The 70580-nt window shown below is 32.2% G+C and overlaps 2 protein-coding genes across 7 annotated transcripts; one reads left to right on the forward strand and one right to left on the reverse strand.

The window, feature by feature from the left end:
* The first annotated feature begins 34730 nt into the window (after positions 1-34730).
* Positions 34731-37262, forward strand: LOC112274534 (GATA transcription factor 21). The gene is made up of 3 exons (XM_024504166.3): positions 34731-35722; positions 35973-36284; positions 36411-37262. The coding sequence occupies exons 1-3, from the start codon at positions 35408-35410 to the stop codon at positions 36822-36824; spliced, it is 1041 nt and encodes a 346-aa protein (XP_024359934.1). The 5' UTR covers positions 34731-35407; the 3' UTR covers positions 36825-37262.
* An 8191-nt stretch (positions 37263-45453) lies between these two features.
* LOC112273963 (uncharacterized) lies at positions 45454-47385 on the reverse strand. Of its 6 annotated transcripts, none has more exons than XM_024503065.3 (6): positions 47340-47385; positions 46900-47060; positions 46513-46564; positions 46180-46253; positions 45876-45968; positions 45454-45758 (listed from the first exon to the last, which is right to left on the reverse strand). In XM_024503065.3, exons 2-6 carry the CDS (start codon positions 47019-47021, stop codon positions 45710-45712), a joined length of 390 nt encoding a protein of 129 aa, XP_024358833.1. In that variant the 5' UTR covers positions 47022-47060; positions 47340-47385; the 3' UTR covers positions 45454-45709. The 6 variants fall into 6 exon arrangements, with proteins under 6 accessions (XP_024358833.1, XP_024358836.1, XP_024358834.1 ...); XM_024503068.3 differs by having other exon boundaries at positions 45454-45763; XM_024503066.3 differs by having other exon boundaries at positions 46900-47081.
* Positions 47386-70580: the final 23195 nt, after the last annotated feature.

Here is a 70580-nt window from a genome sequence, read left to right on the forward strand (position 1 = left end):
GTCGTTTTACTTATTCTACAATTCCTTTTAGAATAAACTTATATAGGAAAATTCGAACACAGGGAAAGACTAAGTGCATGAGTTTTACTTGTTAGGATTATACAATTAATCATATTTTGAATCACTAAAACACCAAGAAATACTACAATGCTTTCTCTTAATAACAATTCTCCTTCATCAACTGATAACAATAGTGTGCAATCCTGACTCTCAAAAGATTGCTCAAAATACATAATTTCTATCCAACACCGGAAATAACACACTTCATTCCAACCAATATGAATTCACATAATTTATATAATCACAAACATCCTCTGTCAAAATACACACAGTTGTCAAAAAACAAAAATCATAATCTTCCAAAAACTCTTCATATAATTCAAACACTCAGTGCTCTAATTATATAAACAATAACTCATAAATCAATCTCTGATTTATTCCAAAGACTCACCTCTCAATATTCAAAAACTATACATTATTTTTCAACAACAAAGAAACAAAGAGACAAAGAGGTAGCACCAAGCTTATCCAAACTCATGACTATCACAGTCTGGCCCTCAGCTAACTTCTACAACTCCTATATACTTACTCCCTATTCTTAGATTCTAAGTGTAATCATGTAATAAACCACTTATAATAACTAAGTGTCACGGACATACTCATATAAGCTAGTAATTACATATACAAGTAGATAAAAGTAAATTAATTCTATAGTATTTAATATGGAAGCTTTCTAGAAGCTTCATAGATGCTGCTTTGACTCCATAGGTAACTTTAATTGATTTTTTGAGTTAGAAACGTGGTCAACAAGTTGGCCATGTGCCACACATGTTGTTAGCTTGAAGATCAAGCTAACAATGTGGCCCAAATATAGAAAAACTTACCTTGTAAATCAAGGCATGTGTCCTACAAAGTCAACACATATTGGAGGTCCTATAGAATGTCGCCATGTAGCCCCTAATTAGATAATATATAGAGAGACAGGAATGAAGCCTTCTTCACTCTTGTCAACTCCTTTCTTGCTTCTAGTCTAGTTTCAAAGGTCTCTAGTTTTCTTATCTTTTGGCAATAGCCATTCTAGTTTCTCTTTCAATATACATACTTATTTATATATATTTTGTTATCTCTCTTTGAGTGAAGGCTCACTTTTTTGAATTGTTTTTTCATCGAGTTCTTGTCTTTGATAGATTGATAAGAGTACACTTACAATATCAGAGCTTTGTCTAATTTTGATTAAGAATGGAATACTCCTTTTTCTTGATAAGATATAAGTATATTAGAAGTTGCGGATTACCCTCTTCTAAACTAATATCGTTCTTAGTATTTTCTTTGTTCTCAAGTCCTCTCTTCTATTTGTCTTGAGCGATATTAGACATTATCTCTCTTCTAAGTGTTATCATGGCAGAACTTGTTGAAATGAAGAGTGCAATGGTACAAATACAAGAGCAATTAAGAGAGTTAATGCTTGTAATGCATCAACTCAAGTTACCACCAGAAGGAGCAACAAGATTGGCAGGAAGTGAAGATATAGAAATGGTTGGAGCTGCTTCAACATCTGCACCAAACCATGTCCTTTCTCCTATGGTGGAACGCCCTTCAAATGTTAGAGAACCAAGAATTACCCTACCCGAGAAGTTTGATGGCACCAGATCCAAGTTTCGAGGATTTATCAATCAAGTGCAACTTGTGATTGAACTTCAACCCCAAAGCTATCCAACTCCAGGATCGCAAGTTAGATTCATTGGTATGCTTCTTTCAGGTTCAGCACTATTGTGATTTTCATCTTTTCTTGAACGATGAGATCCAATATTAGATAATCTAGAGGCTTTTTTGGCGGAGTTTCGATCCATGTATGGAGAACATGATGTAATTTGTGTTGCAACCAATAAGATCCATATTTTACGACAAGACAATCGATTAGTAACATTATATGCTTCACAATTTTGATAACTTGCAACTGATATCAAGTGAGATGATGCTGCACTTATTAGTCAATTTCTCTATGGATTATAATATGAGGTAAAAAAATTAATGCTCAACTTACCTGATCCTCAAACATTGAGTCAAGCAATTGATTTTGCTGTGAAGTGCGACAATCGTCTTTTTGAATTCTGATTTGAGAACCAACCTCAACGTTACTATAATTCAATGGCAACACCAACACCTCTTCAACACATACATTCGAAAGTAGAGGATATGTAAATTGATATAGTATGTTTCAAACCTCTTATTATGCAAGAAAAGACTGGTCCTTGTCAAGAAGGATTATGTTTATATTGTAGAGAACCAAAGCACACTCAACAACATTGTCCAAAGAAATGACGTAATCACAAAATGAGGAGTATGGCTATGAAAGAAGACAATAGGTCAGAAAACGAGTTTGTCCAACTACAATAGGGATCGTGCGGCTAGAACATTGTACAACATCTAGTAAAGGTCCTATTCTCTCCTCAGAGCCCTCTCCTTGTTTAATATTAAATATTATTTTAAGACCTAAACATTACAAAGTCTTTGCCTTGTTAGATTCAGGAGCCTCAGCGTATTTTTTAGATGAAGAATTTACTAAAAGATATAGCATATCTTTAGTAAAGAAAACTAAACCTGTTCATGTAGAAGTCATAGATGGTCGTCCATTGTCTTTTGGAGATATTACTCATGAAATCCTTCCTATAGAAGTAATAATCAATAGTCATAATAGTTTTGTAGTATTTAATATTATTAGATCTCTCTCTAATCCAGTCATTTTAGGTTTATCGTGGTTAGAAAAATACAACCCTCAAATAGATTGGATTTCCCGAACTCTTACTTTCTCTAAAAGTATAACTAACAGTATAGTTAATCAAGTAGAGAGTCATAAGTCCAATTCAATTAAACCCGTATTTATAGGTGCAAAAGCTTTCTTGCATGCTGCTATGAAAGAATCACCATATATTATTTATGTCACACCCCTTTCTACTGGTGAAAAAACTTCAAGTAGCATTCCAAGCTAATATCAAGAATTTCAAGATGTATTTGAAAAAAAGAATGTAGATACACTCATGGAACATCGTTTCTATGATTGCTCAATTGACCTTCAAGAAGGAGCACAATCGCCATTCGGATCAATCTACAATTTATCACAAAATGAGTTGACTAAACTCAAGGAGTATATTGAAGAAAATCTAGCCAAGAATTTCATACGCCATTCTAAATCTCCGACAGGAGCTCCAATTCTATTTGTAAAGAAAAAAGATAGGTCATTGCGGATGTGTGTTGATTATCGAGGACTCAACAAGATTACCATCAAAAATAGGTATCCACTATCTTTAATATCTTGACTTCTTAATCAACAGAATCAAGCTAAGATCTATACAAAAATAGATCTTTGAGGAGCATACAATCTAGTACGCATCAAAGAAGGAGATGAATGGAAGACTGCATTTCGAACTAGGTATGGACATTTTGAATACAACGTCATGCCTTTTGGACTTACAAATGTACCAGCAGCTTTTCAACATCTAATGAATGATATTTTTTGAGAGTTTTTGGACGATTTTATGGTCTGTTATCTAGACAACATCTTGATCTATTCTAAAAATGTAAAAGAACATAAACTTCATGTTTGTCATGTGTTATAAAAATTAAGAGATGTAGGACTCTATGCCAAGATAGAAAAGTGTGTATTCCGCACTACTCAAGTCGATTTCTTAGATTACATCATTTCAAATGATGGACTTATGATGGATCCTAAGAAAGTTCAAACTATTATAGATTGGAAGATCCCAAAAATGGTAAGAGATGTCCAATGTTTTTTGGAATTTGCCAACTACTATCGAATCTTCATCAAAAACTTTTCTCGAGTTGCAGCTCTACTTACACGTTTGACTTATAAAGACAAACTCCAATGGAATCAAGAAGCGAAAGTTGCTTTTGAATCTTTGAAGATAGCGTTTGTTTCTACACCAACCTTGTATCGTGTTGATTTTTCCAAAGCATTCTTTATGGAAATAGATGCATCACACTTTACTCTGGGTGCGGTTTTATCAGAAATGGGAATAGATGACAAACTTCATCCAATAGCCTTTCATTCAAGAAAATTCTCAGCAGTAGAAATCAATTATGAGATCCATGACAAAGAACTTCTTGCAATTGTGGATTCTTTTCAAGATTGGCATCATTATCTAGAAGGCGCTTCCAGTCCAGTCACCGTACATACGGATCACAAGAACCTCGAATATTTTATGTCAGCACGCATATTAAATCATCGCCAAGCTCGTTGGAGCATGTCTTTATCAAGATTCAAGTTCATCATCACTTATCGGCCAGGAAAACAACAAGGTTTGTCTGATGCCTTGTCTAGACGTTCTTATCTTGCACCAAAAGTAGGAGATGCAGCTTTTGAGCAACAAAGAATGGTTCTCTTAAAGCTGGAGCAATTTCATCTTCGAGCAATAAAATCAACATTGACTGTTGGTTTAACTTTTCTTAAGCAAGTCTAGTTAAGTATGTCTTCAGACCTTCTTGTTCATGATATCAAGAATAATTCTTTTAAATCTCATGATCCCTCTAAATTTGAATTCAAGAATAACCGACTCTATTTTGAAAGATGCCTATATGTTCCAGAAAGAGAAGCACGTTTACGTATTCTTCAAGCTCGTCACGACTTCCTAGCAACAAGATATTTTGGATATAATAAAACTTTGGAGCTGACATCTAGGGATTTTTGGTGGCCTTAAATGTGGAAGGCAGTCAAAGATTTTGTATAATGATGTGATGTTTGCTCAAAATCAAAAACTCCTCGTCATCGACCTTTTGGACTTCTTCAGCCATTACCCATTCTAGAACAACTATTGTCTTCTATTTCTATAAACTTCATTACGAATCTTCCAATCTGAGGTTCTTATGATTCTATATTCATGATAGTAGATCGTTTTACCAAGATGGCACATTTTGTATCATGTATAAAATCTATCACAGGTAAAAAAATAGCTAAGCTCTTTCTTGAAAATATCTATCACTATCATGGATTATCTAGGGATATTATATCAGATAGGGGAACTCAATTTGTATCAAGATTTTGGCGGACTCTTTTCATGATTCTAAAAGTGGATATAAAACTATCTTCGGCATTCCATTTTCAAACTGATGGACAAACGAAGCGTGTTAATCAAGTTTTGAAGTAATATTTAAGGTGTACCATTAACTACCAACAAGATGATTGGACAACTCTTTTGCCATTGGGAGAGTTTGCTTACAATAACACAGTACATTCTTCTACAAAACAAACACCTTTCTTTGCTAATTATGGTTATCATCCACGACTTGATACTTTTGACTTTTCAAAAGTTGATAATCCTACTGCAAAAGATTTGGCAATTCATTTATCAGAGCTACATGCAACGATGAAGGCGTAGTTAAGAGGGGCTCAAGATGTCAAAGACAAGAACTTGATGAAAAAAAAATTCAAACAAGTGAGCCTACACTAAAAGAGAGGTAACAAAATATATATAAACAAGTATATATATTGAAAGAGAAACTGGAATGGCTATTGCCAAAAGACAAGAAAACTAAAGATCCTTGAAACTAGAGTAGAAATAAGAAAGGAGTTGACAAGAGTGAAGAAGCCTTCACTCTTTTCTCTATATATACTATCTAACTAGGAGCTACGTGGCGATGTTCTATAGGACCTCCAATATATATTGACTTTGTAGGACACATGCCTTGACTTACAAGGTAAGTTCTTCTATGTGTAGGCCACATAGTTAGCTTGATCTTCAAGCTAACAACATATGTGGCACATGGCCAACTTTTTGACCACGTTTCTAATCCAAAAAATCAATTAAAGACACCTATGAAGTCAAAGCAGCGTCTATAAAGCTTCTAAGAAGCTTCCATATTAAATACTATAGAATTAACTTACTTTTCTCTACTTTTACTTACTATAATCTATTTTTATATGTAATTACTAGCTTACATGATTATGTCCGTGAGATTATCCCTCCTTCTAGGGATGAGTTCCACGAGGAGCGGTCATCATATGTTGAAGAAATCTATGATGCACTGAATTGTATTCGCCACATACTCTGATCTTTGTTCTCTTCGAAGATGATTGATAGGGCCTGTCAACCATGGGTAGTGTCTCATACCAGGATAAGAAGACCACTTAGTTATTTCATCATTGTTGAGGCCTTCGTAACTTCTTTCGAATAGAATATTTGAAATACCATCAGGAGTTGTTCCTACCTCTAGCACAATTACCAAACATTGAGAGTGCCTTCCCAAATCATGATACCAAACGTCTTGTATCTCGCCATCTATTCGAGGAAGAACATGTCGTTCTTGAAGATCTTCATCTCGATTGCATCGTCTTGAAGGTTGTGACAATCGTAATGTCTTGTCCGGCAGGTCAGCGAATGAAGGTTCTTGAGTTGGATCCACTAGTTATTGGTTCTCCATCTCCTGAGCATCACTACTACAAAGAAGCTACAAATAAGATTTGAAAGTAGAATGTTATCTTGTCTAGATGTTGTTTGTTTTATAAAGAAGGTTTTCATCTTGATTTTGATGGATGTTGTCGATGAAAAGCCTCCACCGCCTTTGCTACATTTGTAAGATTCTTTATTGGCTCCCATGTGTGTTTACTAATATCATATACGTGCCAATGGACAAGATATTCTAATTTATTTCAGCGCCGCCTTGAATCTAAGACTTCTTCTACTTCAAACTCTTCATTATTATCCACTTCTATAAGAGGAGGTGGAGCTTGTCGTCTTCTTGGTATGTCCACTGTCTTATATGGTTCAAGAAGAGATATATGGAATACTGGATGGATTTTCATTGACTCCGGTGTCGTTTTGTAACATTAGTATATCGTGAAAATATAAAGAAATATGACTTTTACTAATATTCAGTTACCTCGAATATTGGGAGCAACGACCAATTCCAGTGCAAATACTGAAAGGCCACGTTCAGTCATTCCATTACAGTCAACCGGAGCATACTCAAATGCTCCATTTGATTCCAATAACGGGAGTCAGTACAAAGGGAAAGGACCAATTCAACGACGGGTGAGCCTAGTTCGAAGAGCCAATTGGATCCAATTTCAAGACATCCAATCTGAGTCATCTTACCAAATATGAGACCTGACTTGGTCAGACAACCCAATGCGGTCCAATTTTGAGAATATCCAGGTCTTACTACGGGTCTTTTAGCTAATATGAGACCTGAATTGGTCGGGCGATTCAATGTGGTTCCGATTACAGGGCTCCAATTCCGTTTCAGGCTGTTCCGTCCTTTGTGCTGTTCCGGGAACGTCCTTTCGGTAAAAGGATCTCTTAAAGATAAAAACGGAGGAAAAAGCTTTGATGACGGAGCCAATTCCAAATCCAAGACGGAAAGAGCCAATTTTGGATCCAAGAAGGAAGATTAAAAAAATTCAGAGGCTAGGATTTGAAAGAGGGGAGAATTAGAGTTAAAGGGGAGGATAGGTTAAGAAATGGGAGGGGGGAGAGAATAAATTTTTTTGAAGGTTTGAGAAGGATCAGGGAGCTAGCTTCATGCTTTGGAAAGGAAAAAAAGACAGAAAATTGGGTTTTTTTCATAGGGTTTTGGAAAGACTGAGGCAATCGTTGCTGAAGTCAATGTTGTAATAGTGAATCGGGATTTTTAATGAAGTGGGTTTGATTACTCTTGATTGTTTTGTGAAATCGACATTACGTCTGTGATTGAAGAATTAAAAGGGTGTCTATAGGATTGAGTATGCGGAGTGAATGAAATTTATTGGATTAATCTAAAAAGACAGTTAGTGGATACAAGATCATGAGTATAAAGCGGTATCGAAGATTAGCAGTTTGGATTGTTCGGGGTTCTCTGTAACATCTAGAGACCTACTTGTTGGGACAAAAAGGACTTCGATGAGTAGTCGAAGGACATCCGTATAGATTTATGGTATATTCTTGCAGTTATTTATATTCAAACGGTCAATAACCGATAAACTGCTTGAATATTGGCGAATCTCCATACTACCTTCTACAGCCAAACGTCCGACGTGTTCTTGAGCAGGAAAGTACGTAATACGACATAAGTGGTGAACCCGACATGAAAGCTTGAGGTGGAAGGTACTGCATTTCGTTTGATTTTATTTTTATCTTAGGAAAACGAAAATAAAAATTTTGAAGGATCTTTGGGAGGAATTTTTGGTGGGGGTTCTTCAAAAGGACAAGGTATGCACATGGATCCATCTATTGCTAATATGTTTCAAGCCTTCTCATTAACAATACAGCAACAGCAAAGCAATGATCGAAAGGAAGCTTTGGCAACCAAAGCATTGCAAGCAATGGTCAATAAAATTGATCAATTTGATGGAAGGAATATTTCAAGGTATTTAACATTTTATGTTCGTGAAATGGAATTAAATCGGATTTCTAAGAAGAAAATGGTTGAATTATTTGGACTTGCCACGATGCTGGAGATAAGAGACCATATTTCATCAATTACGGATCGTTATGGGAATTCATGGGAGGTTTTTTCACATGCATTGAAAGACGAATATTTCTTGGAAGATGCTGATCGCGTTACTAAGAAGCTGTTTCTAAAATGGATTGAACGGCCCAATAAGAATTTGCAAGCAACAGAGCTACTAAGGGAATTTGAGAGGCAGTACTCTCAATTATCGAAGGTAGAAAAATTGACATTGGAGCTGAACAAAATTGATCTATTTCTTCAAGCTGCTGATGGAGAATTGCAAGGAAAATTAGAACTCCTTCTTAAAGACAAAGAAGAAGATGAAGGATTGACAACAAAGTGGAAGAACGTTAAAGATGCAATGGAATTGCTTGCAAAAAGAGAAAGGAGGAAGGATAGGAGTAATATTTTGAAAACAGTATAAGCACCCAAAGCTCCAGTACGTACAACACCACCAACAATGCCTACAGTTCAACCTTTGACATCCTTATCAAAGAAAGCAGATATGGGGATGAAAGAAATTATACAAGGAATGTGAGATCTTCAAATCAAATTGGCAAGACTTGAAGAGAATACTTCTACAAATAATTCGAAGAATGTTTCAAAACAAGGATATGTACAAAGATGCATTTGGTGTGATGACGCTTCACAAACTAGAAAAGATTGCAATGAATTTAATAATATGATACGGCAGGGAATTATTTGCTAGAAAGATGGAAAGATAGCATTGAAATATAGAGAGGATCTTCTTCAAACCAATTTTAGTAAGGGAAGAATGAGAGCATTGGTTCAAGATTACTTAAAAGAGCATGAAACAGTAATACGAAAAAGTGCAAGTTATGGTGCTAGAGTAGATGATGAAATTGGTGGAAGTACGAAAACTAGTGAGTTTTGGGCTTCTGTCGTTTTTACAATGCAAGAAGGGAAATTACCTCGAGAAGCGTTATTGAGAACTGCAGCTACAATACGAGGTGCAACAGGTTGGGAGGATCCTATTGAGTCTCTTTCAGTTCATGCATATATTGCTAAGAGCCAACATGAAGCCTTGATGGAAGAGAAGAGACGAGGAAATTCTTCTAAGAGGCAAACTCGAGGAGACAAGGCTCAAGAAGCAGCTTCACAAGAATTGCCTGTAAAGAATACCTCAGCATCATTGGAAGAAAAAAACGAGGGAGACAAAAGATAAGGGTCAATCAATTGCTTATAAACTACTTTTTGACATTGAAGCGGTAACAAATTTGAAAGAGGTGTTGGAAGAACATATACTAAATGCTAAGGTGGAATTCACATTGAAAGAAGTCTTGGAAATTGCAAAGAAGGAGTTTCATGATGTTATCATTGACAGCATTAAGCGAAAGAGGCAATTAATGGACGAAACTGGAATGAGTCATGCTATTGATACAAGAATATATAGAGATGAAGAAGAGGTTGATATTGGTTACAAGCAACCAACAAATGAAAAGAATGGATATAATCAACAAGTACGTTTCGAAGATTCTAGTGACAAAGAAATGGAAACTTTGAGCCATTATACTCAAAAGCATTGGACAAGGGCAACTACTGAGGTATTGATAAAAGTAGGAGATTTAGAAGAACCAATTGTTGCTTTAGTCGACCATGATTCTGAAATAAATCTCATGTCTAAAGATCTTTATAAGAAGCAAAAATGGCCAATTGATATGGAACATGGATGGGCAATACAAGCAGCTAATAACACACAAGGCAAATTATATGGAGCTTGTCCAGATGTCAAAATTCGGATTGGGGATGTTGCGACGGAGCAACATTTCTTTGTTCAATATACGACGTCTTATTCGTTGATTTTAGGGCAACCTTATATTATGGCAACACGGATAGAAACAAAAGTACTTGACGATGGTTCTGCTTATACAAGGGTACGGAGCGAGGATGGGTGGAAAGCTGTATAATTTCTAACAGTACCTCCTAACCATGAATGGAATCGAGATAGATTGAGGGAGAAACCATTGCCAAAGATTGTTGAAGGATTTAAGGATTTTGGGGAGGTACCACTGTAAAGCGAGATTATGGAGGTACAACAGAGGAGGTACTCTTGCGAGATGAAGGTGCCTTTGATGCGAGTTTTATTGGTATATTGGAGAATGGAAATATTATGTATAAGAAAGTTGATGATTTTAAAAGAAAAGAAAGAAAAAGATTATATGATATTGAAGGACAATTACACAAGTTAGGTACATTGCAAGATGATGAGAGGATTTTAGGTGTTTATGAAGAAAATGGACTGGAAGATTCATTGGAATTGATTACATCTATTGGATTAGGGAATAATGATAAGATTGTTGAGATTCATTCAAGAGAGGTTTATACCATACTTGAATCTTTTCAAGCACCAGAAGTCACTATAGAGACGAGATATAAAACGACAGATAAGAAGGTAAAGCCTATTGCCGGACCATTACCAGAAGATTCTAAAGAACAAATAGGAGAAGCATCAAAAGAAGCAAGTTTAAGAGATCCAATGAGTATTGGACATCAGTTTACTAAAGAGACTTTTGAAGAATTGAAGATTGGTTCTGATGGTTCTTTATTGTTGGAGGAAATTACTTGCTTCAAAAAGATGTTGGCTAAACAAGGTAGATCGTTTGCCTTCAAATCTCATGAAATTGGATGTGTCGATCCAAATATTGAAACACCTATGGTTATCTTCACTATACCACATGTACCTTGGAATCTAAGACCGATTCCAGTACCGAGGGCACATTTATCTAAATTGGTTGAACTGTTAAAAGAAAAGATAAAGATGAAAATATTGGAACCCTCATTTGCCCCGTATTCTAGTCAATGGTTTACGATACCTAAAAAGAATGGGTCACTACGGTTTATTCAAGATATACAACAAGTGAATGCAGTAACTGTCAAGAATGCAGGAATTGCACCTATTGTAGATGAATTTGCTGAGGCGTTTGTTGGAAGGGCGAACTATTCAATGGGTGACTTGTATTCAGGTTATGATCAATTTCAACTTGCCGAAGGAAGTAGAGATATGACAACAATGAGGACACTACTTGGATTGGTTAGAATGTGCACTCTTCCTCAAGGCGCGACCAACTCAGTTGCGCATATGATGAATGGGATGAATAAGGTATTGAGAGATTTTATTTCGGAGAAGACTATGCCTTTTCTGGATGATGTTCCTACAAAAGGGTGCAGAGAAGGAGACAAGGATGAAACTTTAGATATGAGGGGGTGTTGCAGATATGTTGTTGATCATATACAAGATTGTGAAAAGATTTTAACTCGGCTTAGAGAAGTTCATCTTACATTATCGGGTATGAAGTCCGTATTTGGAGTACGAGAGGTTGTAATTGTTGGCCATTTATGTGGATCTTATAGAAGAAAACCAGATCCGACTAAAGTTGATGGAATTGAAAGGATGAAAGAGGATTGTGATTCTTTAAAAGAGGTTCACAGGTTTTAGGGTGCATGTGTATTTTATCGAATCTGGATCCCTCATTTTGCTCACATAGCGGATCCATTATATGAACTGTTACGCAACGGTTACCGATTTAAATGGGAAAAAAGGCATATTCAGGCAATGCAAAGATTGAAGAAATTATTGATGTCACCTCCAATATTGAGGAAGGTTTATTATAAGTGCAATAGACCAGCGATTCTTACTGTGGACGCTAGTCCAATTGCCATTGGATGGGCTGTGGGTCAAGATGATTCCAGTGGAGATAGATTTGCAGTTCGGTTTGGGGCTAAAGTTTTAAGTATTTGTCAGTATGCATATTCACAAGTCAAAAGAGAACTTTGGAGAGTCGTTTCGACTATGAAAGCTGAAAAAGATTATTTGATTGGGGCAGTAGTAGTAATTGAAACAGATTGCTTGCCATTGCTTGGAATGATTATTAACTGTTCAATGCCAGATATTACAATGTTGAGATGGATTGCTTATATTAAGTCACTAAATCCAGAATTTAAGCAAATTATTGGGAAGGACAATTTAGTAGTAGACATGCTATCTCGAGCAAGATACGAGACGGAGGACGAAATGGTTGAAGACATTGATGACGTCGGATTGAAATTCTATTCAATATTAAATCTCAACAGAGAAGACAAGCTATTTCTTGAAGAATCTTATGAAGGAGAATTATTGGATATTGGTCATTACTTGAATACCTTGACTAAGCAGGGAAATTTGTCTACAGAAAAATTTAAACAAATAAGAAAAAAAGCATATGGATTTTTACTTCGAGATGGATTCTTATGGAAGAGATCAAAGAAAGGAATTGGGATGCCACAACGAGTGATAGGCAAAAAGGAAGAAAAACTAAAATTATTAAAGGAGTTCCATGATAGTTTATGGACAGGGCATAGAGGAATCTGGGCTACTTTTGCTAAACTCAAGGAACGATATTGGTGGAAAAATGTGTATCGAGATGTGCTCTCATTTGTAGAGTCATGTGAAATCTGTCAATCGTATTCTAATATCCGACATCGAGATGGTCTTCATCCTACGTATCCTCTGGCTATTCATTTTAAATGGGTTGTTGATTTGGTTATTATGCTGGTTGGGTTATGGCAGATGAGATATTTGATTTTAACTCGTGAAGATTTATCAAATCAAGTAGAAGGAAGAGCATTGAGGACAAAATCTACAGAAGGGATTTGTAGGTTTTTGCTTGAAGATGTCATTTGTCGCTACGGATGCGTAGGAAAAATCACTGCAGATCGTGGAGAATTAAATGCATAAGAAGCTCGTAAGTTCTTTGAAAGATGTGGAGTTAAACTATCACTGATTACTGCTTATAATCCAGAAAGGAATGCAAAAAGCGAACGCGGTCACCCACCTATTGTGAAAGCATTAGTTAAAGCTTGTAATGGGAAAGTTAAAGAGTGGCCACAGCTTTTGTCATTTGCATTATCGGCTGATCAAACAACACATAGTTCGGTGATAGGATATATGCCAGTAGAACTTATGACAGGTCAAAAACCAATTATGCCGATTGAAGAAAAGGTACTTATTTGGAGTATGTTACCATAAGAAGATGGATTGATAAGAGAAGAACTTCTGGCTATTAGGATTTGACAATTGGAGCAAAGAACGGAAGATGTCCAGATAGCATTGGGAAGGTTAAAAAGAGCAAGGTTACAAAACAAGGTGCGATTCGATAAGCAACATCGATTGAGACCAAAAGCAATCGAGGAAGGTGACAGGGTACTTGTTTATGACAATAGTCTGGATAATCAACATAGTACTTTGCGGAAATTCTCAAAACATTGGTTTGGACCATATGTGGTAACAACTGTTCATGATAATGCGACTTACTCATTACGGGAGTTAGATGGTACAAAATTGAAAATACCAATTACAGGGAAGCGAGTAAAAATATTTAAACGAAGACACGTAGAGATGAATATGGAAGACCTTAATGAAGGTATAGAGATTCCCCAGTAAGAAGATGAAAGTGATTTGGATAATGAAGGTTACGAAGACGAACTGGACAAATACGTAGAGGATATATTCTGAATCAAACAGCAATTGGGTAAATTGGTGCATATCGGAGGATGCACAGGTTCAGAGGGGGTAGATGTCGTGTTGTAACACGAGTATACCGTGAAAATATAAAGAAAAGGGACTATTATTAATATTCAGTTACCTCGAATATTGGGAGCAACGACCAACTCCAGTGCAAATACTGAGTGGTCAGGTTCAGTCACCCCGTTATAGTGAGCTGGGGCATACTGAAATGCTCCGTTCGATTCCAATAACGGAAGTCAACAGGAAGGGAAAGGACCAATTCGCGCGACGGGTGAGCCTGGTTCGAAGAGCCAATTGGATCTAATTTCGAGAATCCAATCCGGGTCCTCTTACCCATTATGAGACCTGAATTGGTCGGGCAACCCAATGCGATCCAATTTCGAGAATCCAATCCAGGTCCTCTTATCCAATATGAGACCTGCATTGGTCGGGCAACCCAATGCGATCCAATTTCGAGAATCCAATCCAGATCCTCTTATCCAATATGAGACCTGAATTGGTTGGGCATCTTACCCAATATGAGATCTGCATTGGTCGGGCAACCCAATGCAGTCTGATTACGGGAACATCCAGGTTACTACGGGTCCTCTTATCCAATATGAGACCTGAATTGGTCGGACGACTCAATGTGGACCCGAGTACGGGGTTTCGATTCTGTTTCAGACTGTCCTATTCTCTGTGCCGTTTTGAAAGCTCTGATGGCGGGAGCCAATTTCGAATCTAAGCTCTGACGATGGGAGCCAATTTCGGATCTAAGACGGAAGATTGAAGAAATTCAGAGGATAAGGTTAGGGGAAGAATGAGATCAGGGGGGGGGTTTTTTTTTGGGGATCAGGGAAGAGCTAGCTTCAAGCTCTTGGCAAGGTTACTAGTTTGGTTTCATGGGAGGTTTTTGGAAGATCAAAGGGGATTGGAGAGGAGCTTCATGCTTCGGGGTCGGGGAAGAAAAGACAGAGAATTGGATTTTCCTTCTTCATAGAGTTTTGGGAAGACTGAGGCAATCGTTGCTGAAGTCAGTGTTGTAATGGTGAATTGGGATTTTTAATGAAGTGGGTTTGATTACTCTTGACTGTTTTGTGAAATCGAGTTACGTCTGTGATTGAAGGATTAAAAAGGTATCTATAGGATTCAGTATGCGGAGTGAATGAAATTGATTGGGTTAATCTAACAAGACAGTCAGTGGATACAAGATCCTAAGTACAAAGCGCTATCGGAGATTAGCAGATTGGGTTGTTCGGGATTCTCTGTAACGTCTAGAGACCTACCGACTGGGGCAAAGAGGACTTCGACAAGCAGTCGGGGCATCCGTATAGATTTACGGTGTATTCTTGCAGTCGTTTATATTCCAGCAGTCAAAAACTGATAGACTGCTTGACTATTGGCGAATCTCCATACTACCTTCTACAGCAAGACGCCCGGTGCGTTCTCGAGCAGGAAAGCACGTAATACGACAACGTAATATGACACCGGTACATGTAAATGATATGCAACTCGATTGATTTGTATAGAAATAGCAAATGGTCCCAACCTTTGATAGTCCAACATTTTACAATACCGAGTGGTCTTGATATTGCAACGAAGTAGCCATACCTTATCACCTAAGATGAATGATGGTTGTTCTTTTCGATAGACATCCGCATTGACCTTTTGTTGTTTTTGAGCCCCTCTTAACTACGCCTTCATCGTTGCATGTAGCTCTGATAAATGAATTGCCAAATCTTTTGCAGTAGGATTATCAACTTTTGAAAAGTCAAAAGTATCAAGTCGTGGATGATAACCATAATTAGCAAAGAAAGGTGTTTGTTTTGTAGAAGAATGTACTGTGTTATTGTAAGCAAACTCTCCCAATGGCAAAAGAGTTGTCCAATCATCTTGTTGGTAGTTAATGGTACACCTTAAATATTACTTCAAAACTTGATTAACACGCTTCGTTTGTCCATCAGTTTGAAAATGGAATGCCGAAGATAGTTTTATATCCACTTTTAGAATCATGAAAAGAGTCCGCCAAAATCTTGATACAAATTGAGTTCCCCTATCTGATATAATATCCCTAGATAATCCATGATAGTGATAGATATTTTCAAGAAAGAGCTTAGCTATTTTTTTACCTGTGATAGATTTTATACATGATACAAAATGTGCCATCTTGGTAAAACGATCTACTATCATGAATATAGAATCATAAGAACCTCAGATTGGAAGATCCGTAATGAAGTTTATAGAAACAGAAGACAATAGTTGTTCTAGAATGGGTAATGGCTGAAGAAGTCCAAAAGGTCGATGACGAGGAGTTTTTGATTTTGAGCAAACATCACATGATTATACAAAATCTTTGACTGCCTTCCACATTTAAGGCCACCAAAAATCCCTAGATGTCAGCTCCAAAGTTTTATTATATCCAAAATGTCTTGTTGCTAGGAAGTCGTGACGAGCTTGAAGAATACGTAAACGTGCTTCTCTTTCTGGAACATATAGGCATCTTTCAAAATAGAGTCGGTTATTCTTGAATTCAAATTTAGAGGGATCATGAGATTTAAAAGAATTATTCTTGATATCATGAACAAGAAGGTCTGAAGACATACTTAACTAGACTTGCTTAAGAAAAGTTAAACCAACAGTCAATGTTGATTTTATTGCTCGAAGATGAAATTGCTCCAGCTTTAAGAGAACCATTCTTTGTTGCTCAAAAGCTGCATCTCCTACTTTTGGTGCAAGATAAGAACGTCTAGACAAGGCATCAGACAAACCTTGTTGTTTTCCTGGCCGATAAGTGATGATGAACTTGAATCTTGATAAAGACATGCTCCAACGAGCTTGGCGATGATTTAATATGCGTGCTGACATAAAATATTCGAGGTTCTTGTGATCCGTATGTACGGTGACTGGATTGGAAGCGCCTTCTAGATAATGATGCCAATCTTGAAAAGAATCCACAATTGCAAGAAGTTCTTTGTCATGGATCTCATAATTGATTTCTACTGCTGAGAATTTTCTTGAATGAAAGGCTATTGGATGAAGTTTGTCATCTATTCCCATTTCTGATAAAACCGCACCCAGAGTAAAGTGTGATGCATCTATTTCCATAAAGAATGCTTTGGAAAAATCAACACGATACAAGGTTGGTGTAGAAACAAACGCTATCTTCAAAGATTCAAAAGCAACTTTCGCTTCTTGATTCCATTGGAGTTTGTCTTTATAAGTCAAACGTGTAAGTAGAGCTGCAACTCGAGAAAAGTTTTTGATGAAGATTCGATAGTAGTTGGCAAATTCCAAAAAACATTGGACATCTCTTACCATTTTTGGGATCTTCCAATCTATAATAGTTTGAACTTTCTTAGGATCCATCATAAGTCCATCATTTGAAATGATGTAATCTAAGAAATCGACTTGAGTAGTGCGGAATACACACTTTTCTATCTTGGCATAGAGTCCTACATCTCTTAATTTTTATAACACATGACAAACATGAAGTTTATGTTCTTTTACATTTTTAGAATAGATCAAGATGTTGTCTAGATAACAGACCATAAAATCGTCCAAAAACTCTCAAAAAATATCATTCATTAGATGTTGAAAAGCTGCTGGTACATTTGTAAGTCCAAAAGGCATGACGTTGTATTCAAAATGTCCATACCTAGTTCGAAATGCAGTCTTCCATTCATCTCCTTCTTTGATGCGTACTAGATTGTATGCTCCTCAAAGATCTATTTTTGTATAGATCTTAGCTTGATTCTGTTGATTAAGAAGTCAAGATATTAAAGATAGTGGATACCTATTTTTGATGGTAATCTTGTTGAGTCCTCGATAATCAACACACATCCGCAATGATCTATCTTTTTTCTTTACAAATAGAATTGGAGCTCCTGTCGGAGATTTAGAATGGCGTATGAAATTCTTGGCTAGATTTTCTTCAATATACTCCTTGAGTTTAGTCAACTCATTTTGTGATAAACTGTAGATTGATCCGAATGGCGGTTATGCTCCTTCTTGAAGGTCAATTGAGCAATCATAGAAACGATGTTCCATGAGTGTATCTACATTCTTTTTTTCAAATACATCTTGAAATTCTTGATATTAGCTTGGAATGCTACTTGAAGTTTTTTCACCAGTAGAAAGGGGTGTGACATAAATAATATATGGTGATTCTTTCATAGCAGCATGCAAGAAAGCTTTTGCATCTATAAATACGGGTTTAATTGAATTGGACTTATGACTCTCTACTTGATTAACTATACTGTTAGTTATACTTTTAGAGAAAGTAAGAGTTCGGGAAATCCAATCTATTTGAGGGTTGTATTTTTCTAACCACGATAAACCTAAAATGACTGGATTAGAGAGAGATCTAATAATATTAAATACTACAAAACTATTATGACTATTGATTATTACTTCTATAGGAAGGATTTCATGAGTAATATCTCCAAAAGACAATGGACGACCATCTATGACTTCTACATGAACAGGTTTAGTTTTCTTTACTAAAGATATGCTATATCTTTTAGTAAATTCTTCATCTAAAAAATACGCTGAGGCTCCTGAATCTAACAAAGCAAAGACTTTGTAATGTTTAGGTCCTAAAATAATATTTAATATTAAACAAGGAGAGGGCTCTGAGGAGAGAATAGGACCTTTACTAGATGTTGTACAATGTTCTAGCCGCACGATCCCTATTGTAGTTGGACAAACTCGTTTTCTGACCTATTGTCTTCTTTCATAGCCATACTCCTCATTTTGTGATTACGTCATTTCTTTGGACAATGTTGTTGAGTGTGCTTTGGTTCTCTACAATATAAACATAATCCTTCTTGACAAGGACCAGTCTTTTCTTGCATAATAAGAGGTTTGAAACATACTATATCAATTTGCATATCCTCTACTTTCGAATGTATGTGTTGAAGAGGTGTTGGTGTTGCCATTGAATTATAGTAACATTGAGGTTGGTTCTCAAATCAGAATTCAAAAAGACGATTGTCGCACTTCACAGCAAAATCAATTGCTTGACTCAATATTTGAGGATCAGGTAAGTTGAGCATTAATTTTTTTACCTCATATTATAATCCATAGAGAAATTGACTAATAAGTGCAGCATCATCTCACTTGATATCAGTTGCAAGTTATCAAAATTGTGAAGCATATAATGTTACTAATCGATTGCCTTGTCGTAAAATATGGATCTTATTGGTTGCAACACGAATTACATCATGTTCTCCATACATGGATCGAAACTCCGCCAAAAAAGCCTCTAGATTATCTAATATTGGATCTCATCGTTCAAGAAAAGATGAAAATCACAATAGTGCTGAACCTGAAAGAAGCATATCAATGAATCTAACTTGCGATCCTGGAGTTGGATAGCTTTGGGGTTGAAGTTCAATCACAAGTTGCACTTGATTGATAAATCCTCGAAACTTGGATCTGGTGCCATCAAACTTCTCGGGTAGGGTAATTCTTGGTTCTCTAACATTTGAAGGGCGTTCCACCATAGGAGAAAGGACATGGTTTGGTGCAGATGTTGAAGCAGCTCCAACCATTTCTATATCTTCACTTCCTGCCAATCTTGTTGCTCCTTCTGGTGGTAACTTGAGTTGATGCATTACAAGCATTAACTCTCTTAATTGCTCTTGTATTTGTACCATTGCACTCTTCATTTCAACAAGTTCTGCCATGATAACACTTAGAAGAGAGATAATGTCTAATATCGCTCAAGACAAATAGAAGAGAGGACTTGAGAACAAAGAAAATACTAAGAACGATATTAGTTTAGAAGAGGGTAATCCGCAACTTCTAATATGCTTATATCTTATCAAGAAAAAGGAGTATTCCATTCTTAATCAAAATTAGACAAAGCTCTGATATTGTAAGTGTACTCTTATCAATCTATCAAAGACAAGAACTCAATGAAAAAACAATTCAAAAAAGTGAGCCTTCACTCAAAGAGAGATAACAAAATATATATAAATAAGTATGTATATTGAAAGAGAAACTAGAATGGCTATTGCCAAAAGATAAGAAAACTAGAGACCTTTGAAACTAGACTAGAAGCAAGAAAGGAGTTGACAAGAGTGAAGAAGGCTTCATTCCTGTCTCTCTATATATTATCTAATTAGGGGCTACATGGCGACATTCTATAGGACCTCCAATATGTGTTGACTTTGTAGGACACATGCCTTGATTTACAAGGTAAGTTTTTCTATATTTGGGCCACATTGTTAGCTTGATCTTCAAGCTAACAACATGTGTGGCACATGGCCAACTTGTTGACCACGTTTCTAACTCAAAAAATCAATTAAAGTTACCTATGGAGTCAAAGCAGCATCTATGAAGCTTCTAGAAAGCTTCCATATTGAATAGTATAGAATTAACTTACTTTTATCTACTTTTACTTACTTCTATCTATTTATATATGTAATTACTAGCTTACATGATTATGTCCTTGACACAAGAACAACAAAAGGTCAATGCGGATGTCTATCAAAAGGAACAACCACCATTCGTTTTGGGTGATAAGGTATGGCTACTTCATCGCAATATCAACACCACTCATCTTTGTGACAAGTTGGACTATCGAAGGCTGGGACTATTTTCTATTTCTGCACAAATATATCCAGTTTCATATTGTTTACATCTATCGGAGTCAATGAAAATCCATCCATTATTCCATGTATCTCTTCTTGAACCATACAAGACAGTGTGCATACTAAGAAGATGACAAGCTCCACCTCCTCCTATAGAAGTGGATAATAATGAAGAGTTTGAAGTAGGAGAAGTCTTAGATTCAAGGCGGTACCAAAATAAATTAGAATATCTTGTCCATTGGCACGGATATGATATTAGTGAATGCATATGGGAGCCAATAAAGAATCTTATAAATGTAGCAAAGGCGATGGAGGCTTTTCATCGACGACATCCATCAAAATCAAGACGAAAACCTTCTTTATAAAAGAAACAACATCTAGGCAAGATAATATTCTATTTTCAATCCTTGTTCGTAGCTTCTTTGTAGTAGTGACGCTCAGGAGATGGAGAACCAACAACCAATGGATTCAACTCAAGAGCCTTCATTTGTTGACCTACCGGACGAGACATTATAATTGTCACAACCTTCAAGACGACGCAATCGAGATGAAGATCTTCAAGATCGACATGTTCTTCTTCAAATAGATGGCGAGATACAACGCGTTTGATATCATGATTTGGGAAGGGACTCCCAATGTTTGGTGATTTTGCTAGAGGTATGAACAACTCCTGATGGTGTTCCAAATGTTCTAGTCGAAGGAAGTTATGAAAGCCTCAACAATGATCAAATAACTAGGTGGTCTTCCTGCCTTGGTATGGGACACTATCGATGGTTGAGAGGCCCTATCAATCATCTTCGAAGAGAACAAAGATCAAAGTATGTGGCAAATACAATTTGTCGCATTATAGATTTCTTCAACATATGATGACCGCTCCTCGTGGAACTTGTCCCTAGAAGGGGGAGTAATGTCACGGACATACTCATATAAGCTAGTAATTACATATACAAGTAGGTAAAATTAAATTAATTCTATAGTATTTAATATGGAAGCTTCCTAGAAGCTTTATAGATGTTGCTTTGACTTCATAGGTATCTTTAATTGACTTTTTGGATTAGAAATGTGGTCAACAAGTTTGCCATGTGCCACACATGTTGTTAGCTTGAAGATCAAGCTAACTATGTGGTCCACATGTAGAAAAACTTGCCTTATAAGTCAAGGCATGTGTCCTACAAAGTCAACACATATTGGAGGTCCTATAGAACGTCGCCACGTAGCCCCTAGTTAGATAATATATATAGAGACAAGAGTGAAGGCTTCTTCACTCTTGTCAACTCCTTTCTTGCTTCTAGTCTACTTTCAAGGGTCTCTAATTTTCTTGTCTTTTGGCAATAGCCATTCTAGTTTCTCTTTCAATATACATACTTATTTATTTATATTTTGTTACCTTTCTTTGAGTGAAGGCTCACTTGTTTGAATTGATTTTTCATCGAGTTCTGGTCCTTGACACTAAGTCAACCATCTCTCCTTTTGAATTGACTATTCTATCGACTATTAGTCTATTTTATCAATATCTTACAGAAACAAACTAATATCTATTTTTTAGTGATAAAGTATGATTACTTTGTTGTAATATAAATTATTCATTCTTGTCATAAGTCAAACAATTATAGGATTAAATATTTTCTTATTTGTGAATAAATCATTCTTATTGCTTATTGATTATATTTATTAAAGTCAATAAAGATTTAATTTGTATTTAATATGTCTCTTTTTGAAACACATGAGACAATGAATATCTTAGGAAGAAGACAAATATCACTTCTTTCTACCAAAATAGATAATAATCAAGAATTTGAAGTAGAAGAAGTTTTAAAATCAAAGTAACGTTCAAATATATTAAAATATCTTATTCATTGGCATAGATATAATATTAATGAATGCACATGGGAGCTAGCAAATAATCTTGCAAATGTAACAAAGAAGATTGAAACTTTTCATTGATGACATCTATCAAAATCAAGATAAAGAATAGCAAGATTTTGGAAAAGATGATAATTACTTTTCATAGAACTTATTCCTAGATGGATGGATTAATGTCACAGATATATATATTTATTTTTATAACTACCTATATGATTAGATAAAAATAAATGAACATAGATTAATTTTATAATATCTTTTAAAAAAAAAATTTAGAAGCTTCTTAAATGTAATTTTGATTTTATATGTATTTATAATTGATTGGTAGGTTGAAATTTGGTCAATAAGGTAACCATGTATGATACAAATTGATAGCTTGAGAAACAAGCTAACTATATGGCGCACATATAAAAAACTTGTCTTATAAGTTAAAATATGTTTAACAAAGTCAACATGTATTGGAAGCTTAAGAGAATATCATCATGTAACTCTTAGTTAGATTATATATATGGAGGCAAGACTGAAGCCTTTTTCACTTTTGTCAATGCATTTTTAGTCCTAAATCTTGTTTAAAGACTTTTTGGTCTTTTTGTCTTTTGCAATAGTTATTTTATTATAATATTATATCATCTTTAAATGATTATTTATCCTTTTCAAATGGCACAAGCTTGTCTTAATCCGTTAATTTTCAAGATTCATGTCCTTGATACTAAAAAGTCAACTTGACTAGTGTGAATACATACTTTTATATCTTGGTATATAATCTTATAATTCTAACGTTTTGTAACATATGATGAATATGAAGTTCTTAGACTTTCTAGATTTCTTAGACTTCCTAGATTTGATTGAGAAGCCAACATTATTGCTTCTTTCAATTATACAACTCTAGGCATAAATTCTAAATTTCTTCTATAAACATAAGCATAATTACAAGTCAAAATAGAAAAAATTAATGTATAATTTTTAATTTCAAATGAGAATTTTTACAAAGAAGCATAAGTTATCTATTTAAAAAAAGAAATTATATTAAAAAAATAAATAATAATTCAAAGTGGATAGCTTCCAACCTTTAAATACAAGAATAGAAGAGAAGTAATCCAATTATTTCTAAAATCAAGGCAAGAATAATAAATAAGTACTCTTGTCAAATTGTTAAGTATAAGAACTCAAAGAAGATATATAAATAAGTAAAAAATAAATTAAAGAGAAATAAAATAATATATATATATTATAAGAAACTAGAATAGCCATTATGAAAAGCTAGAAAATTAGAGACTCTTAAAATTAGAATAGAGGCAAAAAAAAGAATTGATAAGAATGAACAAAGCTTCATTCTTACTTTCATATATATTACTTAATTTAAAGTTATGTAGCAATTTTTTATAGGATCTCTAGCACATTTTGACTTTATTAAATACATGTATTAACATGCAAAGCAAGTATTCTATATGTGCATCACATAGTTTGCTTGTTCTACAAGCTATCAATATATATGACATGTAGTTAATTTGTTGACCAAGTTCTTAACCTATCAATTAACTACAAATACAAATAAAGTCAAGGTACCATTTATGAAGCTTCTAAGAAGCTTTTCTTGAAGGTATTGTGAAATTAATCTACTTTTATTTACTTATATCTAATCATATAAGTAATCATAAGAATATATATATATTAGTGACAGTGTTTTGAAGCACGATTAATTACAAAGAATTTTATTTACTTCTATCTAATCATATAAGTAATCATAATAATAAATATATATATATATATATTAGTGATAGTGTATATATTAGTGTCACTAATATATATATATATATATATATATATATATATATATATATATATATATATATATATATATTAGTGACAGTGTTTTGAAGCACAATTAATTACAAAGAATTTTATTTAAGTCAAAAGTCTTGATTATCAAAAATCTTTTGCATTAATTACTTTTCTTATAATAATTTTTATATTTTTTATAATTATCATTATCTTTTATCAGAATATATTGTACCTTGATACTATTTTAGCTTAAATAAATATTGAATTTAAATAAAATGATATTTAGATGAAGATTATAGAAGGATTTGAATTTCTATTTGAACATAAAGGTAAGGTGTTGGAATTGCTAAAGACTTTATTTGGTATAAAATAAATTAGATGCAAATGAAACAATATCATATTATTTATATTCTTTTTTGAGAATGCACTAAGCACTTAGTTGTAGAAAGTAAGTAAAAATAAAACAATAATCCTACAAAGTCTAACAAAGCTTTAAATAAACTTTAAATAATCTTCAACCTTAAAAGAATAAATCTTAATCAAATTCTAAATAAAATCTTAATTAATTTATAATTAAAATATTAATTAAAATCTTAATAAATCTTAATCAAATCTTAGATCAAATCTTATTTAAATCCTAATTGGAATCTTAATAAATTTTAATCAAATTTTAGATCAAATCCCAATAAAATCTTAATGAAATTATAAATTCTAATTATATTCTTATAAAATCTTAAATCTTAAACTAATCCTAATAAAATAATAAATTCTAATCAAATCCTAATCAAATCCTAAAATCTAGACCAATACTAATGAAATCTTAAAAAAATCCTAAATTATAAATCCTAATCAAATCCTAAACCAACCTTAAGCAAAACCTAACCAAATCTTAAATCTTAAATAAATCCTTAATAATCCTATAATAGATTAAAAATTCAATAATTAATAATTAAATTATTAAATTTGATTTAAATTTTGAAATTTGTTAAAAATTAAGTTAAAAATAAGCATAAGAAATTTAAAGAAGATTGCACATACTATATAGACAATAATCTCTAAACTCCACTTAGGTCTTTGTTGACATCCTTTTTAACCTTCATGTTGATATTCCAAATTTATAATCTCTTAATTTCATTTTTTAATTGCATTCAAAATTTGAAAAATATTTGGAAGTTAAGATAGCTACTATTGAGTAAAATTATACATCAATCAAACTAGCTTATTGATAAATATCTTAAAAAACCTCATTAGTCCTCTATACCCCAATTTTTGAGACCACAAAAACTCTCATACTCTTTAATCTAATAGCTCAATTGACTTCATATCTCTTAAATACATTTTTACCAAGCACAATGATAAATTGCCAAATTTTTATTTGTAAAAATACTACAAAGCTTACAAAATCCTAAAATTTTTAAACTTATTTTTATTTTTAAAAATCTAAATCCATCAAAAACATTACTTGCTTTGAAAATCCCTCAAAACTTCAATATTAATTCAAATGATATGAAATCAACTCTCAAAATTTCTTCAATTACCTGCTCTCTAATTATATTCTTCAATTTACAAATGAACCTTATAATATAAAAAATTTACTATATTCCTATCATTTATCTTTATTTTTCTATAATATCTTTCTACTTGGCTCTTTTATAATAACATCCATTTTTTTATTTTTCACCATATAAGCATGCTACCACACAATAACAAGAGTTTAGATGGATCTTTATAAAATCTTAATTAAAATCACTTAAATTAAATCTTTATTTATACACAATGTAAATTAAAGGATTTGTCCTTACATTCATTATCTATGTCAATGATATATAAATTAGTGACAAAAACTTTGAAATCCTTGTGAAATGTAACGTAAATTGTAAGAATACTACAAAATAAAAGAATAAGGTGAATGTAGTCATTTCTTTTGTAATGATTTCTTACAAGACAAAAAGAATGATACTATTAATTTAAGCCAAGCTAAGTACATTTGATAATTGTTAGAAGATTTTGGGATGAAAGATGCAAAGGCAATTGCCACACCAATGAGATAAGGCCATTTTACTAAGCATAAGAATGATAATCTATTAAATGTAGAACGTATAAAGTTTTATCAAAAAGCTTTAAGTTTATTATTGTACCTTGCAAATGATACAAGGTATAACATTACGTTTGCTTGTCAAAAATTTGTACCATAGTCGCACATTCATATATTTTGCATTAATAAAGGATGAAGCAAATATTTTGATACTTGTAAAGAACAAAAAAATTGATATTGTAGTATCAAGGCAAAAAATAAAATTACAACTAATATGCTATAGTAATGCAAATAGAGCAAGTAATGTAAAGACACTTCATTTAGTAGGCATTCATATTAAGCATCTTAATTATCACTCGGTCAAAAAAAAAACAATCATTAGTTTTAATTTTATCAACAATAGTAGAGGATGCAAATTTGGCTAGTACAATGAACGAGACTTCATGGCTTTGCAAAGTACTTAGAAATTATGACATTTACAAGGTAGAAATGATCTTTATTTGTAATAATAACTAGAATATCATTGCTATTACAAAGAATCCAACATACCATGGTTTTACAAAGTATTTAAATATAAAACATAATTTTATTAAACAATGGGTGGAGAAAAAATAGATTGGATTGAAAAATTATTCCATATATCAAATGGCGGCAAATATCTTCACAAAACCTCTTTCTAAAGATATGTTTCTAGCTTTTAAAGATATTTCAATTTATTTTTTAATAAAGAACTAAGTTCTAGTTTTAAGTAGAACTTATTTTATACATTATATATATAAATATATATATATATATATATATAATACTTTTACTAAATATTTATTTAGTTAATTAATATTTTAAAAAAAACAGATTTTATTATATATACCATGCATTATCTATTTTTTATATATTTCAAATCTTGCTATTAAATCAATGATATATATGAAGACTGCCTTTCTAATGAAAAAATTGGAATAATTAAATTTAGACATATTTAAATTGTCTAACTCAAAGAAACTTAACTCCTACAATTCAAAAACTTTCAATTCAATCTCATAGATGGCTAAGCTAATAAAACTTATATTCTTATGTTTTGTTTAAATATTGGAACTTATTTCTATAAAAAATTATCTATAAAACAAAGAATAGCTATATAATTTTATATATTAAGTGTCGAAAGATTCTTCTAAAATTTGCAAAAAAAATTCTGAAAAAAATTATTGTCTCATTTGAATTAAAATAAAGAAAAATCATACCATGCAAAAAGTTTATGTATAATTTTTTAGTTAAATTATGATTGAAAAAATATATTTTAAAGTCTAATTGGTAGTTTTTAATATTGCTTAAAGTGGCTAATGAAAATATCAACTTACTTAAAGCTACTTTCAATACCAGAAAAAAACATTATATGTATATAATATTAGTTACTATGGTATTTAGACTTTACTATGGTATAATATGGTATCATTTAATACTCCTCTTTTGGTAAAAATTAATAGTATATTTTAGCAAATATTATCAAAAAAATGCTTAGATTGATATCTATAGAAGAGCATTTGTGAACCAAAGTCAAAAAAAAAATCCGAACCACTGAATAGTGCATCCGTAGTAAATAAAAACTTCTTTTTTCAATCAAAAATTTAGAATTGACACTAAATTTTATAGAAATTTTACATGCATTAGTTTTAGAGAAAATTAAGTTTGTATTGAATTTGTAAGAACCATGCAAAGTCAAAATTTGATTCAAATTAGTTTATTTTTTAAAATTAAAAAAATATATACATAATTTAGAAATTTTAGTGAATTTGTTACAAATATACTAATAATATTTATTAGGCTTTTGAATATGCCTATAATAAGTTTATGACATAGATTAGAATTTAATTGATTAATTAGATTGAAAAGTTGTTACAATTCAAGTGAGTTAAGATATTAGTAGTTGATAATTTCAAGGTTAAATAAGATTTCAAATATTTGCAATAAAATACCAATTGGATTAAAATTAAATTTAATTGACTAGTAGTTGATTAGAATCTTAATATCTACACAAATTTTGAATGTAATTCTAAAACTTATAAAATATATATATTGATATTAGAAGTTTGACTTTAAGATTAAAGAAGGAGGCTTTCCAATACCTAAGCAATTCATTAGTGTTTATTCTCATTTTGTTAGTACAATTCTTCTTGATTTTATTACATTTCTTGTCATTTAGGGGATTAAAAGGAGTAAATTTTTTTAAGTAAATTTAATAGTTATTTTTTAAAATTCAAGGTTAAATCATCTATTGTTAAATTTATTATAACTGATTTAAATTTATTAGAATTTGGTCAAGTCTTTTCAAAGGTATCTTTGGAATTTGGTTAGAATTTAATTAAGATTTTATTAATATTTATTTATGATTATTTGTTTGAAATTGAATAAGATTTAATTATAATTTCTTTGAAATTTAATGGATTTATTATAAGAATTAATCATGATTTCTTTGAAATTTAATGAATTTATTATAAGAATTAATCATGATTTCTTTGAAATTTAATGGATTTTTTAAAAAAAATTGATGAGAATTTTTTAGGATGTGCTTAGAAGTTACATAATGTTAAATCAGAAGTTAACCAGCTATATTTAGGATTTTTCTAAGATTGTTAGGATGTGCTTGTAATATCTTAGAATTTTCTTAAGATCTTGTTTAGGTTGTTTATAATTACATGGATTTTAATTTTAAGTTCATAGAAGTAAAAATAGATTGAATACAAGTTTCTTAGAGAATTTAGATTTCTAAGAATTTTTTTTTTTAAATACTTTGAGTAGAAGAAATAAAAATATTTATTTCAATAGTCTTTAAAATCAACTTTATATTGTAATTTTTCTTTTTTCTTTGGATGAATTATACAATCAACTCTATATACATACATTTTTATTATTGTTCATTCTAATAAATAATATTACTAAATCTTACAAGTAATAATAACATGATAATAGTAATAAAGAAGTAATATTTATTGAACTAATAGAGTGTGCTTAGTTGATTTATTGGTCATGTTTAAAGTATTTTTTATTTAATTATTTGTGAAAATAAAAATTTAACTAGAAAGCCTTAATTCATTACTATTTTTGATTGATTTTATAATAATAAAATCAAATGATAAAGATTTACAATTTTTTGATTAATATATTATTTAATAAAATTCTTTCAATATATTAATCCATTAAAAATAAATAGTATTACTAACAAAATATTATTTATTTCTACATGAAGAAATTAATAAATAAATGTAAATAAAAAAATTGAAATAAATGTAATGATTCAACTCTTTTATTTTGGAAAATAGTGATGAAAAACATTCATTACTTAAATTTTATGTAATCAAACAAATTAAAAAAAATGTAACAAAACAAAATTACAAAACAAAATTTACTCCTCAGACTACTTGACTGGTCAACGTACTAGTTGAGGAAATAATGTAATAGTATGTTTCTTTGCATGAGGGTGTGACCTCATTGCACTTAAATTAGCATTATGTGCCTTGTGCAAATTTAATTCAGTTTGACTCTTTCATAGTATTTTACATGGATCACTATTGCTATTCCAAATGTATAAGAGATCATCCTCAGAATTCATCATTAGAAAATCATCCTCTTGATTAAGCCTCCAGGCGGCACCCTGGGCTCGAAGGTCGTTCAAGCGGCTTCGTTCTCACTATAGAAGCTTCTTTGGAACTGAACTCAATAGAATCAAGCAGATTCAGGAGTGTTGTAGAAAGAATAATCGTCGAGGGTCCATTCAGAAATACGTTGTTATCCCGCACTGGCGAGATTCCTCAACCTTTCTAATCTCCGCTGCATGTTTCCATTGAGAGTTCCGGGAGCCTCAATCAGGTTTCTCATTGAAGACTCGTCGCATCACCCAGTTTCGGCACTGAACCCAACATGCAGCGATGGCTGTCACCGAACCATAGATCCGAATTTTGCCTTCTTTGCACCAGACGGTAGGGCACGGGAGTGAAACTCTGCTCCCTTTGGGAGTCCAAATTGGTGGAGTCAAACTGAGCGCTGCGCTCTATGCTGACAAGCTCACATTATCGGCTATTTGAACACTGAACCCATTTGGCCGTGTCAAGTTTCGAGGGGCTTTTTTCGTTCCTTTACACTGTAGTTAATGATTAGGACGCAATCTATCAGCTGAGATTTGTATTCACTGTTACCGCAGGATAATGTAAATAAACAATGAGTGTAGCCTTATCAATATCCTCTGTTCTGGTTTCAAAGTGGCCTTTCGCTGTTTGCTTTCGCACTTCTCTGTTGACAGTTTGATAGGATTCTCCACTAAAGTGCTTTGTCCCCACACAAGTTACGATGCGCGACAACCATTTCGAGGCTCGTCGACGTGGCAAAAGGTCATCCAGCTAAGCAGATGATGAAGTCACCTCAGCAGCCTCCGGTAATGGCACTGCACAGGCATGGGCACCAGGGAGCTCGCTTCTGTAACGGCAAAGCCCGTCGGTCGCCGTGTTAGAAGAGGATGCACGGAGAATGTCGATGGAAATGCATGGGATGAATGAATGTTCATGACAGTACCTATGATGAATGTACCTGAAGGCGAAATCTCACAAGCCACGTCCTTGATTCAACACCTAATTCCGGATATCAAGAGTGAACCCCAAGAGGCCGGGAAGGCGCGGCCAATGGAGTCTCCGACGATATTCGAGCCCTCGTCCAACAGCGAACATGCTCAAGCACTTTCAGCCAGGGACAGACTTCCTGCCCGCAGAGGTCCACGCACCTCGCACACTTTGAAAGGCTGCTGGCCTGACAGGCATCCACGTCACGCTCCCTTTTAGGCACCTTCCGACACTAGGGGATGGCAACACGTCCAGTTGTGAAAAAGTAGATCTGACCTAAAAGGTGATAAGCGAACTTGTTGGCACCAGGAAGCTCCGGGAAAGTAACGTCTTTTTTTAAGGTGGGTGTCTTGATGAACACCATTTTGGGAGGATGCGGCGTCAGTCAAAAAGGTTTCAGTGCGAGGATCTCGAGGACGCAGATCAAAGGGCTTCGTCATTCGTTGGTTTGGTGCTCGTTGTGCCCCCTTCGATCCCCCCATTATGGCGATTTCTGGGCTTCGTGCATCCATCCACTCGCTGTGGCTATTCACAGCGCGCTCGCGCTATACTAGTCCGTTGGAAACTCATGGCAGGAAGATATTCCTCCTGCATCGACATCTGAAGCACACCACTGCAGCCACATCTTGTTAACGGGGTGTCTCTCTCCCGTGTCGTTCTGGAAAAACAGCTCATTCTCAATTCTCCGACGCTCGTTCTCTTAGCGAACTCTGGGAATGTGATTTGAACACAAAGGATGTCGTCGTCGTCGTCGTCATTTGTAAGTAGATCACTGTTTTGTTGCCACCATCTACTGCGTGTGGTTGTTCAAAGATCGCGTTTGTCACACCTGGTTGGGGACCCGGGAATGTGGAATTTGAAGTCTTAATTGCCTTTGCTACAGAACTAGCGTGGGTTTGCACTAATGAACAAAGACGATGTCCAACATTCTCCAATTGATTGCGTATTTTGAAAATATGTGGTGTGTATCTAAAACAATAAAGACTGAGAGGGATGAAACAGTAGCGCTTGGAATGAAGTTTCACAGGTTCAGACTGTGTGATTAAAATACCTGTGCCTTCAAAAGCCACCCAGTTATTTTCTGTTGAAACATATTGTTTAATAGTGTATTTAAGTTGTAATCAAATGACATACTTATGTCGTTTTGTTTCAATCAGAGTTGTCATATTCTGGTTTCACAATGAAGAATTTATACCCTTCTACAGCGTACTACTAGACTTTATTTTTCAAAATCCAGAGCACTTTTTAAACATACTTCATTACAGTCATTTTTTAATAACAAATACTGCTTTGAATTATCCATTTTTTTATATCTTACAAAAAAGAAATCAGAAAAATTAAAACCCAAAAAGAAAACAAAAGAAAAAGATAACTGCAGAATGAAGAGCATGTTTATTTCTTGATGGAGTAGTTTCGAAAAGTGATGATTGATACTACCAAAATTATAGTAGTAATAGACTCTGACAATAGTATTTAATGTCCTCAGAGTAGATATTGTATTTTTAGTCTTATTTTAGCATGTTTAATACATATGCAACACTTAGTAATGCACCAGTTTGCTTTTCCTTTTTTCTTTTTCTTTTTAAAAAGCGCTTCATGATTAAACTCACATATTATCATAGCACATGAAGATTCGTTGTGTTGGGTACAACACCTATACAATTGTATGTGTAGATATGCATGCATGGTTGCAGAAAATAGTGTATTTACTATATGGAGAGGATAATGAGTTAAAGTTTTTATTCGAAAATCCTTAATGATAAAGTTGAAAATGTCAACATGATATTTTTGATACTAATCAGTATACCTATTTAAGTTTTAATTTTAGAATGCAAATGCTGAATCTATAGAAAGAAAATCAAGTAATGAGAAAACTGACTCTGCTATTACTTTAAATTACCAATTAGATGTATCGCGTAGTTTGTTGGCGCAGAATAAACTGACACTTGTATATATATATATATAAATATATATATACACCCTTTGTATGGACGTGAGGCTGAAATACTTGGTCCATGAATTCTTATGTGGCAAATACTGTGCCGTTAATTTTAACCTGGCAGCAATAAGTGACACATGCAGGTCCCCCATCAAGGGGTTCTTTGAGTGGATGAATGAAGATCATTCATTAGAATGAGAATCTGAGCTTTTGTGTAGAAAGTTTACTTGCAGATGCTGGAGGCAGAAAGCCACGTCACCACTGCTATGTCAGTCTAGACACGTCCAAAGGAAACCTTCACTAGTGGATGAAAACAATGAATTGGCGAAAACTCATTTTACCCAAAAAAAAAATACCTTCCATCCATCAGCCCGCTATCACAAACATACCCCAATTCTATGTTGGTCAAATATGGTCCCCTTTCAATATGTTTTCCCACACATCTTCAATCTATTTCAAAAGCTCACAACTAAATTAATACAGTTTCAGAAGGCATCAGTCAACCATTTGGAAGATGTAGTGGAAGTATCACCTTTTAAAAGAGTGAGAAAAGTTGGAGTCAACTCAATTGAAGTGGATAGTTCAACACCATTATTTTCTGTACGTGCTCACTATCACACCCAAACACAGAAAGAAATAATAATAATGATGATGATGATTTCGATAAAATAAATTAGAAAATGGTGTCTTGCTTGTTGTCAAGTTAGTGAAAAAACTGTGATGTTTCAACAAATAAGTGTTTGATTTTCAAAATAAAAATAGAGAATAGTTAATGCTACATCCCCAATTGATATTGCTACATCCTAAGTAAACTCCACGTAAACAATTATAAATATATATTTAGAAAGGGTGGTGGTCAATAGGGAACCAATGTATATTTTTTGAAAAAAAAAATTGTGATATATATATATATTTGCCTAACAAACTGTTTAATTTGAAAGCCTTTTTTTTGGATGCCAAAAATGCAAAAAACTTTTTGAGAAAGTGTTATTCTATCTATGAGTCAATATTGGGCTGCCAAACATGCCCTAAACATAGAAACACACTATGTAGTCAATTTAAGTTGTGTGGAAATCACATGAGGTGCAACACTATCAATTATGGATACAGTGTTTACAATTCTCTAAAAATGTTAAAAACAAGTTTCAACTTTTATGCCAAAGTACATACACACACCTACATGTCCCTCCATTGATGGAGAGGACAATAGAAACTACAGTCACCGATAGGCACAGTCTTAATCATATTCCATCCAATTTCAAGTTCCTCAAGGGAGTGAGATTGCACACTAAAGGGGGCAACCATGCATTTGGGATGCTGCCCAGACAGGAACAGGCTTGGCATCTGGTGGTCTCATATTATCCTCCAAGCTCGGGTCCCATTCACACTACCGCGTAGAACCACAAGAGCACCACCCACAGCAGAAGAGTCTCTTCCTCAAGTTGATTAGACACAACCTCGAAACAAAGCTCGCGACGCTTCTTGCGATCGGAGCCTTTTTAAGAAGCGACGATCGAAGGGATCGGGCGAAGACTAGAAAAGGTGAAGTAGAAGCAGGAGCAACTGCAGTTACTCGCGGGGGGTCGAATAGGATTCTACCTAGTTGTTGTTAAGCTCGAATGACTCGGATACTCAGCGATCGGGTGCGCGAGCATTCGGGGCCAAGAATGGAAAGAAAACGAAAAGGGCTGGGGTTGGGGTCGGGAGAGATCACCGCTAGCAAGGCGTGAAGAGGTGGGATTAGGTCTTCATAATGACGGGCCTGCAGAAAATGGATGGTAGGGCAACGGCGACGAAGAGATAAGGCCACGGAACGGATGAAGGGAGCGGATGGCGCGATGGCCAGATGAATGTGGGAGCTGGGGCGGTGAGGGTGATCGCTGGGTCGGAGGAGGCACAGCAGTCTGAGGTCGAATCGCGCGAGGGTTGTGCCCGATGGAGAATGTATGGATCCATGTCCACAGACTATTAGATAACGTACAGTGCGGGACGATTGGACGGCCCCCTTTGCGCCGCTATTCTTTGCTTTCGCTCCGGTCGTTCTTAACTTAGAATCGCCTGCTTTTTCGATCTGCCCGTCGCTGCAAGTATAGATACTGCTGTGATCCTTTGTTTCGGGTGTGCAATCATTTTCGTCTCAGACTGTTTGTTGGCGGTAGATTCCTTCCTGCTGAGGTGAGGTAGTCGATCAATCGGTGTTGGCTGATCGGATAGGGTCTGGATATCACAGTAGCTGCAGTCGTAAAGATTGTAAGAGGAATTGTGACCGAGTGGGGCTTGTGATTCCATGGATAGTGACTGCCTGCGTGGGAACGGAGGGGGCCAGTCTGGGTTGGTGACAGATTCTCAGGTTGGAAGTGTGGGGTCACTTACCATGAGGCGGCGAATGAAGGTATGAGAGGAGCTCTTAGAGCGGGAGTATCGTGAATGGATGGGAGTGGAAGATTGTTGGGCCCACGGGTTTTGAGTGATCGAGTAGCTATTGAGTGAAGCAGTGGGCGACACGAGGTTCGCAACGATTTTGTTACAGCATACTGGCGAGGGCTTTAGGAAATCTGCGTTGATTACGAGGCTACATCGGTAGAACCAAGATAGATTGTGAGATCAACGTGAACTGAGTGAAGAAATCGTTTTACATCGAGAATGGTGGGCGTACAAGGTGCTGGGAGCCCAAGAGCTAGAGGGCCTTGCGGTTCAGACTCACCTGCTGAAACGGAGGATCCCAGCTACTGTAATCTTTCACTTGCTGTGGACTGCACCCTTTCGCTAGGGTCGATCGCATCGCGGACAGACATCCCTTCCCTGCTCTCGCGCGCCGGATCGCCTGAACAGGACCTCGCTTGGTCGCTGTCAGTGCGATCGGAGGTGGTGGAACGCGACCGAAGTGATCAGGACATGTCGTGGGGTGGTAGTAGTAATCACAGTGATCATGATGTCTCCCCCGAGTACTATCCTCAGGTAGGTAGTGGTTTAGAATTTTGGGATAAGGTTTCCAATTTCTTTAGGATGATCGGATATTCTCAAGACGATTGAATTGTTTATTGAGGTCTCTGTGCTCGCAATCAATGGCGAGTGGTGCAATGTGCGTGTTGTTACTGACTGGATCTCATGGCTTTGGTTTACCGGTTTGACTTGGAGTTCGCACTTGTACCAAATATTTGGGTTACCCTATCCTCTTTTCATCTGATCGTTTCTCGATTACCTGCAGGTTTCTGAAAGGGGAGGGCGCCTTACTAGTGGAGGTAGAAAGAGTTTTAAGGCATGGCCACGGTCGTCTGCGATATCATACAAGAATGACGTTAATACCTCTAAAGCATTGTATAGCATGGTAGAGGATCAGACGTGTGGTAATCGTTCCATACGACAACCATGGCTGCCCGACTATTTAGCTTCGAGTGCCGCGGTGGAGGCTAAACCTGCTTCCAGACTCGAGCAAGATGGCGATGGCTGTGCACGTGTGTGTGCCCATTGTGGTACGTCGAAGACGCCTCTCTGGAGGAATGGACCTGGTGGACCAAAGGTATTTATTGCAGCTTATTCTCTTTATCTTCTCGAAAATTTATCTGAAATAATGTGTAATGTGTACCTATGACGGGTGTTGAAAGCGAATTCTAACGATCCTTTGTTTTTGTTTGTTTCCCCGCAGTCTCTTTGTAATGCCTGCGGGATTCGCTTCAAGAAAGCTGGGCGAAGGTCAGCTGCCAATGGTTCATCCGAATCGCAGACTCCTCACCCTGGCGTTACTAAGGTTGCGAAGCGGAAATCTGCGAACGATGATCAGCATTACTGGGTGTTTCCTCCTGAAGCAAAATCAAGGAAGAGAAGCAGGGGTTCTCTACTTCGGACGTCAGAGAGTCTTTTATCCGAAAGTTGTATGACATGGCAATCTCCCTTGTTTGCATCCTCGCCCAAGAGTACATTGCACCGAGATTTCCGAGCCTCACCAGTCGTCCGCATCCAAGATAAGGAGTTGAATATGCATGTGGGTTCATTCTCTTCAGACGAAGAAGAAGGAGCTGTGCTGTTGATGGCACTCTCATGCGGCATGGTGAACGCCTGACCTTGTTAGGTCGTACTATTCTGGGTCATGTTTGAAATGCACCAAATTTGGTCGCATAAGGCTTTGTAAATACATTCAAGAGAACTTATTTCCATAGTTGATCGAGTTTAGTTGAAGAAATCGGCGACTCTCTTAAATGCTTGGCAGCCACTTAGCTATACTCGTAGTTTGTTCTTGGAGTAGCCATGGCTTTTTCTGCAGTGGAGTAGACACTACATACCTTTTGTGGCTGATCCTCAGAAGTGCACTGATGATAAATTTTGCCTGTTTCCGATTGTAATGTAGGTAGTGGTATCTATTTGGTTTTGGTAGCAAAGATTAGTCCAGCAATGTTTAGCTGAGATTTCCACCAGCTTCCTCTTTTCATCTTTTCGATGAAGGAAGTTGATGTTGAGGTAGGAAAATTTTCAAATGAAAGAAATTCAGTCCTCTTTTGCACATTCCTCTAATTGATATTGCTGTATTCATTAGTTACATATGTTGCCCTGGGGGATTAAAAATGAAATATTGTAGTACAGTTTGGAATGACCTTATTTTCCTATTATGAATTGACGCAATGCACAATTGAAGCTTGCATCTAATATCCGAGCGGATAAGTTCGAACATGCTTGTTTGACTTGTAGCGGTTGAAATTATTTGCTGAACATAACCCTCTTCAACATTCCACCCTAACGGTCGCTGGTCGACTACAGGGAAACAAGGTTCGTCTGCTCTTGCAAGCAGTAGACAATGGCACAGTAACTAGGAACTTGTGATTGGTAAACGAAAGTTGCAATGAGAAATCTGTACATGACTGGTGGCTTTGGAATCTTGAGGATTAGAACTGACTGGGAGGAATCCATGACAACCCCCTAAACCCACGCGTTCCTTCCACTTTCATAGTGCATCAGAGATAACATGTCGTTGTGCAAGAGAGCAGTACTTCCACATACTGCTCTCTTACATTGTGCTACTCTTCTTTGACCTGCAACTGTGTCGGAGTTTACCAGCACGGTACGAAACTAAATCCAAGTGATATCCACTCCTACCACTGTGCTTAAACTAATTTCAAGGATTTTTTTTGTTCAGTTGATCTTGCAACGATATCTTACCTGATACCTCTGCACTGAGCTTTTCTGCTTCAATATTCATCCAGCTCTGACCAATGCAATATGAAACATTTATTAACACTTGAAGAAATGCGACGAGTGAGAGTTCCAGGAGTTAGATAGGGAATCTTGCTGACCTAAGTAAGCAAAAACCAATTCAATATGCACACATCCCTGATGCATACTCTCACGTGTTCAAATTCCCCACAAGTTGAGCAACAACACAGTTAACCATCACTTTGCTTCCATGCAGGTTCCCACTTGACAACACTCTCATAGACAAGAAGTTTCTATGTAAAACCTTGTTCTTCTAAACTTTGGAATTTCATAGGCGACATGATAAAAATGTTAAAAGCTCTAGTTGTATATAAAATCAAGGTTGCAGAGGTGCTTCTCTACATTTGTTAATTTTAACATGGTTGAATATTTTTAAGAAAATTATTTCAATTTTTTTATTAATTTTGTTGTTAATTTTAATTTAATTATTAAAATTTAAAATAAAATATTAACTTATTATTTTTTATTATTATTTTACTTAACTAATGAATGATTTTTTAAATATATATTTAAAATCTTAAGCAATATATTGATAATCATAATTTAGAGTTTATAGTGTATACAAGTTGAAATCAACAGTATGGTAGAAGTAAATAAGGAATTGTTAAGTTAGAGTGAACTACTACAAATTAATTTTGATACTAGTGAACATAATCAATATAGTAGTATAAATAATGCAAACTCTCTTATTAGGACTCAAGTTGATAATTATTAAATATTTGAAATTTTATATTTGTAGACATAGAGAATTTTTAGGGGTGGCAGGGTTGGTTAAAGAGGCCAAGGTACTATGGTTAAGGTAGGATGAAGAAAAGACCATTGAGGTAGAGAGGGGCAACTTAGATAGAATTGTTGACATGATAAAGATGAATATGGAGAACAAGATGTATCTCTTAAATAACCATGATATGGAATACATCCCAAGCATTTAATTTACATTAGAATATATTAGCCATCAATATTTGCAACTACTACCATCAAGGCAATTCTTGAGCAACATTGTCAATGTAAGAAGAAATTATTCATGGATAATGAACAAATAAGATTAGCATTAATAAAGTATGAAGAGTGTAGAAGCATTAAAATATATATATATATATATATATATATATATGATATTCTATAAACAACTTTTAAAGAGTAGTATTATAGAATGCAATCATTCAAAAATGCTAACTATAGGGAAAGAAAGTAAGCTTATAAAATGTATTTTTTCCATGTATGATAAGAGTCTAGATTTGATGCCTATAGTTTTGAAAATGAAGGGTTTTAAAATAATTAAGACTTAATGCACTGTATTTAAAAATGAGATTGCTTATGACAAATGTTTGAATTGATTAAAAAACTATCACTTGAAGCTCACAATGAGAAAATAAAACCTTTTTTGAGAGCCTTTATATCCATCTCTAAAGAAAGTTGCTACTTTTTTAATACCCTAAAACTTACACTTATTTCAAATCATTAATCCTAAATTCTAAATCTTATTTCTAAATCTTAAATCTTAAATTTTAATTTATTCAAGATTTTATTTATTAAAAAAAAATGTAAGTTTAAGGATTCTAAAGGATTGATGTGATCACACTTAAGCGACTATCAACTTGTAGCTTTTTTTAAGGAGGGTATATACCAATTTATTAGGAAGACAAATATATAAAAGATATGGATGTCACACATCATGCTACTATTAAAAGAGATTTTTTGCTTCCATCCATGCAACAAGTACAACAAGTGCCTTTATTATCTAACATAATCTCTTTATGCAAGTCTTTTGAAGCCAATTCTCTAAATATGCTAAATAAATTAATTAAAGATTTCAAAGAATATATATATATATATATATATACATTTTATGTACCAATATGGAGGTTCAAATCTAAGATCCCTTAGGTACTATCCAAGCACATTATCATCCATTCATCACTACAAGCTCCAAGTCACCATTTGATGTCAAAACCCTCAAATCTTCTTTCTATAAGCTTCATTCTTAACTTCTTCATATTTTTTAAATCTCTATTTTTCACAAATTATAATTTATTTTTCTACCAAATTTTTTACACATATTTATAAGATTATTAAAAAATTATCTACAAAGTTTTATTTTAAGTAAATACTCTAATAATTAGTTATCTTAAATCCTAATTTCCTTCTATAAATCTTATTTTTTAATAAAAACTATGATATTTTGTTCTAATAGAATTTATATATCTATTTATATATTTACTAAATATACTATCATTAATCTTTATTCTAATCTATTTTTTAATTAGTTAGCTACTTTTAAAACCAAATTCTCTCTTAAGCACTTCATTTAATAAATAAAATATAAACCAAGAAACCAATGTATTTATAGTCTTTAGTTAATTTTTAAATATTATATGAAATTTTGGTATAACACTCACTACTTCTAATCTTGCATATTTTTTGGTATGTACCATTAATATTTTTTATTTAAATTTTATTAAAGATTATTTTTTAAATTCTTCATTTCTTTATTCTTCTTCCTGATGTTATAAAGAGCCAATAAAATCTTCTTTGTTGAATCTTACATTTCTTTGTTTAAAACCTTTAATCTCTTTCTTGCTATTGGATCTTAATAGTGGTTCGAACTAATTCATACAAATAATAAGTAGCATTGTCATAGACCATAGATACTACATAAGATCCAAATTATTTTTAATTATAGACCATCCAATAATGAGAAAAAAAGTCTCAATAAAGTCTATGCCTCTTCTTTGTTTGAATCCTCTTGTAATTAATCTTGCCTTCTTCCTGTTTGGTTGTTTGTTGATTCTAGGTTTTAATTTGAATATCTACTTTGATACTATGGAACGCTTTTTTTCAGATAATTCTTCTAATATCCAAGTATTATTACTTAAAATAGAATATATACACTCTTCTATTAATTTTTTCTAACTTAGATAATTATAAGTTTGTATAAAGTCAATGTTTTCACCTTATCAATTAACTTCTTCATTTTTTGTAGAATAAGCATTGAGACTTTTCAAATTCAATTGATATAAGTAATAATCTTTAATTAAGACATAAATATAATAATTTTCTAAATTAATAATTTATTTTTTAGCTCTCATGGATTTACAAACAATAAGGAAAATTTTGAAAAAAGAATCAAGACTATGTTCATTAATACAATTTTAATCTATTATTCTTGATGTTGAAAATGCTTGTCATAAATTCATTCCCTTACACATTTTTTGTTGGTGTTGTTGTTATCTGTTTAATAGAAGGCGGATTAGATTTTTTTACTATTTTATTAGATACTATGTTTTGATTAATGAATAAATCAAAGCTTCTTTTTAATAATGGATTCAAGGACAAAATAAGTTTTGGATTGAATTTTTCTTTGTTAAAGATAACATATCTGGAAATAATTATCATTTAATTGAAGGGTCATAGTAGCAATATGTTTGGATGTTTTTGTCATAGCCTATGAATAATGTAAATAAATCTTTTGAATCTAACTTATTTTTTTGTAAATTAAGAATATATGACAATGTGCCACACAATTAAAAATTTGATAGTAAAATAAGTCAGATTTGTGTCAAATAAATGCTTTATCTAGAATTAAACATCTTAAAGCTTTTGCTAAGAATCTATTGTGTATATAATTCACAGTTTTTGCAGATTCTTCCTGTAGATATTTAGGTGCTTTTTTTTTTATAATAACACTTCTTATTTCTTCTAATTTAGACTTATTGTTTATCCTATTAGGCTATTTTGTTGAGGACAGTATGTTGAAGTAAGTTCTTTTTTAATCCTTTCTTATTTGCAATAACTTTAAAATTTGGATAGATATTTACCTCCACAATCTATTCTTAAACATTCAGTTTTTTACTAAATTTAATTTTTTTTGAACTTGTCAAATATTTCTTTACTTATCTTATAAAAAATATTACCAAGTCCTTTATTTGTAATCATCAATGAATGTTAAGATAAATTTGTTGTTATTCTTGACAAAATCAATAAAGAACTATATAAATCAAAATGAACTATTTCCAACTATCTTATTATAAACAGACTTCTTTTCTTAGGAATATATTTCCTATATAATTTTCCATATATATATATATATATATATATAACTTTCAAAAACTTCTTTCCATAAGAATGGTTGTGATATCCTACCAATTAGTCCTTTGTTAAATATGTAATAGAATTTCATAAATTTAAAATAACCAAACCTCTTATCTCAAAGTCAAATAATATTTTTAGCAACATAAAGTATTTTTGGTCCATGTATCTTATTTGTTGTTTTGTTGATGCTTGGAATATTATCTTCTTTTGGCAATGAAGTAGCCAAAAATAAGATTTTTGTTTTTTGTTTTGTTTTGTTTTGTGTTTTGTGTTTTGTGTTTTGTTTTGTTTTGTTTTGTTTTGTTTTTTTTTGATATAGTAAAGTTTATTTTTTTCTCAAATAACTTATATTTATATAATCTTTGGATTTTTTTTATCAAATATATAACAAGATGTGGAATTGAATAAAATAATGAGTCCTAAATTTGTAAAATTTCCAACTCATAATAAATTTGTTTTAACACTAAGAATATAAAGAAAATTTTTATATTTATATTTCTAGATAAATTTTCAAGAGATATATTTCTATATTCAAGTACAAGAAGGTTTGTTCTTCTACAAATTTTAATATTAAAAATATTTAATTCTTCTATTTATAATAGCAACTTTTCATTTCTAGTTACGTATGAACTTGTTCTAGAGTCTAAGAACCATCTGTTTTCAGAATCAAATGCATTAAAATATACATTTATTGTAGCTTCAATTGAAAGATCCATTAAATAGTCTACTTCATCATTATCTTTTACTACGTCGGTATGGTTGTTTTTTTTTTTTTTTTTTTTTTTTTTTCTTTCTTTCATTCTTGATAGTTGTAATTGTAGTTGTTTAATTTGATTTTTTAAGTTCTTGACATCACATTCTCGGGAAAAATAAACTAGTTTGCTATATTTGTAGAAAGTGATGTATTATTTTAATCCCTGTTTTAATTTAATTGCATTGTTGTTTATTATAGATAGTTGATGATTGTATCTTCTTTTTTGATGATGTTCAAAAGAGTGTCTTCTAAAATGTTAATAATGGATTTGTTTTTTAGGTCCAAAGTTATAAAAATTTATGTTTTTTTGTATAATACCTCCTCTTCATTATCTTTAGTAATTTAAAGTTGATAAAAAACTTCTATTAATAATAATCCTTCTAATTTGAAAAAAGTAGGTGATTTAAATCTTTCTTTTTGACTTTGCTTGAAGATAGACTAACTTTTTGGTAGATTGTTTAGAATTAAAGCAATAATATCTTTATTACATATGGCAACACTTATCTTAGCTAACTAGATAAGTAACAAATGAATTTCTTGTAATTTTTTTTTTTTTTTTTTTTTTTTTTTAGTAAACAAAGTGTATACAACTTTTTTGTCAAAGCAAGCTATGTGTTTGTGTTTTGTACATCATACAACATTTGGAAATATTTTTAAATAACTTGAAGTTTAAAAATACCAATATCATATGAAATAATGGCTTCTTGTATTGTAGAGGTAATGATACAACAATCTCTAATATGATCTTGAATAATAGAGACTATTGGGTTTGTGTTGGTCTGATCTTGTCTTATTATAGTGGAGTTTGGATGTGCAACCTTGTTAGCACATGGACTTGTGGATTCTTCACTATTGATATGAATAGATGGAGATATTTCAATCAATTTTCACAAAGTTTCTTGCATTTGAATTCTATAGCTCCATAGCATGTAGTTAGATTTTTTTTTTTTTTTTTTTTTTTTTTTTTTGGACTTCATAGAATCATTGACTTCTCTCACAAGTGTGTCTATAATTCTATATTATACATAGTGTGCACAAGGACAATACTAGAGAGAACAAACTTTCTCTATTTGAACAACTCTACCTATTCAAAAAATAAACAATTTTATAATATTTCTTCAAAAGTCTAGCTCTAATACCATATTAATATTCAATCTGTACACTCTCAAGTATTGTATATATTTTATTAATGTAAAATAAAGGATTCATTCATCTAAAATAGGTGTAAACTAGATGATATAGAAAATAGATATGTTTATCTATTCAAAAATAATGAAATCCTAACAACTAGATAAAATCCTAATTAATAGATGGATGACAATACCGTCAACAAATCCTAACCTTAGATTGATGAATGTTGGATGAATAATGCCAATATTATAGACATATAAAATTTAGATTGTAATATGCATAATATTTCTTGGTATTTTTTTGAAATTCTTTAAGAATAAATTTTCAATATATTATGATAATGATTTGAATTTAATTTAAAAATTTAATTTAAAATTATAATTTCAGACATCTAATATAAACAAACTAAAATTTAATAGAAGTATTGAAAAAGGCATAGCTTTATCAATGCCATTAATAAAGCTACTATTTTTTTTGTTTTCTTAACATAAAACAAAATTACAAGAAGATTGTCTAAACAATAATAGAAGTTAAAAATAGAGCCAATGCTTGCTATAAGATGCTTATAGAGTTGAAGTATAAAAAAAATATAATGAAACTATGGAGATACAAAAACTAGCTTTGCAACATGTAGTTGAAATTGAACAAAAATAATAAATATGACAAAAGAGGCATTGCAAGGATAAATTGGAATAATTCTTGTCATTAGAAATTCTATTAAATCTACTATCAAATATATGTGATGAAATATGTAGTAGAAGTATTTATAATATAATATTGAAATAAATTCTTTTAAATAAAAATTTCTCTTTTTTGAAATAATATGTAGTTATAGAATTAATTATATGTATCTATATATCATATATTAAGATATGTAATATAGGATTTTTTCTATTATTATAACTAAAAAATGAATAAGCTAAAATTTTTCATTTAAGAATCTTTACAATTTTGTTGAAATTATTGAAAATATTATATATTCTTATTATAAGTCATATAAAATTATAAAATTATATTATTTAAATCTCTAAATATTTTAGCATTATTACAAAATAATTTGTACCATAATTATTTTTTGTCTTTGCTACAAAAGATAGTTGAATTATTATATATAATTGTATTGATGGATATTTGTATTAAAATTGAAGCATATCCAATAATAAATATTGTTATATTTGTATAATGCCCACTTTTTGACCCTTTTTTTAGACAAACTCAACTAGAAGTGTATTTCTTATAATGAAATAGTTGTATAAAATGCAAGCAATGACTTGCTACAAAGATGGCATCTTTTGCTTTCTCTCCTTGCTTGTAAAATTAATCAAGCAGATAGTCTCCTTCATTTTGTAAGGATACAACATGAAAATTTCAAAGGTGTAAAATTCCTTGATTTTGTGATTTTTTTTAATGCCCCTGAATCAGTGCAAAATGTGTGGCATATTTCTCCCAAGAGATCCAATACAAACTACGTTAACAGTGAACAAAAACACGTGTAACAGACTATAGATGTGATAAACTTATAATGTTGGATTTCAAGTGAGGAACATTACAAGCTTCTGGCTCTCAGAAAATCATAGCCAACAGAAATCGGATCAATCGATCCTGCAAGGCTATCAAGCACAATCTAAATCTTGTTTCCCACTTCAAAAAACTTCAGTGACTGCCCATTCTTCAGGCAAGATGTAGAAGCCATTAACCCACTAAACATACATTTCAGATATCAGCTCTTCTCTGATGGCTGACCTTGGTGCTCAAGCTATTGATCAATAATTGCTTGGCATGTGACCGTCTAGTTCGCAGCTACCCTCCCACCTTTTCTGTCACAAGATCAGATCTCAGTACTTTGTTTTATTACCGTTGACATTCCAGTTTCTAAGCAATTGGTGAGCAGGAACACGCAAGATTCATGAACGATGGAATGAGCCTTGCCTGATGGTGCGATCTTTCAGCAACACATAATAAGCAGGGTCGTCTGGAGACATCTTGAAGAACTCAATAGCAATGTACCAGCAAGTTGTTATGCTGTACACAAAGCATAGAATGGAGCCTTTCAGATTGTGTCATTGCAACCCTAATACTGCACATTACGTCGCTGATGGTGCCAGAAGACTCATGTGCAATTTGAAAGTTTTCGTTTCGTCTTAAGTTATCCATTAATTTCACAATAAAATGAAGGTTCATGAGTTAGATGGATGTGTGTTCAACAGCTCCACATTCAAAGACGCAAACTTACCTGCCAAAGCAAATAAGGAGAACAGTCCACGTTACCCGGCTTCCTAAGTTCGATTCTTTGTACCAGACCCACGCCTGCATCACGTTGAGACAGTACGTCAGTGAGAAGAGAAGCCTGACGCCAAACGTTCTAACGATGAAAACTATGTCATAAGAAAATCCAGTCATTTTACAAATAACAGCACTCAGATGACATGATGCGATATTTGGCATATATATTTAAAAAAACAAGTTCAGGAAGCCCTTAACAAGCATTTTACAAAAGGCTTAGCAGAGCTTCCTCCCAACATGTATGCTTAAGTGGGAATCAATCAAGCTCATGCTGCAAGCTCACCGCGATGGGGATAACGTTGACATAAAAATCGATTAATGTGGCGCTCATCCATCTGTCAAGTCCGTTGTGATTTCAGCGGAAAACTCCAAAAGATTGCAATCCAGAAGGTTGTAGCCGGTCAACCAGATTTTCATACCCAAATACAAGTTTGCCATTGATAACCATTATCCATTTCTATGTACTATTTGAACAGAAAGACCTTACCCCGACTAAGTCTCCAATTTCAGTAACCACGAATTGTACATCGCAATTCAAACTACCCATCGAATCTGAATTCGACGACACCAAGAACGTCCCCAACCAAAGTCCAGAACCAAAGCAATTATGACACAACTCCGTCCACATAGCAGGATGAAGAATACGATGAGGAGAAGGAGAGTAAAATACGGGGTTAGCAGCTCCATTCGAAACGGAGAGCCGTCTGTGACGCAGGTGTAGAGCACCGTGCAAGCCGTTGCGAATCCCAGAACCAAAAAAATGAACCTCCCAGCCACCACAGATGTCGCCATTGTCGATTACTCTCCGCTTACACAAGTTCCCCGCCCGTCCTTCACAGCAGGAAAAAAACACTGCGACAGTAAACACCTTTACCAGGTCAAAACATCAAGCATCACCGCTCCTGCGACTCGGAGGGCGTGCTACACAACAAAATCCTCTGCACCGTCAAGTCCACAGACAAAACGCTAGAGTGTTTCAAAACTCGCATTGACTACAGCCTTGCAGCTCATTGAAAACCATTTTCATCTCAAATTTGTTTCGAATTTAGGTTTTTGATTCCCTCTAATGCACACTAAAACATCAGGACGGGTGTAATCGGAGGCACCCACAAACGATTTCGTCAGTCAGTGCAGCTCCAATTTCACAGACGCGGACAAAGTAAACCTCGCAGCTGCGCGAGTGTGGTCCGTTTCATGTCAACTAGAAGAGGAAAGATGAATGAATATGTTAGATGATACTTGCGTTGTTGTCTCGCTGTGAGCCAAGGCCTTCAATTTTTGTATAATAAATGAGTTCCAAGTGGGGAGTCCTTGAGAACGTCAGTTGTCGGAAAGTCTGACGAAGGTGTGAGCATGTGGTTTGGAAATGTTCTACAATGCACTATGTCATCCATCTTTATCCAATGTTTACTTTATAATCTTACATTAGAACATAGTAAGATATAAAATGATTAAGTTCACAATCTTACTAGGGATCTATTTGTTTCAAATGTTTATATTTTAAACAGTCTTAAATACATTTTATATGTTTTTTTTGACAGATTTTTGTTTAAAATGGATAGGGTGCAAGATGTATAGCTTCATCACTATATGTCTTTTAAATCTGTCAACTCACTTGAGTAGCTTGAGACATCTCATCCATCAAATCTCAAGATTTAATCCTAGCCATTACAAAAATCATTGGAAACATAGAGAAATTAGAAGAGCAGTGGAGGGAGGAGGAGGAGAGGAAAGCAAGAGAGAATGTGGCAATGTAGGCATGGAAGCATGTGAGACATTACAAGGTGGTTTCGTGTTGTAACATGAATATTTGGTTAAAGATACAAATATGGGTTTTAATATAGAAGAACCTAGTTGAAAAATGTAGTAGCAAAATTTGAGTAAAAGATAAACAGGTAGTAAAAGCTTCAAGTATTAATGGTGCATTTTGTAAAAAAGACTTCTATTAATTTTGTACAACCATAATTAAGAAAAAAAAATACATTCATAAATTAAATAATATAGGCATCTTTAGACGAAAATTTGTAGCAAAACATATCTTATAAAACTAAAAATTCATACCTAAAGAAGACTAGTTGTGAACTAGAGTTGAAATTAAATCCAAAGATACAAAATCACATATCAATGGCAACTAAAGTTCTTTGGTAGATTTAAAAGTGGGAATTTCGGAAAAAAATTCAAGAAGGTTGCTCTAGCATTGTTTTCAAGTGATTTGAATGCATATTAAGTTTTCAAAAGCTTTTCAAAATGAAAGATGTGTATAGAGGTTTTATATTTTGAAAAATAAAAGACGTTTACATATTTAAATAATTTGTGGATTTTATAAAAAAATTTTGAGTGTATTATTTTGAATTTCTTATTATCCTTATTTTAATTATAATTTATAAATTTAAGTCAATTAAATGATAAGAGTAAAGAATACAAGAATTTTATTAGATTAAGATCTTAGATATTTAAAATTTAGGATTGTTGAGGATTTTATTAAAGACATGAACTTCAAAGCAAGAAAACTCAATACATTCTTATTTCACTTAAAAAGATTAGAAAGCCACTTAAAGATGCCATATAGAATATTTATAAAATAGATACTATAATCTAATAGTTATGGTAGAATTTTTTTAAAAAATTACTAAGATATTAAGCTAGGAACAAAAAAGACACTTTCACAACTGTTTTGAGAGTGATTTTCAAATCTAATTTATTTATGGTTGATTTAGGCATAATATTGATACTACTTCCATCATCTACTATGATCATAGGAATTATTTTATCCACTAATCCCACATCTATTTCAACAAGTCTATATTCTCTAATGTCTTTTTTTTTCTTCAAAGATAATATTCCCTTCCAAATCATAAATTTCAATTCTATCTATTTCTTTCATTTTCTTTCATTTTCTTTACAAGTTAAATCCTTCTTTGAGGTCTTTTTTGATACTTGGTATTATTTGGATCAATTATCTAAAAGAAATGTTGGCTCTAGCTCTACAAAGATCTTGCCATACATCATAAGATTTTGTAGGATTGAAGGTTTTATTGATTGTTGGTTATTTCAAAAAAGTGCTAGAAATCTAAGGTCTTTCTTTGCCTATAAATTGGTATTCTTTGTTATGAAATTCAACTACAAAAGAAGGTTATTTATCTACTAATTTTTTGGCTATTTCTTGAGTATTTTTTGACAATTCTACAAATTTAGGTGATTCTTCTAAAGTATCTATAGATACCTCATCTTCTTCAAGTTGTACTAAATCTATTGATTTTTTGGCATTCATACTTCTAGTTACAATCAAAGAAAGTAAATATGCATTGTCTAGGAAGATTTGTTTGTTATTTAATTACATTAAGTTGGATTGGAGAAATAATAAATTTGATATAAAGGTACATCAGATTGAGCTAATGTGTATCTGTCATGGCCATAATCATGTAAGCTAATAATTACATATGGAAATAGGTAGAAGTAAGTAAAAGTAGATAAAAATAAGTTAATTCTATAATATTTAATATAGAAGCTTCCTAAAAACTTCCTAGATGCTGCTTTGACTTCATAGGTGTCTTTAATTGACTTTTTGGATTAGAAACGTGGTCAACAAGTTGGCCATGTGCCACACATGTTGTTAGCTTGAAGATCAAGCTAACTATGTGGCCCACACATAGAAAAACTTGCCTTGTAAGTCAAGGCATGTATTCTACAAAGTCAACACATATTGGAGGTCCTATAGAACATCGCCACGTAGCCTCTAGTTAGATAGTATATATAGAGACAAGAGTGAAGGCTTCTTCACTCTTGTCAACTCCTTTCTTGCTCCTAGTCCAGGTTCAAGAGTCTTTAGTTTCTTGTCTTGTGGCAATAGCCATTCCAGTTTCCTTTTAATATACATACTTGTTTATATTTTGACTTATTATATCGAGATAGCCTTTTTGTGTATATTTTTCCTCATCAAATTTTTGTCCTTGACAGATTGACAAGAGTGTACTTACAATATCAGAGCTTTATTTTTTCTTGAGTAAGAGTCGATTACCCCTTTCTCTTGACAAGGCATAAGCGTATTAGAAGTTTGCGGATTATCCACTTCTAAACTGATATTGTTCTTAGTATCTTCTTTGTTATCAAGTCTTTCTTTTCTTTTGTCTTGAGCAGTATCAAACAAATTTTTCTTCTTAGTGTCATTATGGCAGAGCTTGTTGAAATGAAGAGTGCAATGGCACAAATGCAAGAGCAAATGAGGGAGTTAATGCTTGCGATGCATCAACTCAATTCACCAACACAGGAAAGAACAAGAATAGCAGAAAGTGGGGATATAGAGATGATCGGAGCTGCTTCAACATCTACAACAAATCACGTTCCTTCTCCAATTGTACAACACCCTATAAGCACTAGAGAACCAAGAATTGCCTTACCCGAGAAATTTGATGGTACGAGATCAAAGTTTCGAGGGTTCATCAATCAAGTACAATTGGCAATTGAACTTCAACCGCAAAGCTATCCAACTCCACGATCACAAGTCAGGTTTATTGGCACTCTACTTTCTGGTTCTGCATTATTGTGGTTTTCATCTTTTCTTGAACAACGAAATCCAATATTGTACAATTTGGAAGCTTTTTTGGCACAGTTTCGATCTATGTATGGTGAACACGATGCAACTCGTGTTGCAACAAATAAGATCCGAATTCTGCGACAAGAAAATCGCTCAGTAACAGTGTATGCTTCACAATTTCGACAACTTGCAATTGACATCAAGTGAGATGATGCTGCACTTATCAGTCAATTTATTTATGGATTGCAATGCGAAGTAAAGAAATTGAGGCTCAACTTACCTGATCCTCAAACTTTGAGTCAAGCAATCGATTTTGCGGTAAAATGTGATAATCGACTTTTTGAATTTTGATTCCAGAATCATTCATGAGAACCTCAACGATATTACTCAATGGCAATATCAACATCTTTGCCAAACGTACATTCGAAAGTAGAAGACATGCAAATTGACGCGATATGTTTTAAACCCCTAACTGAGCAAGAAAAGATTCGTCATCGTCAAGAAGGATTATGTTTATATTGTGGAGAACCTAAGCACACTGGTCAACATTGTCCAAAAAAACGACGCAACTATAAAATGAGGGGTACGACGGTCAAAGAAGACAACATGTCGAGAAACGGATTTGTCCAGCTACAATAGGGACCATGCAGCTGGAACCTTATACAATTCCTAATGAAGGTCCTATCCTCTCCTCAGAACCCTCTCCTTGTTTTATAATAGACTTATATTTAGGACCTAAGAATTACAAAGCCTCTGCTTTATTAGATTCGGGAGCCTCAGCATGTTTTTTAGATGAACAATTTGTTAAAAGTCGTATAATACCTTTTATACAGAAACCTAAACCAGTACATGTAGAAGTCATAGATGGTCGTTTCTTGTCTTCTGGAGATGTCACTTATGAAACTCATCCTATAAAAGTAACAATAGACGGTCATGATAGCTACATAGTTTTTAACATAATTAAATCCCCGTCCAATCCAGTTATTTTAGGTTTATCCTGGCTAGAAAAATATAACCCTTGAATAGATTGGAATTCGCATAAACTTGACTTTTCCTAGAGCATTATTAATAGTTCTATCAACCAAGTAAAAAATTATAAGTCTAGTATAGTAAAACCCGTACTGATAGGTGCAAAAGCATTTATACACGCAGCAAAAGAAGGTAAACTTTTGCTATTTATGCTGCACCTATTTCTGAAAACGTAAAGACTTCAAGTGGCATTCCAATTCAATATCAAGAGTATCAAGACGTTTTTGAGAAAAAAAATGCAGATATTCTTCCTGAGCATCGTCCATATGATTGTTCAATCGACCTCAAGGAAAGAACTCAGCCACCATTTGGACCAATTTACAGTTTATCGCAAGATGAGTTGGCTGAACTCAAGACATATATTGACGAGAATTTAGCGAAGAATTTCATACGCCATTCAAAATCTCCAGCAGGAGCTCCAATTCTATTCGTAAAGAAAAAAGATCGATCTTTACGAATGTGTGTTGATTATCGAGGACTCAACAAGATCACAATCAAGAACATGTATCCATTACCTTTGATATCAGGACTCCTTGACCTGTTGAATCAAGCTAAGATCTATACAAAAATAGATCTAAGAGGAGCATATAATCTAGTACGGATCAAAGAACGAGATGAATGGAAGACTGCGTTTCAAACCAGGTATGGACATTTCAAATATAATGTCATGCCCTTTGGACTCACGAATGCACCAACTGCTTTTCAACATGTCATGAATGATATATTTCATGAATTCTTAGACAATTTTGTCGTCTGCTATCTAGATAATATCCTGATCTATTCTAAGAACGTCGAAGAACATGAAATACATGTTCGTCAAGTATTACAAAAACTTAGAGATGCAGGATTGTACGCCAAGATAGAAAAGTGTGTATTTCACACTACTCAAGTTGACTTTTTAGGATACATCATTTCAAATGATGGTCTCGTGATGGATTCTAAGAAAGTCCAAACAATCATGGATTGGAAGATTCCAAGGACAGTAAGAGATGTCCAATGTTTCTTGGGATTTGCCAATTACTATCAGATCTTCATCAAAGATTTCTCACGAGTTGTAGCTCCACTTACACGCTTGACTAGTAAAGATAAATTCCAATCGAATCAAGAAGCGGAAGCAGCATTTGAAGCATTGAAGACATCGTTTGTCTCTGCACCAGTCTTATATCGAGTTGACTTTTCCAAGGCATTTTTTATGGAAACAAATGCATCAGATTTTGCCTTAGGTGTAGTTTTATCACAAATGGGATCAGATGACAAACTTCATTCGATAGCTTTTCATTCAAGAAAATTCTCAGCAGCCGAGATCAATTATGAGATCTACGATAAAGAACTTCTTGCGATCGTGGATTCCTTTCAAGAATGGCATCATTATCTAGAAGGCGCTTCTAGTCCAGTCACTGTGTATACAGATCACAAGAACCTCAAGTATTTCATGTCAGCACGCGTATTGAATCGTCATCAAGGTCGTTGGAGTATGTCTTTGTCAAGATTTGAGTTCATTATCACTTATCGGCCAGGAAAACAACAAGGTTTGTCCGATGCCCTATCTAGACGTTTTTATTTTGCACCAAAAGAAGGAGATGCAGCTTTTGAGCAACAAAGAACGGTCCTCTTGAAACCGGAGCAATTTCATCTCCAAGCAATGAAATCAACATTGACTGTTGATTCAACTTTCCTCAAGCAAATCCAGTCCAGTATGTCCTCAGACCCTCTTGTTCATGATATCGAGAATAATTCTTCCAAGTCTCATGATCTTTCTAAGTTCGAGTTCAAGAATAATTTATTATATTTTGAAGGACGCCTATATGTTCCAGAAAGAGAAGCACGTTTACGTGTTCTTCAAGCACGTCATGACTTTCCAGCAGCAGGGCACTTTGGATATAATAAGACTTTGGAACTCATATCAAGAGATTTTTGGTGGCCACAAATGTGGAAGTCAGTCAAAGACTTTGTACAATCATGTGATATTTGTTCAAGATCAAAAATTCCTCGTCATCGACCTTATGGACTTCTTCAGCCATTACCTATATCAGAACAACCATGGTCTTCTGTTTCTATGGATTTCATCACAGATCTTCCAAGCTCAAGATCTTATGATTCTATATTTGTGATAATAGATCGTTTCACCAAGATGGCACATTTTGTGCCATGTACAAAATCTATCACAGGTGAAGAAACAGCTAAGCTTTTCATTGATAATATCTATCGCTACCATGGATTACCTAAAGATATCATATGCGATAGGGGAACTCAATTTGTGTCAAGATTCTGGAGGATCCTTTTCAAGATTTTAAAAGTGGACATCAAGCTATCTTCGGCTTTCCATCCTCAAACTGATGGACAAACAGAGCGCGTAAACCAAGTCTTGGAGCAATATTTAAGGTGTACTATCAACTACCAACAAGATGATTGGACAACCCTTCTGCCATTGGCAGTGTTTGCTTATAATAATATGGTACATTCTTCCACGCAACAAACACCTTTTTTTACCAATTATGGCTATCATCCACGACTTGATACTTTTGATTTTTCAAAAGTTGATAATCCTCCAGCAGAAGATATGGCAAATCGGTTGTCAGAGTTACATGCAATAATGAAGACGCAATTGAAGGAAGCTCAAGAACGACAAAAGATAAACGCAAATCTATATCGTAAGGAGCAACCACAACTCAATGTGGATGATAAGGTATGGCTACTTTGTCGCAATATCAAGACTACTCGACCTTGTGACAAGTTGGACTATCGTAGGCTTGGTCCCTTTTCTGTTCCTGAACAGATCAACCTAGTTGCATATCGGTTACATCTACCGGAGTCAATGAAGATCCATCCTGTATTCCACGTGTCTCTTCTTGAACCATATAAGACAGTGGATATACAAGGAAGAAGACAAATGCCACCGCCTCCTATAGAAGTAGATAATAATGAAGAATTTGAGGTGGAAGAGATATTAGACTCAAGGCGGCACCGAAATAAGCTGGAATATCTTGTTCATTGGCGCGGATATGATATTAGTGAACGCACATGGGAGCCATCTAAGAATCTAGCAAATACATCAGCTAAAGTCAAAGTTTTTCATCAACGACATCTATCAAAACCAAGATGAAAATCTCTCTTATAAAAGAGACAAGATTGAAGCAAGATAACATTCAATTTCCTATCCTTGTTTGTAACTTCTTTACATTTGTGACGCTAATTAGATGGAGAGCCAACAACCAGCGGATTCAACTCAAGAACCTTCGTTTGCTGACCTGTCGGATGAGACATTACGATTGTCACAACCTTCAAGACGACGCAATCGAGATGAAGATCTTCAAGAATGACATGTTCTTCCTCGAATAGATGGTGAGATACAACGCGTTTGATATCACGATTAGGGAAGGGACTCCCGATGTTTGGTGATTTTGCTAGAGGTAGGAACAACTCCTGATGGTGTTCCAAATATTCTATTCGAAGGAAGTTACGAAGGCCTCAACAATGATCAAATAACTGGGTGGTCTTCCCGCCCTGGTATGGGACACTACCGATGGTTGAGAGGCCCTATCAATCATCTTCGAAGAGAACAGAGATCAGAGTATGTGGCAAATACAATTCATCGCATCATAGATTTTCTCAACATATGATGACCGCTCCTCGTGGAACTCGTCTCTAGAAGGGGAGGTAATGTCACGGCCATAATCATGTAAGCTAATAATTACATATGGAAATAAGTAGAAGTAAGTAAAAGTAGATAAAAATAAGTTAATTCTATAATATTTAATATAGAAGCTTCCTAAAAACTTCCTAGACGCTGCTTTGACTTCATAGGTGTCTTTAATTGACTTTTTGGATTAGAAACGTGGTCAACAAACTGGCCATGTGCCACACATGTTGTTAGCTTGAAGATCAAGCTAACTATGTGGCCCACACGTAGAAAAACTTGCCTTGTAAGTCAAGGCATGTATTCTACAAAGTCAACACATATTGGAGGTCTTATAGAATGTCGCCACGTAGCCTCTAGTTAGATAGTATATATAGAGACAAGAGTGAAGGCTTCTTCACTCTTGTCAACTCCCTTCTTGCTCCTAGTCCAGGTTCAAGAGTCTTTAGTTTCTTGTCTTGTGGCAATAGCCATTCCAGTTTCCTTTTAATATACATACTTGTTTATATTTTGACTTATTATATCGAGATAGCGTTTTTGTGTATATTTTTCCTCATCAAGTTTTTGTCCTTGACAGTATCTAATATCTTGAAAAGTTTGTGGCTGTTGGTTTTTGTTATATGCTACAGATTCTTATAATGTCTTGTAATTATTTTAAACTATTGTTGAAATATATTGATTTTGACCATTGTTTGAAGGGTCATAGTACATTTTTGATAGACCTCTCAGAACAATAGGATTTGTAAATTTAACTCCTTGCATATTTCCTTTAGTTTGATTATTATAGTTCTTTGAAAAAGAAGTTGAAGGAATAACTTGGTTATATCTTCTATGACAATCTATAGGATGAAAACCTCGACAATTAGAGCATACAACTCTATTTTCAATCCAACATTGACCTACTGGATGTGGCTTTTTGCAAGTAAGACAAGGTACTATACCATTATTTTGGTTTGAAGAAAAATTAAGACTTACTTCTTTCAATTGATGAAGAGGCTTTTATGATTGAGACAATTTTTTTTCAATAGATTGTTGAGGGAATTGTAGAAAAAATTGTGCCATATTGTTTATTTATCTACAATTTATATACTATAATCTAAGCATATGAATTTTTGATTTATAGTATCTAGGCTCTATAGTTGGAGTTTGATTTTTAATGAAGAAAGATTTTTTTTATTAATGGACTTCATAGAGTTCATCATTTCATCTTTGAACACCTCATTGGCTTACTTTATTTCTTTTTTAAATTCTTCTAATCTACTGTCACAGACATATATTTACTGTAGTTATTACTAAAATAATATGAATAGGTAGAAGTAGATAAAAATAGATTAATTTTTTAATAACTTATAGAGATTCTTCCTAGAAGCTTCCTAGACGTTGCTTTGACTTTACATGTGTTTATACTTGATTGATAGATTAGAAACTTGGTCAACAAGTTAATCACGTGCCACACATGTTGGTAGCTTGTGGAACAAGCTAACTATGTAACACCTACATAGAAAACTTGCCTTGCAAGTTAAAATACATGTTATGCAAAGTGAACTTATTTTTGGAGGTCCTATAGAATGTTGCCACATAGTTCCTAGATAGATAGTATATATAGAGGCAAGAGTGAAGCCTTCTTCACTCTTGTCAACTCCTTTCTTGTTTCTAGTCTAGTTTCAAGGGTCTCTAGTTTTCTTGTCTTTTGACAATAGCCATTTCAATTTTTTTTCTTAATATACATATTTAGTTATTTCTATTTTATCATCTTTCTTTGAAAAAAGTCTCACTTGTTTATTTTTTTTTATCAAGTTCTTATCCTTGACAGATTGACAAGAAAGAACTTACAATATCAGAGCTTTGTCAAATCTTAATTTAGAGTAGATTATCACTTTTTGTTGATAAGACATAAGTGTATTACAAGTTGTGGATTACCTTCTTCTAAACTGATATTGTCCTTAGTATTTTCTTTGTTCTCAAGTCCTCTCTTCTATTTGTCTTGAGCGATATTAGACATCTTCTCTTTTTCAAGTGTTATTATGATAAAACTTGCTGAAATAAAGAGTGCAATGGCACAAATGCAAGAACAATTGAGAGAGTTAATGCTTGAAATGCATCAACTCAATTTACCACCACAAGGAACAACAAGATTGGTAGGAAGTAAAGATATAGAAATGATTGCAGCTGCTTCAATATCTATATCAAATCATGTTCCTTTCTCTATGGTAGAACACCCTTCCAGTATTAGAGAACTAAGAATTACCCTATCCAAGAAGTTTGATGGAACTAAATCAAATTTTAAAAGATTTATCAATCAAGTAAAACTTGTGATTGAACTTCAATCCCAAAGCAATTCAACTTCAGGATCGCAAGTTAGATTTATTAGTATGCTTCTTTCAGATTCATCATTATCATAGTTTTTTTGAATGAAGAGATTCAATATTGGATAATCTAGAGGATTTTTTAGTGGAGTTTTGATCCATGTATGGAAAACATGATGCAATTCGTGTTGCAACCAATAAGATCCATATTTTGCGACAAAACAATTGATTAGTAACATTGTATGCTTCATAATTTTGACAACTTGTAATTGATATCAAGTGGAATGATATTGCATTTATTAGCCAATTTTTTTATGGATTACAATATGGAGGAAAAAAATTAATGCTCAACTTATCTAATCCTCAAACATTGATTCTAACAATTGACTTTGTTGTGAAGTGTGACAATTTTTTTTTTGAATTTTGATCTAAAAACCATATAAGTAGACCTCAATGTTACTATAATTCAATGGCAACACCAACACCAACATCTCTTCAATACATATATTTAGAAGTAGAGGATATGTAAATTGATGCGGTACGTTTCAAACCTCTTATTGAGCATGAAAAGACTCGTCGTTGTTAGGAAGGATTGTGCTTATATTATAGAGAACCTAAGTACATTGCTCAATATTGTGCAAAGAAGCTATGTAACTATAAAATGAAGAGTATGGCTATCAAAAAAGATAGTATGTCAAAAAATGAGTTTGTCTAGTTATAATGGAAACCACGCGGCTAGAACCTTGTACAATACATAATGAAGGTATTATTCTCTCCTCAAAACCTTCTTTTTGTTTTATGATAAATATTATTTTAGGACCTAAAGATCACAAAGCATCTGTCTTGTTTGATTCACGAGCTTCAACATGTTTTTTACATGAAAAATTTGTTAAAAGACATAGCATATTTTTAATGAAGAAAACTAAATTTGTTCATGAAGAAGTCATAAATGGTCGTCCATTGTCTTCAAGAGATGTTAGTTATGAAATCTTTCCTATAGAAGTAGCAACTAATGGTCATAGTAGTTTTGTAATATTTAATATCATTAGATCTCCTTTTAATCCAATCATTTTAGATTCATCATGGCTAAAAAAATATAACCCTAAAATAGATTGGACTTCTTGTAATCTTGACTTTTCTGAAAGTATAAGAAAAGGCATAGTGAATCACATAGAAAGTCATAAGTCTAGTACAATTAAACTTGTATTTATAGGTGCATGAGCTTTCTTACATATTGTAAAAGAAGAATCACCTTGTGTCATTTATGTCACACTTGTTTTTACTGGTGGAAAGACTTCAAGTGGCATTCCAAGCCAATACTAAGTTTTTTAAGATGTATTTAAGAAGAAGAATATGAATACTCTTCCAAAACATTGTTCTTATGATTACTCAATTGACCTTCAAGAAGGAGCATAACTGCCATTTAGACCAATCTACAATTTATCACAAAATGAGTTGGCTGAACTCAAGGAGTATATTAAAGAGAATCTGGCTAAGAACTTCATATGCCATTCCAAATCTCTAGCAAGAGCTCTAATTTTATTTGTAAAGAAAAAAGATGGATCATTCCAGATGTGTATCGATTATTGAGGATTCAATAAAATCACCATTAAGAACAAGTATCTACTATCTTTGATATCTGAACTCCTTGATCAATTGAATCAAGCTAAAATCTATACAAAAATAGATCTACAAGGAGCATATAATCTAGTATGCATCAAAGAAAGAGATGAATAGAGGACTGCATTTTGAACAAGATATGGACATTTTGAATATAATGTTATGCCTTTTGAACTTACAAATGTACTAGCACCATTCCAACATTTAATGAATGATGTCTTTTAGGAGTTTTAGATGATTTTATTACTTAGATAATATTTTAATCTATTCTAAGGATACAAAAGAACATGAACTTCATGTTTGTCATGTGTTACAAAAACTAAGAGATGCACGATTTTATGCAAAGATATATAAGTGTGTATTTCATACTACACAAGTCGACTTCTTAGGATATATTATTTCAAACGATGGACTTATGATGGATCCTAAGAAAGTTCAAGCTTTTAAGGATTGAAAGATTCGAAAAATGGTAAGAGATGTCCATTGCTTTTTAGAATTTGCTAACTACTATAGGATCTTCATTAAAGACTTTTTTCAAGTTGTAGTTCCACTTACACATTTGACTTATAAAGACAAACTTCAATGGAATTAAGAAGCGAAAGTAGCATTTGAAGCTTTGAAAACAACCTTTGTTTCTGCACCAATCTTGTATTGTGCCAATTTTTCTAAGCCATTTTTAATAAAAACAGATGCATCAGACTTTGTTTTGAGTGTCATATTGTCACAAATGGAAATAAATAATAAACTTCACCCAATAGTTTTTCATTCCAAAAATATTTTAGTAGCCAATAATAACTACAAGATCCACAATAAAGAATTTCTTGCAATCATGGATTAATTTCAAGAATGGCACCATTATGTAGAAGATGCTCCTAGTCTAGTCACTATATATATAGATGATAAGAACTTTGAATATTTTATGTTAGCACGTATTTTGAATTGTTGCCAAGCCCATTGGAATATGTCTTTGTTAAAGATTTGAATTCAAGATCACTTATCGACTAGAAAAACAATAAGGTTTGTCAGATGCATTCTCTAGACAATCTTATCTTCCACTAAAGGAAGGAGATGCTAATTTTGATCACCAACAGATAATTCTCTTGAAGCCAGAGTATCTTCATCTTTGAGCAATGAAATCAACACTAACTGTTGATTCAATTTTCATTAAGCAAGTTCAGTCAAGTATGTCTTCTGATTTCCTTATTTGTGATATTAAAAGAAATCCTTCAAAGTCTCATAATACTTTCAAGTTTGAATTCGAGAACAATTTACTATATTTCGAGGGACGCCTATATGTTCCAAAAGGCTTCACTCTTACCTCTATAAATAAATTCTAAATATATTTTAAGTAAATTCTAAAAAATAATATAATATTTTTATAATTTTAAATTATATTTAAGACTATATTTTCTTACTTTGATTATTTTTTATAATAATAAAATCAATTTATTTCCATTACAAATCTTATTTTTTATATAATTAATTAAAAAGATATGAAGTTCTCTTCATATTTCTTCTAACTACTAAATAATCATTGATAGAATTTTAAAAGTAATAAATATAGATAGAAGGCTAATAAAGACATTGGTTTCAATAACTAATCAAATATATTTAATAATAAGTAAAAATATTAAATTAAATAAGATAATTGCTTCCAAAACTTATTTAGATTCTATTTTTATGACTTTTCTTTCTATAAGATTTTTATAATCTATAAATACTTCTAAATTTTGATAAATAATTAAATGATCAAAAAGACTTTTTAATCTTAATATTTATATAATTGAATGATTTAAAACTATGTTTTTAATCAATCCACGAATTAAAATGCATTAATGGATTTCACAACTACTATTTTGTAGTTAGTCTAAAAGGGCTTATATTGAAGTTAATTTTTATGTTGATAATAGTTTTTATATATTTAAAGCCACCTTTATTAGACATTGTCAATTTTTGAAATTTTAGTTTTGTTTCTTTTATTTGATACTTAAGACACATATTATGTAAAATTTATTTAAAAAAATATTAAAGAAGGATTTTAGTTTCAAAAATGATAATCAGGCCATCCATATGGATAAATGAAAATGGATGATGAAAATCTCTATTCCTATAGGCCAAAAGTCATGGCCAATAGGCTTTAGGAGGACTGCCAAAGGTCTTATTTGAGATTAGAGTTATTCTTTAGAGAAAATTTTAACATCAAAGGCTAGAATCAAAAAATTAAATTTTTCAATATGATTTTAGTGCAAATTTTTTATAATTTGGGGTTTTTTTGAAGGAAATATAGGGGCTCAAAATTAAAGTATTGATTTTGTATCTAGTATTATTCTTTGGAGCATAACACATGTACACAAAAAAAAAATGAAAGATCGGCAATTAGAATTGAAAAAAACACTTTTTTTACTATACTTTACATATATTGCTTCATGAATTTACAATTAGAATAAAAAGGATATTGGAAGTTGAAGTCACTACTTAGAATCTAATACCAGTAAGTGACCTAATTTTCTAGTGGTTGTGTTTTGAGCTATATCTCAAGAAATTTCATAATATTTTATTTAAAATTTTTAAGAATATATATTATTATATTATTAAGCTATATACAAAATTTCATAGTGATTGAAGTTTGGATTTTTGTGATATGAAGAAAATAGTACTTGGATACTTATAAATATAGGTTTAGAGTATCTATTAGAATTTCTAAGATGCTAGGAGATTGGCAATAAATTTATAATTCATTCTTATCATAATGAAGCTAAAAATGAATGCTTCTTTATCTAGAAATTTGAAAAAAAATTAAATAATTGGATCAAGAGATGTAAAATTCTAAAGTTTAGGAAGAAGAAGAAAAAAATAAAAAATAAAATTTTTTAAAAATATATTTTGATAGAAATTTTGCTTTAATTTGAGCATTTTATACAAAGTAGAGGAGTTTTTGAAAGTCAAGACTTCATATATACATATACTAAAAATAGATATATGAAGCTATAATAAAATTTTGATATAAAAATAAAATTTGAAAAGAAATTATGGATTTTTTTAAAATTATTAAAAATCTAATTTATCAAAAAATGGTTAATCATGATTTGATATTACAAAAGATGTTAGAAAAGTTTTACATGCTTTAGAAAGCCTTATGTATAAACTTGCTTAAATATGAAAAAAAATTACTAATAGAATATCTTTTGATATCATTACATTTATTTGTCTTTTATATTAAAAATAAATCACTTGTTAAAGCTTGGCAAATAAGTTAAAACTAAATCTTATACAGCTAGATACTTAGTATATTTTTAGATTATAAATCATGCCATATGACAATGTGGAATATAAGATAGATTTTTATTGATTTTAATATATATATATATATATATATATATATATATATATAATCAATAACATCAAAACATCTTCTTCTCAAGATAAGATTGATTTGTTTACAAATTAAAAAAGTTCTAAGCTTATAATACTCCAACTTATCACAAGTATAAGTAGTCTTAATATTGCAATGAACTAAATATACATTGTTATTCACATTGAATTTTGGTTGATTCTTGTGATAGACATCCATATTGATTTTTTTATTATTTTTGAGCTTTCTTTAAGTACCTCTTTACTATAGTATGTAGTTGTGAGAAACAATTTGGTAAATCATTTGCCGTTCAATTATCAATATTTTAAAAATAAAAAATATCAAATTATAGATGATAATCATAATTAGCAAAAAAAGGTGTTTACTGAGTAGAAGAATATATCAAATTATTACATGCAAACTTTACCAATGGCAAAAGAATTTTCCAATCATCTTGATGATAGTTGATGTTATACTTCAAATACTACTCAAAAATTTGATTCACTTCTTTTGTTTGCTTATGGATTTGATGATGAAGGATAAAGATAATTTTAGATAAAAAAGATAAAGAAATTATTATATTATAGAAAATCTTACTTCAAATATTATAGAAAATTATCTTAGAAGATAAAAAATAGTCAAAAAGAAAGTAAAACTAAAGATATAAATACTAATTTTTTATGAAGTATGCTTTTATTTATTTTATAAGGCCATAAATAAGACAAAATAAGGTAGATTAGAAAAACAAAGGATATGGGCATACGAAGAAGAAAATTAGGAGTTGATTTAAGCAAAAATTAACTCAAAAAGGCAAAATTTGATACCTAAAGAGGACCAATTATCAACTTGGGTCGAAATCAGACCATAAGGCACAAAACTAAGCACATACAATAGTTCCGAGGTCCTTTTGTAGATTAGAGAATAAGATTTGAGAGCAAACTCGATAAGGTTTGTCTAAGCATTAATTTTGAGTGATTTGAGTGTATAATGACTTTGTAAGAGTTTTACAAAGTTAAAATTCTTTTGAATAATTCTAGAATTTGTGAAATAAAAAGGATATTAGATTTTGAAGAATATTGTGAGTTAAATAGTAGATCTATAATTCAAATTTTGAAGACTTATGTGAATAGTTTTTTGAAGTGTATGCTATGAATTTGAGCTTCATTGAATGGTTGAATAGAAGGTTTTTGAATTTCAAGAAGGTTGAGGTCTCAAAAATTGGACTTCAAGAGGCAGTATAGATTTCTAAGATTTTTAGCAATCTACTAGTTTGATTAGAGTGAAATTTATATATGAAGATAATATACTTGATTTTTATATATATATATATATATATGTGAAATTTAAAAAAATTGAATGGTTTGAAAAAAAAATATTAGTGCTAGAAGTTCAATATTCACATTGAATCAGAAGGCTGGCGATTACTTGAGTAGATTCTAGGGTTTTTATTTTTATTTGATTAGTGAAATTATCTTCAAATTTTATGTATTTATTACAATTAGTTTTTTAAATGTATATAAAATTTTAAATAAGATGAATGATTTAAGGAATAGATGTTGGGGTTCTAAATTATAATAAGATTAGGTTGAATTGATTAGACTTTGATTAGGATTTGATTTAAGATTAAGGTTGGATTAGGATTTATAGTTTGATTAAGGCTTGATTAGTATTTAGGATTGGATTAGAATTAGAATTTACTTAGAATTTATGTTTTAGGATTTGCTTAGGATTTGAATAAGATTTAGTTAGGATTTAGAATTCGATTAGGATTTAGGATTTGATTTAGGATTTGCTTAAGGTTTAGGATTTAGGATTTGCTTTAGGATTTGCTTAAGGTTTAGAATTTAGAATTTGATTTAGTATTTTCTTAGGATTTAGGATTTAAAATTTAAGATTTAGTTTAAAATTTGCTTAAGATTTAGGATTTAGAATTTATTTAGGATTTAAGATTTAGAATTTATTTAAGGTTTAAGATTTAAAGATTGGCTTAAGATTTGATTGAAGTCCATTAGGATTTCAACTAGGATTAAATTAGGACTTGGTTGAGATTTATTTAAGATATATTTGTGATTATTCTGATATTTCTTCAAGGTTTCTTAGATATTCTTTTAAAGTTTATTACAAATTTTTTTAATTCTTTTAAGATTTCTTATTGTTTCTTTTATAATTTCTTCAAGTTTTCTTTTAAATTTGATTAAATTTTGTTTACTACTATTAAGATTTTATTTACTACTATTAAGATTTTATTAGATTTTATTTAATATTCTATCAAAGTTGGAATTTTGTTGTTGCAATTTCCATTCTATCTTCTACAACCAAGTGCCTAATGCATTTTTGAGCAAGACTTCATGTGATTGCTCGTTTTACTTATTCCGGAAGAAACCTCCCAGAATAAACCCATATAGGGGGATTCGAACACGGGGAATGACTAGTTGCTTAAGCGTTCACGTTAGGGTCACACAATTAATTACCTCCAATGTATTGTTACTATTTCCATTCTTTAAGCACATAGGAAAACGATAATCTCTCCTTTCACCTTATCAATCACTTCCTTACAACAATTCAGTTATACCAATAACAGTTATTTCTACCAATATATCTTCACTCTTATAACCTCCAATTGTAATACCTCAACATCACAGCTTCAGCACATAATTACCCTCATTCCAATTACTGAAATTCTTCACACAGAACTACCATTCACATTACAGTGTTTCACACAACCACAGATTCACTCTTTCTGCTGAACTACATTCAGATTTCAGCTTTCAATCTCTCTTCTTCTAATTCAATAACAAATAATTCCAATCACACTTCCATTCTATGATTCACTTCACAATATTCAGAAACTCTCAATACTCTTATTTCAAAGAACATAACAACAAAAGAAAAGAGATAGCACCAAGCTTACCTCGGCTCACACTATCACAGTAATGGCAGTTTCTTCCTCTCTCTCATCCTCCTTATCCTACCACAAGATACCAACTGCTACATCTCTAATGAAAACTGCTTTTCCTAACTATTCATCCATTTTAACTATTGAACTACCTTTCTAACAGTCATCTATCCCTGTTTACACTATAAACTAAGTATCTACAAATCAGCAAATAACTACTTATTCTACACTTCACATAATACGACACCGTAATAAAATCCTTAAAAATAAAAGACCATGGTTGTATTGGTATAGACAATAGTTAGAAAAGTCCATAGGATTGATGATAAGGAGTTTTTGATCTTAAACAAATGTCATATGATTGTACAAAGTCTATTATAGTCTTTCATTTTTGTAGCCACCAAAACATTTTAGATATAATCTCTAAAATCTTATTGTATCCAAAATATTCTATTGTTAAAAAATCATAATATGTTTAAAGAACATATAAATATTTTTTTTAAAAAAAAACAAATAGGTGACTTTTAAAATAGAATAGATTATTTTTGAACTCAAACTTTGAAGAATCTTAAATTTTAAAATAAATATTCTTGATATTGTGAATAAGAAGATGAATAGACATACTTGATTGAATTTTTTTGGCAAAGATTGAATCAATAGTCAATGTTGATTTTATTTCTCAAAGATGAAATTGCTCAAGTTTTAAGATGATCTTTTTTTGTTGATTAAAAGCTGTATTTTTTTCTTTTGGTGCAAGATAAAAATATCAAGAAAGTGCATCTAAAAAACTTTGTGGTTTTGTAGGATGATATGTGATCTTAAAATCAAATCTTAATAATAATATATTCCAGTAAGTTTGGCGACAATTTAAAATCCATGTTGACATGAAGTACTTTAGGTTCTTATGATTTTTATACACAATGATAGGATTGAAAGTGCCTTTTAAATAGTAATTCTATTCTTAAAAAGAATCCATAATTGTAAGAAATTTATTATTATAGACTTCGAAGTTGGTATCTACTACTAAATTATTTTTTGGAATATAAAACTATTAGATGGAGTTTGTCATTTGATCCTATTTATGAAAATACTACACCCAAAGCAAAGTCATGCATTTTTCTCCTATAAAAAATGTCTTAGAAAAATTCACATGATATAAAATTAGTATAGAAAAAAATTCATTCTTCAAAGTATCAAACAATGCTTTGATTTCTTTATTCTACTCAAGTTTATCTTTAAAAGGAAAATATGTAAATAGAACTACAACATAAGAAAAAATCTTAATGAAGATTTGGTAGTAATTAGCAAAGTCCAAAAAGCATTGTACTTCTCTTATTATTCTTAGAATCTACTAATTTATGATAGTTTAGATCTTTTTAGATCTATTATTAGTCTTTTATTAAAAATAATGTATCTTAAGAAGTCAACTTAAGTAATGTAAAATATACATTTTTTTATCTTGGTATATAATTTTGTATTTTTTAGATTTTTGTAACATACAAAAAAAATGAAGTTCATATTTTTCTATTTTTTTAGAGTAGATTAGAATGTTATTTAAATAATACCTAATAAAATAATTTAAAAAATCATAAAAAATACTATTTATGAAATATTAAAAAGTGACCAGTGCATTCATGAGTCCAAAAGACATAACATTATATTTGAAATATCTTTACATAATTTAAAAAATAAACTTTTATTTATCTTTCTTTTTTTTGTACAAATTAGATTATATGCTCATCATAGATCTATTTTTGAATAGAGCTTAGTTTGATTAAGTTAATCAAGAAATCTTAAAATCAGACGTAAGAGATATATATTCTTGATAGTAATCTTATTAAGTCATCAATAGTCTATGCACATTTTCAGAGATTTATCTATTTTCTTCATAAATAAGATAAGAGCTATTACTAGAGATTTTGAATGGCATATGAAATTCTTAGCTAAGTTCTTGTCAATGTATTCTTTTAATGTAATTAATTTATTTTACAATAAGATATAGATTGGTCCAAATAGTAGTTGAGCTCTTCCTTACAAATCAAATGAACAATCATAGGATCAATGCTCTAGAAGAATATCTATATTTTTTTTAAAAAAAATATCTTTAAAATCTTGATATTGATTAGATATATCACTTGATGTCTTTTTGCTATCAAAAATAAGTATTGCATATATTGTAAAAGATGACCTTTCTTTTATCAAATGCTTGAAAGCAATTTTATCAATAAATAAGAATTTGGATGTGCTAAACTTATTTATTTTTATTTGACTAACAAATTTTTAGATTAAACTACAAGAAAAATCAAGATTATAAGAAATCTAATTTATTTGAAGATTATATTTTTTTAACCACAATAATCTTAAAATCACCTAGTTAGAAGATCTTATCACATTAAATATTATTATGCCATTATGAGCTTTAATTGCTACATCTAAAGAAACAATATCATAAATAATATTTTTAAAAGACAAAAAATTACTATCTACGACTTCTATATGTATGGATTTAGTTTTCTTGACTAACAATATCTATTATTTTTTGACAAAGTTTTCATCTATAAAAAAAGTTGAGGCTCAAAAATCTAATAAGATAAAGACTTTATGATTTTTAGGTCCTAAACACACATCTATTATGAAATAAGATGAAAGAACTAATGAGAAAATAAGACCTTTATTAGTTGTTGCACATGATTCCAACCGCATGATTCCTATTATAGCTCAAAAAATTTATTTTTAATACATTGTTTCTTTGGCAATCATGCTCTTTATTTTGTGATTGTATTACTTATTTGCACAATATTGAATAGTGTGCTTAACTTCTCTATAATATAAGACTAAATCTTTTTAATGATGTTAAGTCTTTTCTTACTCAATAATTTTTTTAAAATATATTGTATCAATTTGCATTAGTTCTAGCCTTGATAAATAAGTTTTTAAAAGCTTAAAAGCTATCATCATTACTTGACTTGTTCTTCTCCAATCAAATGTGTTTTTTTTTAACACCTTTCAAATTATCAATTGTTGCATGCAATAGCTTGAATAATAAATTATTCTAAAAAAAATACTTTTAATATTGTTAATAACAAATCTTTGATATTATCCTTTAATTTATATTAAAATTGATTAATAAAGGCTTTATCATTTTAATTTATGTTACAAGCAAGTTTTTGGAATTCAACAATATATATAGTGATCGACCATGATTGTTATTGTAAAGATAAGAACTTGATCTTTGCTACTCTTTCTTAATTATTTTTTCCAAATTTTATCATAAATACTTCTAAAAATTAATTCAAATTATAAAGGAGTCATGAATCTTTTTTCATCAAAGATATAAACTAAAAGAAAGCACTTTCAGAAAGAAGTGCGCCTATAAACTCAACTAAAGTAATTCCATTAGAATATTGGAAAAGATTCAATCTTAAATAAAATTTAATTTGTTATAAAAATCTTTAAAATTTTAATCTTATTCTATCAAACTTCTTAGACATATTAATCCTTTCTTCTTTCAAGCTTATAGAAGCAATATTTTTTAAATTTGGTTGTGAAGCTAATCTACTTACTTCCCTCTATTGCACAACTTCTTAACATTGTCGTGTTGTAACATGATTATATAGTGAAAATATGATTAAAAATAAATTTTTAATTAATATTCTATTATATAAGTTCAATAAGAATTCAACATAATTTAATAAGGTTTTTATGAAAGCCTCTTAGTCTATTTTCTTGTCTTAATAGCAAGTAGATAAAAATTAATTAGTATTTTTATCTTCTAGGATATAGAAACTCTTTTACTGCCTTAGAAAGGCCATAAATTGATAAAATCAAGTTAGAAAAGATAAATAATTAGTATAATTGATACTAGGATTAAGTTAAGGATAGGATTGGAATAAAAAATCCTTAAGATAGGTTAGATTGATACCCGGAGGTCGACCGTTTGTGAGACAGGGTCAAAATCAAACCTCTAGCTACTAAAATGAGTGCCTAGGGCAAAATAAGGATTCATTCATAGATTGGAGATTAGGATTTGAGAGCGAGGTTAGAGCTTGTTCCAGAGACATAAGATTGGTTTTGGTAGAGTTTGGAAAGAGTTAGCAATTATTGTTGGAAATCAAGATTTATATTGGCAACTTAGAATTTATACAATGAAATTAGGGCTAGTACTCTTGGCTATTTCGTAAAATTGATGTCACATCAACAATTCAAATTTTGGAAATGCTTGTATAATTAGGTGTTCTAAGTGTATGTGAAATTTTGTAATAATCCAACGATGCAATTGAAAGATATTTGAATTTTGATACAAGTATGTATCGGAAGTTGGCAGTTTGGGATTGGGTAGGATTTCTATGATATTTGAAGATCTACTAGTCGGATCAAGGTGAAATTTGGCATGGTATTAAAAGACTTGAAGATCAAGTTTCAAACCAATTTTGACTCAAAGTTAATAATTGAAGAAGGAGAAATCATTGCTAGAATTTTTGCTTCACCTTTCAAGTTGGCAGCCAAGTGACATTAGTGTAGTTTTTGGAGGTTTTTTCACAATTTGTAAGTTGGATTGGGCTGAAAATTCTTGAGCATATAGAAGACTTACATTGACAATTGTATGCAAAATTTTACATTAAGTAGACGATCAAATTAGAAGTTACAGCTTATCAAAGCTCACTAATTAGGGTTGGAACTTATAAGAAAAATCTAAATTGCTTGAATATAAAAGTAATAAGGTAATTGATGTTTATGTGTGTACGAGGCTACTAAGAAGAGTGTTTTTTAGTACTTTTGAATTGATATTTGGATTATACTCTTTTCATATGGATGAAACCTATTAGGATTTCTTAGATGTTTGTGAAATACAACCTCATCTTCCACATTTAGGTGTCTAGTGTATTCATAAGCAAGACGATATGTAATACAACAATGTAGATTGTGGACTTCTTTCATAAGTGTAGGAATAATGATTTTATAGTTGGTATTTGTGAT

Source organism: Physcomitrium patens, chromosome 21 (genome assembly GCF_059467195.1).
Source record: "Physcomitrium patens ecotype Gransden chromosome 21, ASM5946719v1, whole genome shotgun sequence".
NCBI lineage: Eukaryota > Viridiplantae > Streptophyta > Bryopsida > Funariales > Funariaceae > Physcomitrium > Physcomitrium patens.

Coding starts and splice junctions, on each gene's coding strand:
- LOC112273963 (XM_024503065.3), bottom strand. CDS start 47,021: ATGGCGACATCTGTGGTGGCTGGGAGGTTCATTTTTTTGGTTCTGGGA. Junction 45,969..46,179: donor CTCCTTATTTGCTTTGGCAG/GTAAGTTTGCGT, acceptor CTTTGTGTACAG/CATAACAACTTGCTGGTACA. Junction 45,759..45,875: donor CTGAAAGATCGCACCATCAG/GCAAGGCTCATT, acceptor GTGACAGAAAAG/GTGGGAGGGTAGCTGCGAAC.
- LOC112274534 (XM_024504166.3), top strand. CDS start 35,408: ATGGTGGGCGTACAAGGTGCTGGGAGCCCAAGAGCTAGAGGGCCTTGC. Junction 35,723..35,972: donor CCCCCGAGTACTATCCTCAG/GTAGGTAGTGGT, acceptor GATTACCTGCAG/GTTTCTGAAAGGGGAGGGCG. Junction 36,285..36,410: donor ATGGACCTGGTGGACCAAAG/GTATTTATTGCA, acceptor GTTTCCCCGCAG/TCTCTTTGTAATGCCTGCGG.